Here is a 72,089-nt window from a genome sequence, read left to right as displayed (position 1 = left end):
CTCTGAAATGATGAATGGAAGGCCGCTTTCCACTCCAAGCTTCCTCTGGAGTTTTATCACGAACACTTTTTGTTGGACACCTGTTTAAAATATGAACTGCTGTTGCGACTGCTTCTGCCCAAAACTCTTTAGGCATTTGTTTTGACTTGAGCATGCATCTGACCATATCCATGATGGTTCTATTCTTTCTTTCAGCCACTCCATTTTGTTGAGGAGTGTATCTAGTTGTTAGTTGGTGTTGAATTCCGTGTTGCTTAAAGTATTCTAAACATGTAAGATATTCTGTTCCTCTGTCTGTTCTGAGAATTTTGATTTTACAGCCACTTTGTTTTTCGACAAACGCCTTGAATGTCTTAAAGACATCACATGCTTCTGATTTCTGCTTCAGAAAGTATACCCATGTATATCTACTAAAATCATCAATAAAAGTGATAAAGTACCTGCTACCACCATTACTTGGAACTTCTACAGAACAGAGATCTGAATGCACAATTTCAAGTAATCTTCTAGCTCTCCATGACTTTCCTGTAGGGAATGGATCTCTGTACTTCTTTCCCAGTTGACAAATCTCACAAATACAATTGGGAATATGAATCCGTGGTAGGCCAGAAACAAGTCCTTTTCTTGACAGGTAATTTAAGCCAGAAAAATGAAAGTGCCCAAACCGCATATGCCACAACCAGTTATCATCAAGTATCACAGAACTCATGCAAGAGGGATTAACATGTTGAATTTTTAATGGAAACATTCTGTTTGAGGTCATCTTTGCTTTATCTATGAACCTTCCGTTGTTATCAAATACAGTGCAATATCCATGATAAGTTATCATCTTATATCCTTTCTCAGATAATTGCCCCATACTCAGTAAATTGTAATCAAGTTCGGGAGCATAGAAAACATCAGAAATATAACTCAGAGAACCATCCTTCAATTTAATTGGTATGTGCCCTTTTCCTTCAATAGGGATCTTTGTACTATTACCAAACTTCAATAATAGTTTAACTGAATCATCTAATGAAGAAAATAACTCCTTTCTACCAGACATATGATTACTGCAAGCATTATCCAAGTACCATATATTTTCATCTTCAGCACATGAATTACTTGTAAAAAATAAAGTCTGAGTACCCGGATTATCATCAGTGTTTTGATGCTGATTTTTCGTGTGCTTGATTGTTATTCACCATTTTGAATCTGCAATCTGCTACTTTGTGTCCATACTTTCCACAATGAAAACAGTTGAAATTGGTTCTTTCTTGATAAAAATTGCCTCGACCTCTTCCACGGTTGACAGGCCTAAAATTCGTTCCACCTCTTCCTTGATTAGGTGGTGTAAAATTATTGTAACTTCCTTGGTTGTAATTGGCACGACCTCTACCTCTGAAACTTTCTCTACCTCTACTTTGAAAATTAAAACCACGACCTCGTCCTTCTTGTGTACGGTTTGATTCTACAACGTTGTTGAAATTCACTCGACTTTTCAGGGCTTCCTCAGTTGATTTTTCTGACTTCTCCAGTATTCTACTGATGTGGCTTTCCATGGTTCCTTGCAACTCTGCAATCGTCATAGTATCCATATCGTGGGACTCTAGTATCGTAGTCACCACATGGTCATACTTCATCGGCATGGTGCGAAGAATTTTCTCCACCACTTTGCTATCGGGCATATCTTCTCCATTGACTCTCATCTTATTGACAAGATCTGTAACACGAGTAAAATATTGCTCAACGGTTTCTGAGCTAGACATCTCGTACCTTTCATATTCTCTTCTTAAAGACTGTAGCTTTGCTTTCTGAGCTTTATCTACGCCTTTGTATGACAGCTTCAACGTGTTCCATGCTTCCTTTGCACTTTTGGCATTTGCTATTTTGCTAAACACCGTATAATCTACTCCTTGATGAATTTGAGATAGCGCCAATTGATCTCTCCTTTGTTGGGCAGCATCTGCTCCTTCTTGCAAACCTGGTTCAATGAAATTCCACAAGTTCTGGGCCTTCAAATGGGTGGACATCAAAGTCTCCCAATAACTATAATCAAGTTTCCCATCTAACTTGGGACCGGACCACACAATATTGAAAGTGTTTGCCATACTGACTCTATGAATAAACAACTATGTGAGAACTCTCTCACACCTCACAAACTCTCAAACACCAGGCGCTGGATTAACCAGTTCTGATACCAAATGAAAGTATAATACCCACAACTAATTGGCCCTAAGATCACTCTCTCATATAAATGACACTATCATATTTTTCATCTCTCAAACTCACTAACACTCATAAAACAAGGGAGAGAATTTTCACATTTCAAAACATACACATTTCATTATTGAACACACAAAATACATAAGGCATATATGCCTTTATATAGGCAAAGTTTCATACTAAAAGTTCATGATTCTACTAACTTCTTAATACACATACTTATCCAACTTTGCTTCTTCCTTTGACTATTCAAATAAGTAATTTCTAGCACATCTTGAAAATTCTTCATTAAGCTTAGTCATCAATCTTGAACCTTTCAATGCACTTCATGATTCTTCTAGTATGGAGGTGATGAGTGCAACTTCCTTTCAATTCCAATTCAATTTGATTTTGAACTTCTTCATTGTTGTAGAATGTTGTAGTTATACTACTCTCTTGAATGTTCTTGGTTATTCTCCAAATTTCCAACATCTTCTAGTAAATTAATGATTATTGTTTTCAATTCAAACTTTGCTTCTTCAATTCTTTAACCATGCTTCATGAAAATTTTAATCTATGCAAGTTGATTTAAAATTTTTAATCAACAGTTTAGATGTTAAATTCGTCAAGTTAAATTATTACCGGCGGAAAAAAATAAGTGTGAAATATAGCGTAGAATTTACCGACAGATTTTTACCTACAATTTATTACTATTGAATTTTTCCGCCAGTTAATCCGACGATAACGAGCCTTAAAATTTGAAGTACGAACCCTCCCCCTTCATTTTGAATTTCCTCTCTCTCTAATTTCTCGTCTCTCACTCTCTCTGACCATCTCCTCTCCCTGTCGCTCAGTCAACCATGCCGTCACCGGTAGTGCCTTTGCAGCTTCCTTTCGCTGCCTCCTCTCCCCCTCACCAAAATCAACCCCTTTTTTCATTCTCTGCCCTTCGCAACCCAACGTTAGTCGCGACTCTTTAATTCCCTCTCTGTTCGTCTTTCCGTCCAGCACCGCCGCGACGCTCCATCGACAGCTGCTGTCGCTACCACTATATCTCCCATTCTGAGTTCTTCCTCTGTTCGAAGCTCAGATTCTATGATCACTCTTTTTTTCTGTTTAAGTTAATTTAGGATTTAGTTATATGTTAATTTCTAATTAGTAAGTGGAACTGGTTATCATTATTTTCTGCTATTTTGATGATTTAGATTAGGATTAAGATTTTTCTGATTATAATTACTGTTAGTTTATATATAGTTCAACATGCTGTTATGTTTCTTGAATTTGAATTTGTTTGGATTAGATTTATTGATTTTTCGTTGAATTTCTGCAATGTGTTGCTGATTGTTGTGTCATTGATGCTGATTTGCGTGAATTAATGTTGAAGAAATACTTGGTTGTGCTATTTCTTATTGTTTGATACTTTTGTACACCAAGTGCTCGATTATATACCTCTATGTCTAATTTGTGTTTTAGTTAATAATTAGTATTATCCTCGAGTTAGATTTAATTTTTAGTTTTACTAGAGATTTTAATTTGTTAAGATAGGTTAGATTTAAAGTATTAAATTGTACTGATTTACTATGTCAATGTAAGTGCACTATTTGTAGGATTATTCTAATCCATACGTATAGTTATTGAAGAAATCATTTATTTTAAAGCAATAATTAATACTCATTTTTTAAATCTTGGTGAAATCTAACTTAATTTCCTATATTTTTAAATAAATATATAATGATTTACGTTATATATAATGACATTCTTTGAGATTTAAATATCAATATATATGATGTCCTTATAAATGTATACAATAGTATAAACAAGTTAATATATTCTGCTTAAAATGTTGTGAATTTAATTGAGTTTTGTAAGATTGATGTTATGGATTGAGGTTAGTTGAATTTGTGGAAACTATAAAGGTAGATATGTAACACCCTAAGTCTTACCTCTAGCCGTAAAGTAAAGGATAACAAAGTGTCACGACAGTTCTAAAGCTCATAATATAGTATATATTCAAGAATTTGTATAACTAAAAGCCTGATAAAGGAATAAAATCTCAAAGTCACATAAAGCAGAATTACAAAGCGCGAAACGTTCACACACAGTAACTAAGCGCGTAGATATGAACAGAACAAGACATAATACATATAAAACCTTGTAGATAGCTCTAAGATACACAAGGTAATAATTAAAGTAATCAAGATATATGTAAGTATGATATACAAAAAGAGGACTAGTAACAGCCTGCGGAGTTTAGGCCGGCTAGTCAAACTGAAGACAACAAAGTTTTGATGTTTAAAATAGTAACAACCTATCTCTCAAAGTTTTCAAGAATAAAGCCTCTAAGCTAACAAAGTAAAATATACAAAAGATGAGAGAATAACTACAGCATAAGCAAAGTAGAATCAAACATAAGAAAGATCATCCTCCGCTCTATCACTATGTCTGCAAACTCACCGTGGTGGGTTGTGACTTGCATCTGAAAAATAACAACAATATATGATATGAGAACCAGAGGTTCTCAGTATAGTAACAGTGCCCATTATGTAAGATATAAGGTTCCGGGATGCCAAAGGCAATCCTAGAACTTCACATCGATACAGACATTCAAGCTTAGAATAAATAAATAACTTAAACCATAAACAGGGTATTATAACTTAAGGGGGTTTCTAACTAACATAGCACTGCTGTCCCACAGGTTTCATCAACCTAACCTCCTTGCGATCTCATCACCACTGTCTATCGAGCCTCCTCAATCCTAGTAGAAAACACAGATAATGCAAACAAGTAAAGCACAAGTAATATACATATACATCAAATAAACAAATATCAAGTAGGCATGTGATTCATTTAGGCATAAGGAAGTTAAGCAAAGCAGACAAGCATATAGAAGATGCATATGATGAATGTCTATCCTAATTGGCTTGTGATATCACTTGTCGGTCCATAAATGCCAACCCAACACATCCTTTTGGATGTCACCTTTCTGCCACGTCCGAGGATATAGCGCTTGACACGCCTTTGTTCCGAGAATATAGTGCCTGGCATATTTGCATGCTCCGAGGATATAGTGCCTGGAACACTCTTGCAGCAGAAAAGAAAAACAACGATAACATCTGTTTCATCATAAATCATTCCAGAGATATAGTGGCTGACACACTATCATTCAAAGGATATAGTTTCTGGCACACTTTCAATATCCAACAAGTCCATCAACCTCAAATCACCGTTAGTCACCACCATTTTCTGCTCTCAATCCATTCTCAACTCTCGAGTCTCATCATTCCAGGGATATAGTGTCCGACACACTATCGTTCCAAGGATATACTGTCCAGTTTTCAATGTTAAATTATTTTTGTCTTTCCAAAATAATAAATTCAATTTTCAAAATATTATTTTTCTCAATACGTGGTACCGGTCAGACTAAAGCCGATATTACCGACATAAGTGCTGGTACGCGTTTTTACCAAAATTTTTTGCAAAAGATACATTTTCCCACTTAGAAAAATTCATTGAATTCAAATTTCACATTTATATTTTCTAATTATTATTTCTAAGTTTTCAAACCTATTCTGAGCCATTAAATTATTATTTTATTAAAGCAGTTATTCTGGTTCTTACAAGATATATATCCAATTTTAGGAGAGGTTATGTCAAATGTTTTTTGAAATAATATAAATGTTGAAAGATTTTTGTTCTATATATGCTGATTAGTGTTAATTAGTATTCTCTTTGCAGACATGATGACAGGTAGTAGATGTGTCACAAGTCGGTCTCATGGTCATGGTAGAGGGAAGATTTCCACCGGTACTCTAGGGACTTCTCAGTCATTGCCATGTACTCCGACTACCCTGTTGACCCCTGTGGTGTCACAGGCGGGTCCATTGGACTAGCAGTTCATCATGGTCCTGAATCCCAACTACATGCATCCTTCTGCTACGCCCTCTCTAACTCCAACGACAAAGACCACGGTGGGTGATTCCTCTAATGCATCCCAGCCAGATCCCTTCCACCACCACCTGTCATACGGATGAGGATTTGGCCTTATGACATGCAGACATGAGTATTGTTTTAATGTCTTTTATACGCAATCTTTTTTAAATTTGTTAAGTTTTATGTGTTTTTATGTGTTTGCTAATCTTAAGTTTTTCATTGATAGGTTTACACCAAACAACAATGCATGTATACAAGAGATCTCCAATGTGATTAAGAGCATGTATGACAACCCAAAACCGAGCTACACAAAGATCATTGCTGAGACCAGAGAGTGATGGTTTCAGAAGTGGGCGGTAAGAACCCAATGTTATTGAACTAACTGTACTTTAACTGTATTTTATTTTCGACAATTACCGGTGGATTTAGCGGCGGATTTTGCGTCAAATACAAGGTAGCTTAAATTTCCAAAAATGTTTACCGAAAATGTTTGTGTGGCAGATTCTAACAGATAATAAAATCTCTTAAACTTTGGGTTAGGCTCTTCTTCAACATTTTCCATAACATTAACACCGATTGCATCAAATACTATCTCATTCTATCACCCCTTAGACTTGTTGGAATTTGGTGCAGACCAATTGAATTCCTACTCATCATCTTCTCTGTTTCAGTACACACCCAATATCCATCCTTGAACCCGCTATGGTAAATGTGAAGGATTTATCCGAATATCCTAACTACTTAGTTAGCCGATACTTATAGCACAAACACTTAGATACCCCTTGATACCTAAACAATTCCATATTGAAGACAGACACAAACAAATTAATCAACCTGCTTAAAGAACTCAAGTTTTAAACCCCTCCTCCATTGACCGTTATCCCTATCATACATTCATAAATGATGACTCGGAATTATTTTATCACAAACAACCTAGAATTCAACGAATAACACAACTTATTAAATTTATTAGAAATTTCAGCAAAGTTTCATCTACAATTAGAAAGTTTTACCAAATATAATTTTTTATTTTTTACAAATCAAACATGTTTTTAAACGATTTTAATGAAAAATTGACAGAATTTCTCCTTCATTCAGAGACCTCCACCAAAAAAATTTATCAATTTTAACAGAGAAAACAATTGCAAACATAAACTAAAACAAAAAAAAATATTTAAGCAAACATCAAATCTTAGCCGTTCTAGTGCGCATCTCCTTATTACTCCATAATTTTTCAGCAAACAAGAGTTCGAGAAGGCACTACTAGACAACTTTCTCCCACTCCCGAAAACTCTATCCTAAAAAAAAGAAATCCAGCATTAACTACAAGAGAAAAGGAAAATTGCGGCGGTTTATTTAGGAATTTGCAGCGGTTTAAAGAGACGGCAGGCAATTTGCCGCCGCTATCTTCCGCCTCTGTTGTAGTGATTAAACTTAAACAATTTAATATATTTAAAGATGTAAAACCAACCTCGGTACTAACACAAACAACGCACGATTCAAACTAGTCATGCGCAAAGAAAAATAAAATCCTAATAAAATAAAAAAATAAGTAAATTACATCAACTAAACTAAACTAATGGAAACTAACTAACTTAACATAGACTAACAAAAACAAAACACCCAAATTTCAATCATAATGTACACTAAAGTAACACAAATATTAACACTAAAGTAAACAAAACTAATATTAATAAATATATATTTAAAACTTAAATAAATTATAAAATTACAACTTAAACAACACTATAGTATAATTCAAAGAGAAAAATAAAAATAAAACAAACAAAATTATTATTTTTTAGCATAACTAAAATTAATAAATTTTGAAACCTGGACAATGGTGGTGGTGGCTGTAGTTGCAAAAATTGGGATTAGGGTTACTTAAGGTTATTTATAATAAAAATAAAGACAAATTATTATATGAATATTAGGTTAGAGTTAAGGTATACCTGGTGGTTAAAGGTGGCGCAATGATTGGAGGTGGTGTCGGGGAGACTCGTCGGAGGGAGGGGGAGTGCGGTGACGAGAGAGAGACGGACTATGGCAGCTTCGAATGAAGTGCTCTGCTGCGACAGCAATGTGCATAGCGACGTGGAAGGCAATGGCGACTTAATGGAGTGGCAATGATGGTCCTCCTTGGGGGAGGGGAGAGAAAGAGAGGTTTTTGCAGAATGAGATAGGAGGCCCTCTCGTGCCTATTATTTCAAATAACTGTCAAATTTTTCATTGAAAAAAATGATCTAACAAATTGATCATGACTGAAATGGTGTATTCCACTAAATTTCTCGCCACATGTTACCATCGGATCTAGAAATAGTTTTGTAAATTCGACACTAATTCTTGTGGAATGATGAAATTCACGTCCAATCCGTCAGTAAAATTACTAATAAAATCCAACGATAAATTTGATGGCGTTCATCACATTTTTTATAGTGATATTTCATATCATTGTAATGATATACAATCCAGATATGTAAATTATTTTTTCCATTTAGTAATTAAAAAGATGTTTAGGAGGAATCTAATAAGGTAATACATCATTTATATTAATTTTATAGAATAATCACTTCTCAAAATCATTTATAATTATTGTTGATCCCCTTATTTAATTGCCGTTTTTATAAGCATATATATTTTTATCGGGTAAACCACTAAAAAAATGCACCTAAATAATTTTGTCGTTAACAAAAGTATATTTAAATTTTGTTATCGACAAAGTTTTTTTTAAATAATTTAAAAACGCGACAAAAATGTTCAACATTAAATATGTATTATCAAAAACTGCTTTAGAGATTGAATTTTGATGTGATTCGCAAGCATGATTAGAAAAATAAAATATTTTTATTCTTAAAATTTGGTGATTTTTCACTAAGTATATATTTTTTGTGATTTTTTTTGTCAATAACCAATAATACTTTTAAAAATAAAATAAAAATATAGAGATCAAATTTTTATCTCTTTTTTTGTGTGCATTTTTTAAACAGTTATCCAAATATTATTCCTATAAAATTTTGGATCAAATATATAAACGGTTTATCAAATATAAAAGTCGTTTACCACTTAAAAAAATAATTTTATTTTTGAAAATTTTTGTCATATTTTAAAATATTTTAAAGATATTTGAATCAATAATAAATTTTAGATGTATTTTTATAAATGACAAATTATTCGAGTACATTTTTTGATAATTTACCCATTCTTATCTAAAGATTATCAATGCAAGTTTCATTTCATTCAATTACTTGTTTTTTTAGTTTATCGTATTATCTCTCTCGAGAAGAATGATGTTTTGCGTCACTTTTTTGTATATTTTTTTAGAATAAAATATTATTTTTGTCTTCAACAGTTGGGGTAAGTTTTAAAGTTGTCTCTAACGTTTCAATCGTCCTATTTAAATTCCTAACGTTTCAAAACTGACTCAATGTTGTCCTGCCGTTAGGAATCCGTTAACAGAATTGATGGTGGGACAAAATTGAGACGATTTTGAAACGTTAGGGAGTTAAATAGGACGAAAACGTTAGGGACAAAAATGATACATAGAAATAAATTTTAATTTTATCCTTCAATAATATCAATTTTTTATTATACATAGTATTCAATTATTTTTTAATCACATCTAAATAAATTACACTTAATCATATTCCTTTTATTTTAAATAAATTATTTTTTTTATAATTTTACTCTTAAAGATTTTTAATTATCATGAAATATTTGTAGAATGACTAGTATATAAACTTGCAAAAAAGAAAAAAAATATATATATACAATAAAATATAAATTATACCTTTTGTCTCTAATATATCAAAATTTTTTAAATTATAAAAAAATAAATTTATTTAAAATAAAAGTAATGTGATTAAGTGTAATTTATTTAGATGTAATTAAAAAATAATTGAATACTATATACAGTAAAAAATTAATATTATTGAAAAATAAAATAAAATTAAAATTTATTTTTATGTATCGTTTTTGTTCCTAATGTTTTCGTCCTATTTAAGTCCCTAACGTTTCAAAATCGTCTCAATTTTGTCCCGCCATCAATTCTGTTAACGGATCCTAACGACAGGACAACATTGAGTCAATTTTGAAACATTAGAGACTTAAATAGGACGATTAAAACGTTAAGGACAACTTTGGAACTTACGTTGGGATAAAAATAATACTCTATTCTTCTTTTTATGATATAAAAGAATTTTTTTCATCAATCACTTTTAATAAAAAATAGTATATATATTGCATTCTTTGTTCAGAAGGCAATGTATACATCAAACCTTTTTTGTAGACAGACATCTTTGGATGTTCATATAAGAACACATCTGAGTTCTGATTTTTTTTTTTTTAACCTAAAGCAAACTATTTAAGTAAATTATGAGTATCTAAAAAAGAGAAATATTCTTCATGCATGGAGAAACAAAATACTATATAACAAGAACACATGATAATATGTATCATGTATATAATAATAAATGATTAATTTTTAATTTTATTCTGAAAATATAGAAGCAATAATAATACAAAAGAATAACAAATAAAAAATAAAGAAAACTCAAAATAAAAATGATTAGAAATTGAACTCTCACCTGTCACCATATGCACCTTGTTTAAAATCCATCAGATAAATTATCGCATTGTGGGGGGAAAAATATTAGTGCCAAGAATTAATTCAGTACCTTGTGGTATAATGCAATAAAATACCGTGTTTTCAACAAAAAATATTTTCAAAAATTTATACTAAAATATCTGAAAAGACAAAAATATTATTTTCACTTTTATATGTCTTTTTAAAAATATTTTCAATGGAAATAGTTTTAATAAAATATAATCAAACATATTTTCAAAATTCTTTTTCATTTTTACTGAAAATAAAATTTTAATTTTGACTAAAGATGCATGATTGGTTACTATTTTAATTACTGCGGATATTTTTGGTTTCATCTATGAAAAAAAACTGTAAATATTGATTCAACAATGCAATATAGCCATAAAAATAATATATAATAATCGTTCAAATGGTTGACATTATTAATTTTATTCGTTTTTGTTTTTGGAACATTATTGTGAATGAAAATTAAAAGTAGGTGATCATGCAAACTGTAAACAAAGTTTATTTTTATTTTCACTTTTTATTTTATTTTAAAAATTCATAAAAATAAAAAATACAAAAAGATGAAAAATGTTGTGATAAAAGTGGATGACCATGGACCACGCAAGACTTAGGTGGATTTCATTCTCAAGACTAAATGAATCCATTTACAAGACAAATTGAAATAAATGAAAGTTGAAAGTGGTATCATTCTTCATGTATAAATAGCAAGCATTCTCGTATGCTTTTACACAGCAATAACAAATATTCCTACTTTCCTCTTCTTTCATATTATTATAAAGTCTGTTTCTATTTCTTTCTCTCTCTCTTTTCAGTGAAAAGCAAGTAATAAGAAATTTATTCTCTCTTTATGTTACAATCAAATACTCTTCTCCTTATATTTTTATTACAATTCTTTCTCTTCTTTTATTTTATAAGTATTTTAAATTCTATTTTCTATTACTCTTTACATATAATATTAATAGCAATATTAACTATCTTTATTATATTGAGATAGTATCAAATGCAATTCTCTCTCTCTTTATTTTTAATACTTTTTCTTATCTTTGTATATATATACACAATACAACATATAATATTATTATATATATATAAAAATTATTGAGCTAATTATATTAATAATAGAGTCTTCTATTTATACATCTTTATTTTATATATCCTTTATTTTACAACACGTTATCAGCACGAGACTCTGATCAAATTTTTAGGAAGACTCAGAGAATGGCAAGGATATGTAATGAAGATGTATGCCTTGCGGATAGTGCAAGTTGGCACACTATTCTCAAAAGTGATATATATTTTACCCATCTTGTGCCAAAAGAGGAATATGTTAACACTATTATTGGCTCAGGCAATGTGATAGAAGGCTCCGGAAGAGCTATAATTTTGTTTCCTGGAGGAACAAAATTTATAATAAACAATGCACTATTATCTACCAAGTCTCTGAGAAACTTGTTGAGTTTCAAAGATATTCGCCGAAATGGATATCATATTGAGACGATGAATGAGGGAAATCATGAGTATTTATGTATCACAACTCATGATTCAAATAAGAAAGTTATATTAGAAAAATTACCCTCACTTTCATCTGGGTTGTATTATACCAAGATTAGTGCAATTGAATCACATGCCACTGTAAACCAGAAGTTTACTAGCCCAAATGAATTCATAACTTGGCACGACTGATTGGGTCATCCGGGAACAACCATGATGAGAAGAATTATTGAAAACTCTCATGGACATTCACTAAAGAACCAGAAGATTCTTAAAACTAGTGAATTTTGTTGTGCTGCATGTTCTCAGGGAAAGCTAATTTTAAAACCATCACCAGTAAAGATTGGATTTGAGTCCCCTGAATTCCTAGAAAGGATTCAAGGTGATATATGTGGACCTATTCATCCACCATGTGGATCTTTTAGACATTTTATGGTCCTGATAGACGCATCTTCGAGATGGTCACATGTGTGCTTATTATCTTCTCGCAACCTGGCGTTTGCGAGATTATTGGCTCAAATTATTCGATTAAAAGCACAATTTCCAGAAAATCCAATTAAAGCAATTCGTCTTGATAATGCTGGTGAATTTACTTCCCAAGCTTTTGATGCTTATTGTATGGCTAATGGAATAAGTGTTGAACATCCAGTAGCTTATGTTCACACACAAAATGGGTTAGCAGAATCACTTATTAAACGCCTCCAATTAATTGCTAGACCCTTACTTATGAGAACAAATCTCCCAACCACGGTTTGGGGGCATGCTGTTTTACATGCCGCAGCACTTATTCGTTTAAGGCCAACGAGTTATCATCAGTTCTCTCCTATGCAATTAGCTTTTGGCCAGCAGCCAAATGTTTCCCATTTAAGAATATTTGGGTGTGCGATATATGTTCCCATTGCACCACCTAATCGCACCAAAATGGGACCCCAAAGAAAATTGGGAATATATGTTGGATATGATTCTCCCTCTATAGTGAGGTATCTTGAGATACAAACTGGAGATGTATTTAAAGCCCGGTTTGCGGATTGTCATTTTGATGAATCAAAATTTCCAACATTAGGGGGAGAGAAGAAGCTTCCTGAAAAGGAGCTTAATTGGAATGCATCATCTTTGATGCATTTAGATCCTCGATCAGGGCAATGTGAACTGGAAGTTCAAAAGATTATACATTTGCAAAGAGTAGCAAGTGAATTGCCTGATGCATTTTCCGATACAAAGAGGATTACCAAATCTTATATACCAGCGGAAAATGCCCCCATTCGAATTGATGTCCCAATAGGACAAATAGCCACTGAAGCAAATTCACGCCAGAAGCGTGGCAGGCCTGTCGGTTCCAAAGACAAAAATCCTCGAAAGAGAAAAGAGGTAAATAATATTCCTGTTGAAAAAGACATAGTAAAGACACCTGCAGTTGTCCAAAATTCTGATATAACGCCAGAAGACGTTCAGGTACCTGAAAATTGTGAAAATGACGAGATCTCGATAAATTATGTCTTTACAGGAGAGAAATGGGACCGAAATAAGACAATTGTCAATGAAATATTTGCATATAATGTGGCATTAGATATCATGCATGAAAGTAAGGATCTTGAGCCAAGATCAGTTGAAGAATGTCAACAAAGAAATGATTGGCCAAAATGGAAAGCAGCCATGAAGGCTGAATTAGACTCACTTGCAAAACGTGAAGTCTTTGGACCTGTAGTCCGTACACCTGAAGATGTAAAACCTGTTGGATATAAGTGGGTATTTGTGAGAAAACGAAATGAGAAAAATGAAGTGGTGCGCTACAAAGCCCGACTTGTGGCACAAGGTTTTTCACAAAGGCCCGGTATAGATTATGAAGAAACGTATTCCCCTATAGTGGATGCGATAACTTTGCGTTATTTGATCAGCTTATCTGCATATCATAAACTGCATATGCATTTAATGGATGTGGTAACAGCCTATTTATACGGCTCATTAGATCGGGATATCTATATGAAAGTCCCTGAAGGATTAAAGATATCTAAACCATCCAATGAATATTCGCAAGGGTTATACTCAGTCAAATTGCAAAGATCTTTATATGGTCTAAAGCAATCTGGACGAATGTGGTATAATCGTCTTACTGAGTATCTGGCCAAAAACGGATTCAAGAATGATGATATCTGCCCATGTGTTTTCATAAAGAAATCTGCATCTGGATTCGTTATAATTGCTGTGTACGTTGATGATTTAAATATCATTGGGACTCCTGAAGAGATTCCAACAATTATAAAAACTCTAAAAGAAGAGTTTGAGATGAAAGATCTTGGAAAGACTAAATTTTGTCTCGGCCTGCAGATCGAGCATATAAAAGACGTGATCTTTATTCATCAAACAACATACACAGAAAAGATCTTGAAAAGATTTTATATGGATAAGTCACATCCATTAAGTACACCAATGATCGTAAGATCTTTGGATGTGAAAAAGGATCAATTCCGTCCTAAAGAAGAAAATGAAGATATCCTTGGTCCTGAAGTACCATATCTTAGTGCCATTGGAGCACTAATGTATCTTGCTAATAATACGCGACCTGACATATCATTCGCGGTGAATTTACTAGCAAGGTATAGTTCCTCTCCAACCAGAAGACATTGGAGTGGAATCAAACAAATTTTTCGATATCTTCATGGAACGGTTGATATGGGATTGCTTTATCCCTATGGATCCAAGTCACAACTAGTTGGCTATGCAGATGCTGGATACTTGTCTGATCCACATAAAGGGAGATCTCAAACAGGATACCTGTTCACATATGGTGGTACAGCTATATCTTGGAGGTCCACGAAACAGACGATTGCTGCAACATCCTCTAATCATGCTGAAATACTGGCGATTCATGAAGCTAGTCGCGAGTGTTTTTGGCTGAGGAATCTGATTCAATATATTCTATTATCATGTGGACTGATTGATCATAAGATAGCTCCAACTGTCCTGTTTGAAGATAATACAGCATGCATTGCTCAACTTAAGGGAGGATACATCAAAGGTGATAGAACAAAGCATATTTCTCCCAAATTCTTCTTCACTCATGACCTTCAAAATCAAGGGACAATTGATGTCCAACAGATCCGTTCAAGTGACAATCTGGCAGATTTATTTACAAAGTCACTCCCAAAATCCTCCTTTGAAAGATTGGTACATGAGATTGGAATGCGCCGATTTCGAGACATTAAATGATGTCGGCAAGAGGGGGAGACTGTACTCTTTTTCCCTTGGTCAGGTTTTTTTCCCATTGGATTTTTCTTGACAAGGTTTTTAATGAGGCAGTCCCTATCACTAAAGGATATTGTACTCTTTTTCCTTCACTAAGATTTTTTTCCCACTGGGTTTTTCTTTAGTAAGGTTTTAACGAGGCAATAATCCTAAATGGTCATCCAAGGGGGAGTGTTGTGATAAAAGTGGATGACCATGGACCACGCAAGGCTTAGGTGGATTTCATTCTCAAGACTAAATGAATCCATTTACAAGACAAATTGAAATAAATGAAAGTTGAAAGTGGTATCATTCTTCATGTATAAATAGCAAGCATCCTCGTATGCTTTTACACAGCAATAACAAATATTCCTACTTTCCTCTTCTTTCATATTATTATAAAGTCTGTTTCTATTTCTTTCTCTCTCTCTTTTCAGTGAAAAGCAAGTAATAAGAAATTTATTCTCTCTTTATGTTACAATCAAATACTCTTCTCCTTATATTTCTATTACAATTCTTTCTCTTCTTTTATTTTATAAGTATTTTAAATTCTATTTTCTATTACTCTTTACATATAATATTAATAGCAATATTAACTATCTTTATTATATTGAGATAGTATCAAATGCAATTCTCTCTCTCTTTATTTTTAATACTTTTTCTTATCTTTGTATATATATACACAATACAACATATAATATTATTATATATATATAAAAATTATTGAGCTAATTATATTAATAATAGAGTCTTCTATTTATACATCTTTATTTTATATATCCTTTATTTTACAACAAAAAACATAAACTAAACAAACCATAAACATTCTAGTCAATGTTTCCATTATTTGGATGGGTTAAATAGCTAGTAATAATAATAACGACAACGAGAATAATTTCTTTTGTAGACAAAGAAAATACATGATTAAGACACCGAAAAAAAAATACATGATTCAATATCTTTATAAAACTTATTTATACTAAAAATTAATACAAATTAAATGATTTTGAAAAAAAAAAACAATTTTTTGGTAAGAGAAATCATCAATAACAATTATAAGCTTTCCTTGTTTATTGAAGGAGAAATTTATTATTTGTTATAAATTAGTTTTCATGCATAAATTATTTACATGATAATTTAATATACCTTCGTCATTTTAGATAACGATTCATATAGAAAATATAGTCACCAAAAAAAATATAGAAAATATAAAAAAATATTATTTTAATCTTCAATATTTAGATCAAATTCTAATTAAATGCTGATATTTTAAATTTTTTATTTGTCTCAAGAATAGCAAAAGCATCAATATTATTCTATAGTTAAATTTGATATTAATAATGAACATATTTAAGTTTTAATATGCTAATTTTTTTTATATGAAAAAAATATTGGTATTTTTATTAAAAATAGAATTATTTGGTGTAATGACAGATGAGTAAATTTTGCAGGTAGAGAGTCAATACGCAGAATATGTGTTGGACACATGTCATTATTCTGGCAACATGAAAGGTGCACGTTGGATATGTGTCATCATTTTGGCAACATGCAGATACGTGTTAGACACGTGTCATCATCCTGACAATATACAGAATGCGTGTTGGACACTTTTTTACACTTCCACAATACTATAATATACTACAAATATCAATATTCAACCAAAATACTATATTCATCTCCATATTAAAAATAATTTTTGGTTTCAATACGTAGATAAAATTGACACACCAATGATCACTAATATAGAATAATTAATCATTAATTATTCAAGTAAAATAATTTAATAAGAGAATAATATTAAATTGGTTTGAAATTTTTTAAAATTCAAATAAAATTTGACCCAATCATTAAAAACTAAATTAATACTTTATTCATATAAAAAATAATTATTTTTATTTAACAGCGAGGTATATGAAAATAAAATTGTATCTATTATTGGCATAATATAACAAAGAGATAATGATTGTTAGTCATATTAGTATTATAGAGATTCTCATGCATTCAAATTCATAAGCAAAAATCAAGGAACACTTTCTTGTTTCAGCGAAGACTCAACAGATCAGAGATCCTACTTTCATTCTAAAAAAAGGTTCCTAACTCTTCACACAGTAACTTAAATAACTTCCTCCTCATATCACTTTTGTGTTTCAAGAACACAACCAATTAGCACGTATTCAATTCAATTCAATTCAATTCAGATCACACGAATAGGAACAAGATCTGATTCTAGATGGACATTGAAGCAGCGTCTAACGTTGTTCCCGCCATACACAAAAGTGTCGATGTCGATGATGATGGCAGATCCAAAAGAACCGGTTTGCGATCTCTTTCTCTTCTAATTAATTACTCTACTTTCTTTTTCTTTTCTCTTTATTTTCTTTCAGTTATCTTCTTCACCATGTCTCCGATCCTCATGCAAATTTCGAAGAAAATTCGATCCTTTACTTGCTTTCTTTTTTTCTCTAACATTTAATGGAAAAATAATATTTTATGCTAATTGTATTATTAAATTTTAAGAAAACGGTTTCGCGTTGAGGGATTTGAATAATATGCATAAGTTCTTAGTTCTTACGTTTAAATCATACTACTCTTAAGTTTAAGGTAACCAATCATGTAAACGTTTTGAATGGAAATAGAACCTTCCATATCGTGCATGCCTATCAATTTTCTATTTCTTAAACAATATAAGAACTTTAATGCATTTAATATCACAAAAAAAATTAAATAGTATATGTTACAAAAAAATCAATGATATATATTATTTTAAATATTTTTAATATATATTTTATATTTCAGTGTGTATTCTATACATGTTACTAATTTTTAACATGTAAAATAGTTGAAAAAACATTGCTATTTTTAATAAGAAAAAGATAAAAAAAATATTTTTTTTTATTTTTAGAGTTTAATTTTGATGCACTGACAATATAAAGCGTTTTATACAGTCGTGCAATCACATCTTTTTTTTTATATGACTATTCACGCGGTCAATATAAAATGTAGTTATTTTTACTGATGTGACTTTAATAATTGAATACACATATAAAATTACTTTACACTGATGTGCATCAAAATTAAATTTTTATTTCTAAAGCAATTTTGCTTGTCATATGGAGTATCTTGTTAACCTGTATAACAATTCCTCATAAGAAAATCAGAAAAAACATTGTTATTTTTAAGAAAAAAAAACTATTTTATCAAAGCATATTATATTTGAATTTTTTTTAGTTTTAGAATTTAATTTTGGTATACTGACAATGTAAAATATTTTACACAATTGTACAATTACATCCTTTTTTATATGGCAATTCACGCAGTCAATATAAAAAGTAGTTATTTTTGTTGATATGACGTTACATAATTACATGCATGTGTAAAACTATTTTACGATACATTAATAGTGCATCAAAATTAAATTCTTATTTCTAAAACAATTTTGCTTGTCATATGGAGTATATCTTGTTAACCTGTATAACAATTCCTCATAAGAAAATCAGAAAGAACAGTGCACTAGGTACCTGAACTTTGCTAATTATTAAAACACATATTTGCCTAATAAAAATATGAATCTATAAATAAAAATTAATTTTATATTTACTTTGACGAAAATTTAAGACTATATTAAGAATTTTCCTAACATAGGATTTAAATCTTCTCATGTTTTTTTTATCATGTATCCATTTTAACCGTACCTTTGATTATAATTGATTGTTTTTTTTTTTGTTTAATCTTATTTGAACAACTAAATCAACAATAGGACTAAAACATGACCAAAACACGATATAAGAAAGATATGAATGACAAAATATATTCCAACTTTTATGATTTCTCCTTTGATTTTTTATTATCCTTATTAAAAATAGAAATGACAAATAAGTAAAGCATACGAAACATACATTGATTTTGGCACATGATTTGGCATACCATTTATCCAATAATATGAAAAGACACAAAGCAATAGAGAATTAGGCATACATTATAGAAAGTTGACACAACAAACTTTCTTAGTTACATAACGTAATTTATTTGGTGGAGAATCACAATATCACAATTTAATATATTTAATTAAATTATTATTTAATATTTTTTAATTATTAATTTTATATAAAAATAATAAATTTAATATTGATATACTAATTGTATAAATAATAAAGATTCTAAACAGACATATAATTATATCTATTTTTATTTATGACTATTCACGTAGTTAATGTGAAGCGTTGCCTGCAGGGAACGTGGTGACGGCAACAACACACATAATAACAGTGGTGGTTGGGGCAGGAGTGTTGGCTCTTGCATGGGCCATGGCCCAACTTGGATGGATAGCAGGCATTGGCATCATGGTTGCATTTTCATGCATCTCCATTCTCACTTACAATTTCATAGCTGATTGTTACAGATACCCTGACCCTGTTACTGGCAAGAGGAACTACACTTATATGCAAGCCGTCAACTCATATTTAGGTATCTTTTTTCAAAGCTAGGGAGCAAGAGAAATACTTTTATAAAATTGCTTAAATACTTTCTTTGGTCTTTAATATTGAAAAAAGATAAATAAATCTCTAACTTTTTAATTCGAATGCACATACATTTCTAACTAATTAAAAATATAAAAATATTCTTGATTTTTTAAAATACGAAACATTTAAATTTTTCTATCCAAAATATATAAAAATAAATTGATCACCCAATGGGACTTAAATATTCTGCATTTTAAAAAATAAGAAAGGTTTTTGTATTTTTAATTAGTCAAAAATTTATTTATCTTTGAAATAAAAAATTAGTAACCTACTTTATCTTTACTCTTTGTTGTTTACTCTTAATTATTTATCCGAAAGATAAAAAGATATTCCACAATTCAAAAATTCTTAACCATTCAAATAATTAGTCTAGTTAGTTCTCAACTATTCAAATAATTGGTCTAAACGGTCCTTGTAAATAATGATTTGTTGATGTATCAATGACCATTTAAACTAATTATTTAAATACTTGATAATCAAGTAAGAATTTTCAAATTATAAAAGACTATTTTATTTTTCGAATAAATTGTCAGAGATCAAAAAGGACAATTAATTTATAACATTTTAAGAGTATTTAGATGTAATTTAAAAAAAAATTATTATTTAAAAATAACAATATGTATCTTTTTAAAAAATGTACAAATTTTAAAAGGTTTTAGTAAATTACTTTTTTCTAAAATGTCAAAAAATTAAAAAGAGAAAGACTTATTTGAAAAGTAATCCAAATATAATTATTTTTTTTAATAATAATACTGTATGAACAATTCTTTTTGTACAACCATTGTTTAAGTTTAACTAAGGCTTTGAAAGTTTACATATTTACAATTAAAGGTATACTCTTTGATCATTTATTCTAATATAAAATTTGTTAACCCTTGGTTGTACTATAATAAAGAGTGTTCATATAACAATACTTGTTTTCTTTTTTTTCAAATATTATCTAGTCAACTCCTTTTTAATGATAATTTAAGTAACAAATGTGAAAATAATTGCTTTTATATACAATTTGATAACTCATAAAATGCAAACCAATTATTAAATGGCATATTAAATTCATATTTTACAAATTGATAAATAGGTGGGAAAATGCATGTGTTTTGCGGATTGATCCTATATGGGAAGCTGGCTGGTGTTACAGTGGGCTATGTAATCACTACTTCAACAAGCTTGGTGTAAGTTACAACAATTCACAAACTAATAATAACATCTATATCTAATTATCTATATATTAATAATTAATAACAATAATCCATTTATTATTTATTTATATAAGTGTGTGCATGTGACAGGGCTATAAAGAAAGCAATTTGCTTCCATGAAAAAGGCCACGATGCTTATTGCAAGTTTTCAAATAATCCCTACATGATTGGTTTTGGGATTGGGCAAATTTTCTTGTCCCAAATTCCAAACTTCCACAAATTGACATGGCTCTCAACTCTTGCTGCTATTACCTCTTTTGGTTATGCATTTATTGGAAGTGGACTTTCCCTAGCAGCCATAATCTCAGGTTATTACTTGTACCTATATTTTTTCATAAGCTTTCCGACATTAATTTCAAAATACATATATGTTTCTAGAAAATGTAATTTGTTTACAAGAATCTTCCACCAAACTAAAAAGTTAAGAGTAAAATCTTAAATTAATCAATAAATTAAAAGAGTTGTAGAACATTTTTTTTCGTATAATTATTTTGTCGGTATCTATAGTTTCACTGAATTTTCAATTAAGTCTTTATACTTTTTTTTTCCGATTGAGTCCTTATGACCCTATACCATATCAGATTTTGTAATTAAATCCCTACCGTGACAAAAACTATAGAATTTAAACAGACTAAATATGTCTAACACTTTACTGAATATTCTATATAATTTAACAAAATATTCTGTTAATTTCAATGTTTTTGTTACGATAAGGACTTACTTACAAAATCTGTATAGTATAAGGATCTAATTGAAAAGAAAAAAAAAAGTATAGAGATCTCATTGAAAATTCGGTAAAATTATAGGGATCTATCGAATAATTAAACCTTTTTTTGGTATTTAAACGGGATTTACGCCTAAAAACTGTAATGAAAAATAGACATATTGAGATAAAGTGACCACTCAGAGATCATCCGAAAGTATCGTTCTAATACTAAGATTATTTATAGAATCTTTTTTTATAAAAAAATGAGAATTAAAGTAATGTCATGAATATTTTGAGTATCAAAACAATACCCTAAGAAGTTTTTAAAAAATGTGAACCAATTTTATTTTCTATTTTTATCTTTAGTATTTTTTAATTTTAAAATTTTATGAATAAAAAATAAAAAATAAAAACGAAAATGCTGAAAATAAAAACGCAACCTAAAACCTACCCTAAAATTTTCACATTGTTAGCAACATCTTTGTTTCAAAAGCAATTTTCTTTGTAAAATTATATCTTGATAGTTGATGAAAAGAATGTGTAATTACTTAAAAGACATTTTGTCTATGAGCAGGAAAAGGACAACCAACTAGTTTAACTGGTGTCAAAGTTGGACCAGGTCTAACTGAAGCAGATAAAATTTGGAGGGTCTTTAGTGCTATGGGAAACATTGCACTTGCTTGTTCTTTTGCCACTGTTGTTTATGACATAATGGTATGTTATTTGTACTTATTTTGTCTTATACAGAAAATTGACACAGATTATAAACAAACCGGTACTAACTACTAACGGTATTAATTCATTTGGTTGATCTTTTCTTGGTGTTTAATTTAGGACACATTGAAATCAGATCCACCGGAGAACCAACAAATGAAGAAGGCAAATGTTGTAGGGATCAGTATGATGACAGTATTGTTCCTTGCATGTGGTGGACTTGGCTATGCTGCTTTTGGGGATCACACACCAGGCAACATCCTCACTGGCTTTGGATTCTATGATCCCTTTTGGTTGGTTGCTCTTGGTAATGTTTGCATTATCATTCACATTGTGGGAGCATATCAGGTTTGATATCATTCCTATTATTTCAAAATTACTATTAATTGACAGAAGAGGAACACTAAGGACCATCAGAATTATTATTTTTGGACATCTGTTAGCCATCAATGTTTAAAAGTATGGAATAAAGTATATTGTTAGATTACTAGACTAAAAGAATTAGACTAAAGAAATTGAGTTGATGGCTAAATGACGACTAAAAGCAATAAATTCTAATGGTCCCGTAACATTTTTCTTGACAGAATCTGTCTTTTTCAAAATTATTCCAATAATATTTATTTCTGAATTGTATAAGCAGCATTATGTCTAATGTTTTCGAAATCTACCTTGTATGACAGGTAATGGCTCAACCATTTTTCCGCATAGTTGAGATGGGTGCTAACATAATGTGGCCACATTCAGATTTCATAAACAAAGAACACCCAACAAAATTGTGGATCTTCAAATTCAGGTTGAACATGTTTAGGTTAGTTTGGAGGACACTATTCGTTATAATTGGGACAATAATTGCCATGGCCATGCCCTTCTTCCACGAATTTCTTGCCCTACTTGGAGCAATTGGGTTTTGGCCACTCATTGTGTTTTTTCCCATACAAATGCACATTGCTCAGAGGAACATAAAAGTAGCTTCATCGAAGTGGTGTGCACTCCAACTTTTGAATTTCACATGCTTCATTGTTACAATGCTTGCAGCAATTGGTGCCATTCGTGAGATCGGCAAGAATATCAGCAAATACAAGATATTCACCTATAAGCAATAGTTCATAGTACATTTGGAAACAATAATAGAGATTTTGTAGTTACATTTACCTAGATTTTATATTCTTATGTTGCTTCAAAAGGACCTGAGTGGAGAAAACTAGTGAGCAATAACCATGCTTGATTAAATTCTTGCCACTACTAATTGATCTTAGTTGCAATATATAGTTTATAGTTTGACATTCAAAATTTGAATAAGCTAAAACGACAAAATATAGAGATTGGATCAAATTCTTCTAAAGTGAAAAAGCCGATAAAATGAGAGCTTAATCACCTTTAAATCAAGGTAGTGAAACTCACACATGATAAAAATTACAAATTCAATGATAATTAACTCTTTACTTTGTCAGTTTACAATTTTTCTCATTTCAGTGGATCCTTTTCCATAGAGATTAGTGTAACATATTAATTAGTTATGGGAACTGTTAGTAACAAGTTAATCACAGAAACCACTAACAATAACAATATGCATGTTCTTTATTTATTTTTATAATGAATACAAGCCCTACCAACAAGAAGACATATAATGAGCCTAGAGAAGAACATTAATCTTACAATTCTAACATTCAATGAAGCTGCTTTTAGCTTGTGCTGAAGAGATAATTTCTGACTGCTGAAAAAGGCACAGTAAGAAGAATTTAAATATGCAGTGAGAACCGAGAAAGAAACCATATAAATCATCAAAAGTTGGAAGCTTCAAGTAGCAAATGTTGCCTCAAATTTGAATTCAGGAAACTGAAAATTGTTGAAAAGATTTCAAGGGAAATGAAAAATTAAATAAATTAAACTATAAACCTGAAATCAACTAGTGGCTCTAAGGTTGTCTTAACAAGTGTCTCGGGACAAAAAATACAAAGACAGTTGCCTGCCTCTAAGAATCTCTGTATGTCTGTCCTGAGTTAGTAACTTAACTTGGCCTAAGAGAACTATGATACAAGAAGTCGAGAACCCCAAGGAGATAACAGTATTTGTGCAAATTCCATTTCCACAAGAGCTATATTACACGAATCTCATGAATACAGAATACAGATTACAATTTTTTTCTTTCAAGAATAGTGAAGAATACAGCAAGCCATTTTCAATCGACAGGGATTTCAACATCCATTTTTAGTTCGGATTGGCCAAGAACCTGTGACAGATGGGAAACAAGAATTAAAGAATATCCAGAAATAGAAAGAAACGGAAGAGGCTAAAAGTGGAGTCTTCTAACAGACAAGTTCTTGATGACCCTAACAGATTTTACATTTTAGTGTACGACTAAACTATAAGTCTTCTATCCTTATTCTTTCCCTTATTTATTTGTATGGTTTGTGCCAAACAAACTAGCTCTTTCATATACCCCTTTATATATATATATATAAAGCATCCCTCACATCTAAGATATTTGCAACACTATCTCCCAACATATTTCAACACATTTGTTATCTCATCTAAGATATTTGCAATCAGGCCAAATTTCTCAATGAAGAAGGCACAAGAAAAGTTGATTTTTTGAAATGCTTTCACATAAGAAGAAAATCCCTCTCCGAAGGCATCATTCTTTTTTTCTACTTGATTCTGTAGTTCCATCAGCTAATGACCATTAAACCATCTCTAATAAACCATGTCCAGAAAAGAATATTACAAAACTTACAAACCTTAATGAAGTCGTCCAATGTCAAAGAGGAGTCTTTTGTGTATCCGGCTTCTTTGAGAACTTGGCTCAAAACTCGCTGCAAATCAAAGAACAGAGACCAAAACCAAATCACTCATTTAGAATAGCGATATGAAATTAAAATTGGGACATGTATAGTCTATAGTGATACCTCTCTCTGTTCATCAGACATGAATGAACCAGACAAATCTTTTAGGACTTCCAGTATATCATTGAAAGACACCTTCCCATTACGGTCCGAATCATATACTTTGAAAATAACTGCAACATAGACAAACAAGTAAACCTAGGTACCCCCACTAAAAGCAAACCACACAATGCCATGGACAAGTAAACCTAGGTGCCGCCATTCGATTCAAACAAATGACAGACCTGAAGTTCTTTGAGAGTGAGCTATGAACCAATGGAACCATAACAACTAAACAAACTATATTATGCTTGCATATAAATTGAGAAAAATTCAGCATTTTTAACCTACTCTACATCTTCTGATTAAAACTACTTCTAAGGACACAAGTTAGAACTTCTCTGTAACACTAGCACCTTGCCGGTAGCCAGGTATCCGTCAACCACATTTTTATTGATTATTTATTTCAATCCCACTATATCTACACCTTTTATAATAACCACCGATTTGACATCCGTATTTTCTTCTATTTGTTTTGTTAATTAAAAAACAATTTAAATACACAAGTAATTGGTAAAAATCGTATTTTTATACATGTGTCAAGAATGTTTGAGCTATGAATAGTGTTTTTCTATTTTTTATATAACTCAGTAAACATAAGAATCCAAAGGAATATAACTTGAAGGGAGCATGTTCAATTGCAATAACAATTTTGGAATTACATTTACAAAAAGATAGATACACATACGTTCAATTTTATGTTGTGCAGTAGCTTTAGCGCTAAAAGCAGATAAGAATGCCACAAAGTCCTTGAAATTTATACCATCCACCATCTTCAGTAACCGCTGCAAAGAAAGCACAGAATCCATGAAAGCATAACATAAAAAGGAAGTTAGTAATTTTGGAAAAAAGCTGCATGGTGCACCTGAGAAAGTGGATTCATGGCGAACTCAGGGACGGAGAGGAACTCATCGGAAGAGATGAAACCCTTAGCGTTGCGATCAAGCTGACAAAACCTTTGGTACAAGGACACTATCTCCTGCTGCGAAACTAAGAGTACGAAAAAACAAGTCAGATCTTAATGGAAGAGTGAATAGATAAGGAAGGAGGAGGGACCCACATAAATGGTCGCAGTGTTCCTGCACTTCTTCGATATCATACTGAGTAAGCATAGATGAAGCAGTTCCCATATGAAAGAGTTAGCATATAATTGGGGTTTGGGGTTGGAGAGTGGGAGGGATTAGAGTAGCAGATCTACAAAATTGGAATAAGGGAGGACCAGATAGGTCTGTCAATATAAACACGTGGCTTTGCCTTGTCATCATCGTCTCCCTCGAAAACTCATCACCTACTTTTCTTCTCATCTCGGAAAATATTTTTGTTCACAAAATATAGACAAAAATTGATCAAATTTTTATTTTTCATGTAATATTATATATAATACATCATTTTCAAGTAGGTCCTTACAATGTTGTAAAACTTCGATCGAATTAGCCGGTTCGACTAAAAAATTAGTAAACCAAACTCTCAATCAGTCCGATTTAAGTATTGGTTTGAGCGTCATTAGTTTAATAAAAATTTTTTTTATATATTTTAATGTATTTGACAAATTTCTAGTAATAAAAATAAAAACATTAAAAAAATAAAAAAATAATTTTTTTAAAAAGCTGTAATTTACATTTTTTTAAAAGGTTTTTTTAAAAAAAAATATTTTTCATGTAATAAATAAACAAAAAATACTTTTATATTGTTATATTCAAACATAATTAATAGATAAAAAGATCTTTTGTATGAAATACCCAAACATAAAATTACTTTTACTTTTTCATAAAATCTTTTAAAAAAAGATAACTCGAACAAAAATATTTTCTTAGAAACTCAGCCAAATAAACTCTTAATATGACCGTTTACACTATGTTTGTTTGAAGAGAAAATGGAAAGAAAGAAAATGGAGGAAAGAAAAGAGGAAGGAAAATAATCATTTTTTATTGTTTGGTTAGGAAGAGAAATTGGAGAGGAAAAAAAGGGGTGAAAAAATGGTGGGACTCACCAATTTTTTTCTCTCCAATGTTGAAAAGAAAAGGGAAGAAAAACTTATTTTCTCTCACAACTTTCAATATTACCCCTTCACTTTTTTCAATGTATTTTATAATATAACAGTAAAATTGTCTTTTATAATATTTCTTTCCTTCTTATTTTCCTTTCATCCAAACATATCTGTTACAGTGGGTAACCGGAGATTAATGGGTTGGATGGCGTTGGTTGGCCCAAACGTATGAAGAAGGAGGCTTCAAGTGGATCTGCAACTCGGGAACCTCCGTCCGACTTGTGTGTGTGAAAGAATGGGGGTGGTACCTGCAAAGACACTCCGATGCCTAAGTCAGCAAAGGATTAAGCAGGTTTTTGAATGTATTGGAACTTAGAGATACCTGAAGGGTGTCAGTGTATTTATAGTGGTGAACCAATAACCACCGTTGGAGTAGTGCCACCTTTTTAGGGTGTTAACCGTACCATTATCTTATGGAGGTTAGGATATGGCTCTTGGAAGTGGTTAGAGAGATTCTAGGGACAGTTACTCATTTGAATGAGTGTTTATCTGCCAGCTAACCCTCGTACCCGACTTCTTTAGAGCAAGTCGTGGTGAGAACCGACTTCATAGGACGAAGGTTGGTATTGGGTGAGACTCAATCCGTGGGATTAGGCCTTTTATTTGGACCTGGGCCTTTACTGTTGGGCCAGGGTATGAACAGTGCCCCTACTCGAGCCCAATTTTCTTTTCAAGATTTGGGTTCGAGTATTCTACTCGGGGTCGTAGCCGACTTGTAGGAGGACCGACGTGATGGTCTGAAACCGACGTGACTTTTCGTAGCCTTTTGGTTCTGACAGTTACGTCTAATCAAGCGTCGTGTCCGTTTAGGGATGTGCGTAGGGATTGATGGTCTTGGTAACGGTGCATTCTCATTAATGACTGCCCCGTTTTTACCATTGTGCCCCCCATGTACTTATAAATACTTTCCCTCTCTTTCATTGTTTCGTTTCTGCGATTTTTCAAATTTCCCCTTCATTCGTTCGTGCTGCATTCTTGTGTTTTCGAAGGATTTTTCTTCCTCCAACCCTCATTTTCAGATAAAGGTTAGCTCTTTCTGTAACATGCTTTTCTATTTGCATGCCTTTATTTTGTAGATAGGTTGGTTTGTAGACTTTAGTTTCGTATTCCTTCCCTTTAGAGACCGTGTTTTTTATTTTTCTTTTCTTTTTCCCTTGTAGGTTTTTGTTACCTTTTTAAGAAAAAGAAATGGCTTCCGTAGATGTTCTTTCTCAGTGGGTTGATGTCACGGTCCTAGGGGAGGAACCCTTGGTCGATACTGAGTTTATCACCCACCTTCGTACTCGCCACAGAATTTGTACTTCTGAGGAGGACAAGCCGAAGTACGAGTTGGTAGTCCCGGGTCCAGAAGACCGGGTTTGCTTTAGGAGCGCCAATGAGGCGGCCCCTCATTTTTTCTTTATGTATGAGTGTATGATCACCCGTTTGGGTGTTTTTCTTCCTTTTTCAGACTTTGAGATGTCTGTTTTGCATCACTGCCGAGTTGCCCCTACCCAGCTTCACCCCAACTCTTGGGGTTTTTTGAAAATTTATCAATTTATTAGCCAGGCTTTGGAGTTCCCGACCTCTCTGAGGATTTTTTTCTATCTCTTTCATATGACCAAACCCTTCAGTGGGCTAAACAATAAGCAACAGTGGGTGTCTTTCCGAGCCATACAGGTTTGGAGAGTTTTCACCCTTTTTGACGAATCCTTCCATGACTTTAAAAATTATTTTTTCAAAGTGCAAGCTGTAGAGGGTCACCACCCCTTTTTTCTGGATGATAATTCTTCTCCTCGCTTTCCTCTATACTGGCTGGAGGCCTCCCCTTGCGAGAAATATGGTCTTGACGACCTGGATGAAGTAGAAGCGGCCATTGTGGGGTTCTTCCGAGAAGTGTGGGGGAGGGCCCCATATTTGGACACTAAAAAGTTTCTCCAGGGGTCTCCAACCTTTGTCCGGGCACAGCTAGGTAGCTTTTACTTGTTTGTTAGATTTTCGACTTGTCTGACTGATCTTTCCGACTTGTCTAATCTATTAGCTATTGTTTCTTTTCAGAGATGGCGAAGACAAATGCTCAAGAGTCTTACCAGAGAGTCCAGGAGGCCAAAGCAAGGTCTCACGCCAGGACTGGTGGCGTCAAGGCGGTTATCTCTCCTCCTCCTCCTCCTCGGAACGTTGGGACTCTTTCCCAGCCTATCGTGATTTCATCTTCGGCTTCCTCTCAGCTGCCCCCTTCCGCTCGACCTTCTCCTGAGCCAGAGAAGAAGAAGCGCAAGACCTTAGAGTCTGGCTCTTCTGGTGAGGTTAAGGCGGATGCTCTTGCATTCGTCCGAAAGAACATCTACCCCCATGCTCATATAAGCATGGATGATGTTTCTGTTCGGCACTATCTTACCACTCTGGTTGAGGAGAGTCTCAAGGCGGCGGGGGTTTGCAGCAAACTCTTGGATATTTTTGAGAAGACTCCTCTCAGCTCTTTAGGGATGACCTCCAGGGTCGAGGAGCTGGAAGGAAGGCTTCTTATATATCAGGAGCACGAGAGGGAGTTGAAGGAGGAGGTCGCCAAGTTGAAGGAGGAGAGAGATAACCTTCGGGAGAAGGAAAGGAAGTTGTAAGCCCAATGCAACATGGAAGTGGACTTGAGGAAAACAGCAGGCCAGCTACCAAAGTTTATTTGATGATCTTGTGTCTGTGAAGAATGATCTGCTGAATTCTCGAAAGGCCTATACCGAGTTGGAGGACTCTATTGCTGATGGCGCCAAGGAGGCTTGGAGGATCTTTAAGGAGCAGGTCGGAGTCATCGCTCCTGACTTGGATCTTTCTCCTTTGGATCCTGACAAAGTTGTTATCGACGGTGCCATAGTGGATCCCCCTGCTCCCGTGATCGTTTCCGAGTCAGAATTGAAGACTCGGGGGCAGAGGATTATTGAGTCCCCTCCTCGCTCGAAGGACGCTTTGGGTTCTTCCCAAGTTCCTCCGACTTCCTCTTCATCTCCTCTGGATGCCTCTCTTCCCGGTCCTGGTGGCGCTCCTCCTGACTCTGGTGGTGGTGATCCGTCTACTCCTCTTCAGAAAAAGTAATTTGTTGGCTATTTGGGGGCCCGGCCTGTGGGTCCCCCCTTTTTTAAACTCTTTATTTGTTTTTGGTGGTGTTTGAACAATTTACTTTTGGCCTTTTAAGGCCGTAAACAAAACACTAAAAATACCCCTTTTTTAATAAGGGTTTAAGTTAAAAAATAAATACCCTTTTTTGGATAAGGGTTTAAGTTACCTTATGCGTGCATGCTTTTCTGTTTTTGATATTTTAGGAAGTCTTTTCGACCTTTTCCCAAAAACCTTTTATTCGACTTGTCTGTTCTTCTGAGCTTTTTTCGCTTTAAGAATCTAGGACAGTCTTTTCAATAGTTTTTCGATCTCTTTTTTCCACTATTCCTTTATGCTCAACTTTGTGGTTTATTGAGCTTTTATGTCTTAGGTTATTTTTGCGATGCGTTTTTCTTCTACTCGGTTCTTCATTCCGATTTACGGGTCGAAGTGTTTCCGAGCTTTTCTACTCGGGTTTTCATTTCGACTTATGAGTCGGATTGTCCCTGAGTTTCTTACGATCAACTTATATAACCTCTTTACACCGACTTGTACCTCGTCGTTTTATCCTGACGACCATCTAGGTCGGTTCATGGGATTTTCACGTTTTGTCGAGCTTAAGTCGGCGCGTTTCGTAGAAAGAAAGAGAAAACAAAAAAGGAATTTATAAGAGATATTTGTAAGATGAAAAAGATCTTTATTAATTGGGGGAGGTACTTTATTGCTACTAAGGGTTTTTGACAATCTATTTCCCTTAGCCCCTACTATGATGCCTCGTTAAAAACCCATCTCCAGAAAAAACCCTTTGATTTTGGGAAAAAATCGTGAAGTTGGGAAAAGAGTACATCAGGGAGTAGAGTTCGCTTTTAACTGTAGTACCTTTTCATATTACAAGCATGCCACGACCTCGGTAACTCGGTGCCGTTCAGGTCGGTCACTTTATAATAACCTTTTCCTAAGACCTCATTGACTTTGTATGGTCCCTTCCAATTTGCAGCGAGCTTTCCTTCCCCTGATTTGTTGACTCCAATGTCGTTTCTGATCAAGACCAAGTCACTTGGGGTGAATGCTCTTCGAATGACTTTTTTGTTGTATCTTGTAGTCATCCTTTGCTTCAACGCCGCTTCTCTTATCTGGGCTTCTTCTCGGACTTCTGGGAGCAAGTCGAGCTCCTTTTTGTGCCCCTGTATATTTCCGATCTCGTCATGGAGAATCACTGTTGGGCTTTGTTCGTTGACTTCTATTGGTATCATGGCTTCTACGCCATAAACTAGTCGGAAGGGCGTTTCTCCAATGGCGGATTGGGGGGTCGTCCTGTAAGCCCATAGCACTTGTGGGAGCTCTTCAGCCCAGGCTCCTTTTGCATCTTGTAACCTTTTCTTTAGCCCTGCCAGTATGACTTTGTTGGCTGCCTCGGCTTGCCCATTGGCTTGCGGGTGCTCCACCGAGGTGAACTGGTGCTTGATTTTCATACTGGCTACTAGGCTTCTAAAGGTAGAGTCGGTGAACTGGGTTCTATTATCTGTAGTAATGGAATGAGGTATCCCGTACCTTGTGATGATATTTTTGTAGAGGAACCTCCGATTCTTTGTGCGGTGATGGTGGCCAATGGTTCTGCTTCTATCCACTTTGTGAAGTAATCTATTCCCACTGATGGGTGTTTTTGCGGAAAACGAATTTCCAACACACAAATCCAACCGGCTAGTATACCGGGTCGCATCAAGTAATAATAACTCACAAGAGTGAGGTCGATCCCACAGGGATTGATGGATCAAGCAACTTTAGTGGGTGATTAGTTTAGTCAAGCTAACATTTAAGTGAATTGTGTGAAGTTGATCATCAGAAAGTAAAATTGCAATGAATTTAAAGTGCAGAAAGTAAAAATGGACAGAAACTTAAAGAGCAAGAAATGTAAATTAACAAATTTTTAAATGACAAGAAATGTAAATTGCAGGAAATGTAAAAGGGAGTGGGTGCAGGGAAATTAAACTTCAACAAGAAAATGTAAAGTGCAATCAAGCAAAGAAGTAAAAGATGAAGTAAGTACAGCAGATTCAAACAGAAATAAAAAATTGCTTGAAGAACAAGACAGAAAGAAACTTAGCTCAATTGTAAAATCTAAAAGAGAATTTGAGGATCCAAGAAGAGCAATGAACTCAGGAAGCAAATCTGGATCTCAATTCTCCTTTGTTCAGTCAGAAAATATATTGCAGAAGAAACTGAGGTTTAAAAAATAGCAGAGAAGATTAAAACCCAATCCTTAGATCAATTGAGAGGAAGAGTGGAAGATAATTCTCAGAATTTGAATCAATGGAGCTCTTCAACCTCAATTCAAGATCCAAAACAGAAAAGCTAGAGTTGCAGAAGAAAAAGATTTAAAACAGCAAATGAATTTTGAATTATGCAGAAAGATTAACAAGAGATCTCAAGGTGGAATTGAAACAGAAGTTCTTCAATTCTCCACCCAAGATCCAAAACGAAAATGAAAACTAAGAGAGCTTTCTAATGGAGCTGCCCTCCAATATTCTCTAATGGGGCTAGCTTCCTTCTAATCCAGCTTCCCCTCTAAAATGAGTGTGATGCCTTTATATAGGCTTTTTACAAAATGAAAATAAAATGAAATTGAAATTAAAAACAAATTCACAAAAATGAAATTCCTAATCTAGCTTCTCTGTGTGCTTTTGAGTCATGTTGAGTGGGTTTTGCTTGCTTTGAATTTGAGGAGAAATGGGTTTGGTTGGCCTTGATTCAATTTGGAGAGGAATTGAATTTAAATGGAATTTTGGTTGGATTTTGGCCCATGAGTGTTTGCTCCCAGGAGGCTGCCCTGCCCTTGTGGAGGGCAGAGCAGGGAAGCCTTGTGTAAAGATCCAACTAGCGTGCCAAATTTTGGGAGGGGCATCAGGATGCTGCCCTGCCCTTGTGGAGGGCAGGGCAATGTTGTCATGGTGCGTCCAAGCTGTGTGCCCAAGCTCCCTTGCTGTGTGTGCTGGCCGTGCCAATTTGTGTGCCATGCACCAAGGGGAGTTCCCAAGTTCAAACCCTTGTGAAAGCATTTGGGGGAGCAATTTTCCTTGATTTTTCATGAAGAGAAGCACGACATTGCCCTGCTCTCCAAGAGGGCAGAGCAGAATAATGAGCGCTACTTTGCTTTGGAGTGAGGCTCCAGCTTCGAACCTTGGTGGAAGCACTTTGGTTTATTTTTGCTTATTTTTTGCCCTTAAAGATGCCTTTCACTCATGCCTCAATTGTACGCCAAATATAGATTGCTATATATCGTTGAAAAGCTCTGAATGCCAGCTTTCCAACGCAACTGAAAGCACATCAATCGGACGTCTGTAACTCATGTTATAGCCCTTTGAAGTAGGCATGGTCATGCTGTGAGCGCCCAGATTTTAACTTAGCGAAAATTTGCTTCAACCTCACTTTGCTTCATCACGATATTGCCCTGCCCTTGGCAAGAGCAGGGCAGTGTGCGTGCTGGTTGCTTCCTCTTTTGATTTGGTCATGGGCCACGCTTTTAAAAGCGTGGCCTAAGGCTCCAAAGTGTGCTCCAACTTCAAAGTGTGCCCCAAAGCTCTTTTTTTCTCCTTTTTAGCTTATTTTGTGCTTCTTTGCTTCTTTTTCTTCTTATTTCCTACAAGATTTATAAATTTAAAAGATCAAGAAAATATACCATTTAATCACAAAAGCATTCAATATTTAAGCACAATTCATCAATTTCTTATATGAAAAAGCATAGAAAAATAGGTATATGATGACATGTCATCACAACACCAAACTTAAACATTGCTTGTCCCCAAGCAAGAAAAGAATCATGCAATAAAGATTGACAATCCAAGGTAAGAAGAATAGCAACTCAATGTTCATGGTAAGCTAGTTTTCTATGCATGCTTCAATCACAAAAGAAATGTAAATGATTGATGCTTCTATCTAGCTCAATTTATGAAATCTTTTCCTTATAATTTTTCCTTGAAACAAGCATTTGATTTTTTTTTTAGCTTCTCCTTTTGGGTGCTTTGCCCCATGAGTTTATAACAAAGCTACGACTTCTAAATGCTTTGTTTTCAAGTATTACCACTTGATACATAAGCATCACAAGCATTTAATTAGAGAACTTCATTAAGCTCATCAAATTTTTTTTATTCTCTAATCATTGATGCTCAGAGCCTTGAGCTTTGAGGGAGTGCTTTTGCACTTGAGCCTAGCCTTGACTTCTAAGTGTTTTGTTTTCAAGCATTTGGCTTGATACATAAACACCACAAGCACTTAACAAATAAATTGCCATTGGTACTCAGAGCCTTCAGCTTTCTCATTCTTTCCCTTTTTCTTTTCTTGCTTTAATTGTATTTGCTTTTTCAAGGTTTTCATGATTTCAAAAGATTTCACAAAATGTCCTAGATAAAAACTTCAATTAAATAAAATACAATGCAATTGAGCAACAATTAATCATACTAGCTTTCCAATACTTGTATGCACATGCTAAAATCTTCTTTAATTCCTTGTTTGTTTATGATCATGATGCTTTATTGCTTTTGAATTCACAAAGCTCAAGTTGGTAGTTATAATGTCACAGCACCATGTTTCAATCAGAGTTCAAGCTATGCTTAGTCATACCACACATGCATACAGAGAATATAAAGACAATCATGCAATTAAAAGTGCTGGAAACAAATGAGAGGAAAAGGAACTTTACAACCTTGTAGTCCATCTTCTCTATTGTTGTCATTTTCTTCTTATTCTTCCCTTTCCCTTGCCAAACTCAGAATGCTTGCTCATCCTCAAGCAACAATTAGAACAATGGCTATGGGGCTAAGATGGATCATGAATGTCTTGCACAATGAAATGTTAGCAGTACATGTGTTGCAAGCAAGCAAAATTTAAGATAAAAATCAAGGCACAAGAGACAGAGACATTGTAATTGCAAACATAAGAGGGTGTGCATGATACATTGCATAAAAAAATAAGTGGCACACCAACTTAGTGTGACATTTTCACTTGAAATTAATGCAAGTATCTAGTAAGCATTGGAACCAAATTTTGTTGCATAGCAACACCAAACTTAGAATGCAACCAGATGTTAATTTATTTGAACTAAAACTAAACAAAAGAAACTGTTATATGTTAAATACAATCACCAAATGAAGAGTCTGTCATGAATAAGGATGTCTTGGTGATGTATTAACAAAAACAGTTAATGAAGGAAAGCATTAAAAACAAGTAAATAAATGAAACAAAGAGAAAACAAAAATTATCCAACTAAGAAGAAAAATAACACTGTAAAAGGCAATATGATTATGCAGACAAGTGATGTTGTTGGATTCATTGCATAGAAAATTAAGTGGCACACTAAACTTAGAATCTTAGTGTGACACTTCCATGTAGAATTGATGCAATCATCCAAAAGGGATTGAAAACAATTTGTTGCAAGGCAACACCAAACTTAGAATGTGATCATATGCCAATTTATTGAAATTTAAACAAAGCAAGGAGAAAAAATGTACCTACTATCTACCTGTTCTTTACTTTCTTCCTCTTCTTCCAATTTGTTAAGAGGAATGACCTCAAGGGGGGAGAAGTTTCAGCTATTGTCCCCTTTCTTGGTTTCTTCTCAGCAAGCCTCCTTTTGTACATGGCTTGATTGAGCTTGCTTGCTAGTGGTCCAGGGGAAGGATTGCTTGCAGTTGACCTTCTCTTGAATGTTGTCCTTGGTATCTTGGTCACAATCCTCTTCTTGGTGCTCTTGTTAATTGCCTTCACTTTTTGGATGTCAAGACATGGTTGCTGTGTGATTTTTGGAGTAATTTCTTCATCAAGAGCCTCTTGCATTGGTGGTTCCATGAGTTGTTCCTCTTTGCACTTCTCTGCTTCACTTGAGTTTGGACGTCCTTGATTGTCCTCCTCACTTTCTTGTTCTTCCACTTCCTCTTTTACACTCAACATTTGTTTTAATAGCACTTTCATAGAAGAGGTTTGTTGTTCTTCCCATGATTTCTTCATCTCCTCTTCATATCTTTCAATCAGTGTTGAGCATCTTTGGTTCAGGGAGGTTTGTGGGGGTTGTGAGCTTTCATGTTCCTTTATCATCTTAAGTGGCTTCTGTGAATATGCAAGTTCAGGTTCAAATACCTCCACCACCTCATTTTTCATTGAAATTTCACTTGACACAAAGGCTTCCTCATCTTGCTTTTCCACTTTCTCACCCACAAATTGGTCTTCATCCTCTCTGTTTGATGGTTCTAAGTTCCTCCTTGTTTGCTCTGAGGTCTCATTCATCTTCTTGAAGAGGATTTCTTTTCAAGATTGGGATTGTGTGTGTCTTTTCACGAGTTGTCTGTGTATTTCAATGGCTTGCCATTGGCTTGTTGTGGTGAAGTTGTGTTGAGGGGTGTGGAATGAGTTTTGTGAGTTGTGGGATGAATTTTGTGGTTGGTAAGATGACTTGTATGGATTTTGGAGAAAACTTTGTGTTGAGGCATAATCAAGTGATGAAGAACTTTCAAATGAGAAATTGGAAAGTGAGGGTGGATAATTTTTCATGACTTTATTGAGAGTATACTCCAGGAAGGATGTTTCTTGATGAATGGAGCATGAATCCTTGAGATTCCTTTCCCAGCCACGGTTTGTGTAACTATCATCACAGTGGGAGTCACTTTGTGGCTCTGGGAGGTATTCATGCTCTTTCATTCCTTGGTGATACTCCCATCCACCATTAGAATAAGGACTTGAATCATTTTGTGGTGGTGAGAAATATCCCATATGATTATCTTGTTCATCTTATGGCTTTGAAGTGCATCTCCATGGATTGGAGTGCTTAGAATCTGTAAATTCTTGGTGATATTCCCAACCACCATTAGAGATTTGTGATGGTGGGTGATATCCCAGAAAATTTGTTTGATCACAAGATGAGTTGAACCCCATTTGAATTTTCTAAAACACAACACCAATGAAAATTGAAATTACTCATATCAGAAATGAGTTTTGCTTAGTGAGGCAAAAACACAAACACCTTGGTTTCAACATAGAACAGAGAACAAAAAAGAAAAAAATGCTTGATCTATACTTCTCACCCACTTAATCATTGTTGATCTAAATCAATCCCCGGCAACGGCGCCAAAAACTTGATGGGTGTTTTTGCGGAAAACGAATTTCCAACACACAAATCCAACCGGCAAGTATACCGGGTCGCATCAAGTAATAATAACTTACAAGAGTGAGGTCGATCCCACAGGGATTGATGGATCAAGCAACTTTAGTGGGTAATTAGTTTAGTCAAGCTAACATTTAAGTGAATTGTGTGAAGTTGATCATCAGAAAGTAAAATTGCAATGAATTTAAAGTGCAGAAAGTAAAAATGGACAGAAACTTAAAGAGCAAGAAATGTAAATTAACAAAATCTTAAATGACAAGAAATGTAAATTGTAGGAAATGTAAAAGGGAGTGGGTGCAGGGAAATTAAAACTTCAACAAGAAAATGTAAAGTGCAATCAAGCAAAGAAGTAAAAGATGAAGTAAGTACAGCAGATTCAAACAGAAATAAAAAATTGCTTGAAGAACAAGACAGAAAGAAACTTAGCTCAATTGTAAAATCTAAAAGAGAATTTGAGGATCCAAGAAGAGCAATGAACTCAGGAAGCAAATCTGGATCTCAATTCTCCTTTGTTCAGTCAGAAAATATATTGCAGAAGAAACTGAGGTTTAAAAAATAGCAGAGAGATTAAAACCCAATCCTTAGATCAATTGAGAGGAAGAGTGGAAGATGATTCTCAGAATTTGAATCAATGGAGCTCTTCAACCTCAATTCAAGATCCAAAACAGAAAAGCTAGAGTTGCAGAACAAAAAGATTTAAAACAGCAAATGAATTTTGAATTATGCAGAAAGATTAACAAGAGATCTCAAGGTGGAATTGAAACAGAAGTTCTTCAATTCTCCACCTAAGATCCAAAACGAAAATGAAAACTAAGAGAGCTTTCTAATGGAGCTGCCCTCCAATATTCTCTAATGGGGCTAGCTTCCTTCTAATCTAGCTTCCCCTCTGAAATGAGAGTGATGCCTTTATATAGGCTTTTTACAAAATGAAAATAAAATGAAATTGAAATTAAAAACAAATTCACAAAAATGAAATTCCTAATCTAGCTTCTCTGTGTGCCTTTGAGTCATGTTGAGTGGGCTTTGCTTGCTTTGAATTTGAGGAGAAATAGGTTTGGTTGGCCTTGATTCAATTTAGAGAGGAATTGAATTTAAATGGAATTTTGGTTGGATTATGGCCCATAAGTGTTTGCTCCCAGGAGGCTGCCCTGCCCTTGTGGAGGGCAGAGCAGGGAAGCCTTGTGTAAGGATCCAACTAGCGTGCCAAATTTTGGGAGGGGCATCAGGATGCTGCCCTGCCCTTGTGGAGAATAGGGCAATGTTGTCATGGTGCGTCCAAGCTGTGCGCCCAAGCTCCCTTGTTGTGCGTGCTGGCCGTGCCAATTTGTGTGCCATGCACCAAGGGGAGTTCCCAAGTTCAAACCCTTGTGAAAGCATTTGGGGGAGCAATTTTCCTTGATTTTTCATGAAGAGAAGCACGACATTGCCCTTCTCTCTAAGAGGGCAGAGCAGAATAATGAGCGCTACTTTGCTTTGGAGTGAGGCTCCAGCTTCGAACCTTGGTGGAAGCACTTTGGTTTATTTTTGCTTATTTTTGGCTCTTAAAGATGCCTTTCACTCATGCCTCAATTGTACGCCAAATATGAATTGCTATATATCGTTGGAAAGCTCTTAATGTCAGATTTCCAACGCAACTGAAAGCACATCAATCGGTCGTCTGTAGCTCAAGTTATAGCCCTTTGAAGTAGGCATGGTCATGCTGTGAGCGCCCAGATTTTAACTTAGCGAAAATTTGCTTCAACCTCACTTTGCTTCATCACGATATTGCCCTGCCCTTGGCAAGAGCAGGGCAGTGTGCGTGCTGGTTGCTTCCTCCTTTGATTTGGTCATGGGCCACGCTTTTAAAAGCGTGGCCTAAGGCTCCAAAGTGTGCTCCAACTTCAAAGTGTGCCCCAAAGCTATTTTTTTCTCCTTTTTAGCTTATTTTGTGCTTCTTTGCTTCTTTTTCTTCTTATTTCCTACAAGATTTATAAATTTAAAAGATCAAGGAAATATACCATTTAATCACAAAAGCATTCAATATTTAAGCACAATTCATCAATTTCTTGTATGAAAAAGCATAGAAAAATAGGTATATGATGACATGTCATCACCCACGATCAGGTATTTGACTTGTCCTGGCGCTTGGGGAAAAGGACCTAATAAATCCATTCCCCATTTTGCAAAGGGCCATGGAGAAGTGATACTGATGAGCTCCTCTGGGGGAGCCACGTGGAAATTTGCATGCATCTGACATGGTTGGCACTTTTTCACAAATTCTATGGCATCTTTCTGCAAGGTCGGCCAGTAGAATCCTGCTCGGATTACTTTCCTGGCTAGTGACCTTGCTCCGAGATGATTTTCGCAGATTCCACTGTGGACTTCCTCTAACACCTTGGTGGTTTTTGAGGTCGGTACGCGCTTTAACAATGGTGTTGATATCCCCCTTCTGTAGAGAATATTTCTCACCAAGGTGTAGTGTTGTGCTTCCCTTCGGATCTTCTTAGCCTCTTTCTCCTCCTTGAGGAGGGTGTCGAATTTCATGTATTCGACCAAGGGGTTCATCCATCCGAGGTTTAATCCGACCACTTCAAAGATTTCTTGTTTGTCTTCTATTTTTACCACTGAGGGTTCCTGGAGAGTTTCTTGGATCAGGCTTCTGTTATTTCCTCCTGGCTTGGTACTTGCTAACTTGGATAGGGCGTCTGCTCTGCTATTCAGATCCCGAGTTATGTGCTTGACCTCGGTTTCTGCGAAGCGCCCAAGGTGTTCCAAAATTTTTTCCAAGTACCTCTTCATATTTGGGTCCTTTGCCTGATATTCTCCACTTATTTGGGAGGTCACCACTTGTGAGTCGCTGTATATCATCACCTTTGTAGCACCGACTTCTTCTGCCAGCTTCAATCCAGCAATCAAGGCTTCATACTCTGCCTGATTATTTGAAGCTTGGAATTCAAATTTTAGTGAAACCTCTATCTGGGTTCCTCTTTCATCTACCAATATTATGCCTGCACCGCTTCCTGTTTTGTTGGAGGATCCATCTACATAGAGTTCCCATGTAGTTGGTTTTTCCTCCTGATCCCCTGCGTATTCTGCAACGAAGTCGGCGAGGCATTGGGCTTTAATCGCCGTCCGAGTTTCATATCTTAAGTCGAACTCGGAGAGCTCTATTGCCCATTGAACCATTCTTCCTGCAACATCCGTCTTTTGGAGGATTTGCTTCATGGGTTGGTTCGTACGGACTCTTATTGTGTGAGCTTGAAAGTAAGGCCGTAGCCTTCGTGAGGCTACTACTAAGGAGTAGGCAAACTTCTCTAGTTTGTGGTACCTTAGCTCAGGGCCTTGTAGAACTTTACTGATGAAATATACTGGATTTTGGCCGACCTCGTCTTCTCTTATCAGGGCTGATGAGACAGCCTTGTCCGCTACAGATAAGTATAGGACGAGGGCTTTTCCAGCTACGGGTCGGGTCAGAATATGAGGTTGGCTTAAGAACTTTTTGAACTCCTGGAACGCCTCCTCGCATTCAGGGGTCCATTCGAACTGACATCCCTTTCTCAATAAGGAGAACAGTGGAAGGGATTTTAGTGCTGATCCTGCTAAAAATCTGGAGAGGGCTGCAAGTCGGCCATTCAGCTGCTGGACCTCTCTCAAACAAGTCGGGCTTTTCATTTCCAGGATAGCTCTACACTTATCGGGATTGGCTTCGATCCCTCTTTGTGTTAGCATAAACCCTAGAAATTTCCCTGCTTCCACCGCGAAGGCGCACTTACGGGATTTAGTCTCATCCCGTGCAGCCTTATGGTGTCAAAAACTTGTGAAAGGTCTGATAAGAGGTCGACTTCCTTCTTGGTCTTTACCAACATGTCGTCGACATATACTTCCATTAGGCCCCCAAGATGAGAGGCGAACACCTTATTCATCAACCTTTGATATGTGGCCCCTGCATTTTTCAATCCAAATGGCATGACCACGTAGCAGAAATTAGCTCTGGGTGTGATGAATGATGTCTTCTCCTGATCTGGCTCATACATCGGGATTTGATTATACCCCGAGTAGGCGTCCATGAACGACAAGTATTGATACCCCGAGCTGGAGTCTACTAGAGTATCAACACTTGGCAGTGGATAAGGGTCCTTGGGACATGCCTTATTCAAGTCGGTATAGTCGACACATATTCTCCATTTGTCATTTTTTTTTACTAGTACTACATTGGCTAGCCATGTTGGGTACTTGACTTCTCTGATGAAGCTAGCTTCTAGGAGCGCCTGTACTTGTTCTTCTACTACTAGGGCTCGTTCTGGGCCGAGCTTGCGTGTTCTTTGTTGTACAGGTCGGGACCCCGGGTAGACCGAGAGTTTGTGGGACATGAGCTCGGGGTCTATCCCAGGCATATCGGAAGCCTTCCAAGCAAAGAGGTCGGAGTTTTCTCTTAGGAGCTTAATTAATCCTTGTTTTAGGGTTTCCTCTAGGTTGGCTCCTATGTGAGTATTTTTTCCTTCCTCTTTACCGACCTGTATCTCCTCGGTTTTTCCTTCCGGTTGTGGTCGCAGCTCTTCTCTAGCCCTTGCGCCACCGAGTTCTATTGTGTTAACTTCTTTGCCTTTTCCTCTCAGGTTTAGGCTTTCATTGTAGCATTTCCTTGCCAACTTTTGATCTCCCCTTACCGTTGTTATCCCCGCTGAAGTCGGGAATTTCATGCAAAGGTGGGGAGTGGATACCACTGCTCCGAGTCGATTAAGAGTAGCTCTGCCGATTAAAGCGTTATATGCTGACCCCACATCGATGACTATGAAGTCTATACTCAGAGTCTTTGATTTTTCCCCCTTTCCAAAAGTGGTGTGGAGGGGTAAAAATCCTAGTGGCTTTATTGGCGTGTCGCCCAACCCGTATAAGGTGTCGGGGTAGGCTCTTAGTTCTTTCTCATCCAACCCTAGTTTGTCAAAAGCGGGTTTAAAAAGGATGTCCGCCGAGCTTCCTTGGTCTATTAGGGTTCTGTGGAGATGGGTATTTGCTAGGATCATAGTTATTACCACTGGATCATCATGTCCATGGATTATTCCTTGCCCATCTTCTTTGGTGAATGAAATGGTGGGGAGGTCGGCGGATTCACCTCCGACCTGGTAGACTCGCTTGAGATGTCTCTTGCGAGAGGACTTAGTGAGGCCCCCTCCTGCAAACCCTCCTGAGATCATATGTATATGTCTCTCCGGAGTCTGTGGTGGTGGGTCTCTTCTATCTACATCATCTCGCTTCCTTTTTTCGTGACCATCCGACCTTTCTATGAGATATCTGTCAAGCCGACCCTCTCTAGCCAGCTTTTCTATCACATTCCTAAGGTCGTAACAGTCATTTGTGGAGTGACCATATATTTTATGGTACTCACAGTAGTCGCTGCGGCTCCCCCCTTTTTTATTTTTAATGGGTCTAGGGGGCGGCAGCCTTTCAGTATTACAAATCTCTCTGTATACATCCACTATAGAAACTTTCAGAGGAGTATAAGAGTGGTATTTTCTTGGCCTCTCGAGACCGAGTTCTTCCTTTTTCTTGGTTTCCCTCTCCCTCACTTTTGTTGAGGGAGGGTGCCCAGGTCGCTAACTCAGGTCTCTCAGCTTAGCATTTTCCTTCATATTGATGTACTTTTCAGCTCTTTCCTGTACATCACTTAGAGAGACGGCGTGTCTTTTAGATATGGACTGTGAGAAGGGACCTTCTCTAAGTCCATTGACTAACCCCATTATGACTGCCTCTGTGGGCAGGTTTTGAATCTCTAAACATGCTTTGTTGAACCTTTCCATATAGGCTCGTAGGGATTCTCCGACCTCCTGCTTTATTCCCAAGAGGCTCGGCGCATGTTTCACCTTGTCTTTCTGGATAGAGAACCTCATCAAAAACTTCCTCGAGAGGTCTTCAAAACTGGTGACCGACCTTGGGGGAGGCTGTCGAACCACTTCATCGCTGCTTTCGATAGGGTGGTCGGAAAAGCTTTGCATCGCGTAGCGTCAGAAGCATCAGCTAGGTACATCCGACTTTTGAAATTGCTTAAGTGATGCTTCGGATCCGTGGTTCCATCGTAGAGATCCATATCGGGGCTTTTGAAGTTTCTCGGAACTTTTGCCCTCATTATGTCCTCACTGAAGGGATCCTCCCCTCCTAGGGGCGGTTCTTCTTGCTCGTCACGGAAGTTCCGACCTTTGAGGGAGGATTCTAACTTTAAAAGTTTTCTTTCTAACTCTTTTCGTCGTTCCATCTCCTCTTTTAGGTTCTTTTCAGTCTCCTTTTGTCGCTCCCGTTCTTGTTCTAACTGTTTCAGGCGACTGTGGACTAATCCCATGAGTTCAGTTGCATGGGAGGGTCCCTCTTTCTCTTATTCGCGCCCTTCTGAAGAGTTCCCCTTCGGATTTTTTACTCCGGAGGTACCTTCCCTGTGTTTATCATTGGTCAAGTCTGCATCATTATTACCTGTGTCCAGATTTTCTTGTTCAGAATCTGACTCCACATGACCCTCTTCGGGGGATCTGTCCGCCATCACTGGTTGATCTCTCGGGTCCCCGGCAACGGCGCCAATGTTACAGTGGGTAACCGGAGATTAATGGGTTGGATGGCGTTGGTTGGCTCAAAGGTATGAAGAAGGAGGCTTCAAGTGGATCTACAACTCGGGAACCTCCGTCCGACTTGTGTGTGTGAAAGAATGGGGGGTGGTACTTGCAAAGACACTCCGATGCCTAAGTCAGCAAAGGATTAAGCAGGTTTTTGAATGTATTGGAACTTAGAGATACCTGAGGGGTGTCAGTGTATTTATAGTGGTGAACCAATAACCACCGTTGGAGTAGTGCCACCTTTTTAGGGTGTTAACCGTCCCATTATCTTAGGGAGGTTAGGATATGGCTCTTGAAAGTGGTTAGAGAGATTCTAGGGGCAGTTACTCATTTGAATGAGTGTTTATCTGCCAGCTAACCCTCGTACCCGACTTCTTTAGAGCAAGTTGTGGTGAGAACCGACTTCATAGGACGAAGGTTGGTATTGGGTGAGACTCAATCCGTGGGATTAGGCCTTTTATTTAGACCTGGACCTTTACTGTTGGGCCAGGGTATGAACAATATCTAAGAAAAATAAAAATTTACTTAATTTATTTTCTTTTTTTTTCTTTCCTTTCTATTTCTTTTTTTTTTTTATTTCTTTCCTTCTAACCAATTTCTTTTCTTTTTGTTTCTTTCCTTCCAACCAAACATAGCCTTAAGGATTAAAACCTATAAAAATTGCTCAAAACCCCCAAACCGTTTTAGGAAAAATAAATTTAAAAATAATATAATATTATTTATTAAATAAAAAATATTTTAAATATTTTATATAATTAAAAAAATAAAAATTAATTTATATTTAATATTAATAAAATATTAAAATATCATTACAAATTATCAGACCTATCTCCATATGTTATAAAATTTAAAACCAATATTTCCTCATGTTAGTGTGAAATCATAAAACTATCCCTTTTCATTTAGTTCAAAACTTGACAAAAACAAAACTAAACGAGAGAAAGTAGAGAAAGTTATAACTAGTGAGTAGCAACTAGCAACCTCTTGTGTTCAATACTTTTAATTAAAACCTTGAAAATGAATTAAATCTTGATTAATGCGTTGTTCCCTAAATTTCATATTTTCATTATTTGATGATTCGTCGCAATCTCAAATTTCATTCATGTTGATTAATGTACATAGTACAGATAAACAAGGAAAGATAAACACTGGTAGGTAAGAAACAAGCCAACAAATTTATGGCATTTTATGGAACAGATTTTTTTTTTACGGAAGCCATCCCCTGGCAGGTTCATAAAAAATTTAGCTGAGCCTCTTAACAATTTTAATAATGTCCCAAACAAGGCAAGCTCATCAGACGTGCATGCCTTAAATTATTGAAGGCAAAAAGCATCACACCTTGACCTCAGCAGGCATCAAGGTCGCGGCATGGAGGAGGCTTCGGCTCACTCAACAAAGTAGTATTCCCTCCTTCGGGTCCACTCATAATCCGCCGTGGATTTTGTGTGCCACGCTAAATACAACAAAATAGAGTCACGGAAGGTGTAAGTTTCCAAAACATGCACAACAAAGAAACAGACTGAGACGAATATCCTTACCGGTGGCTTCTCGCCCTTTCTGAGCTTTTCTACTATCTCTACTACTTTCTCTGGGGTAACGTCTTCCTGAATCAACACAAGTAAGACATATATTATCACGTGGGTTTCAGTATACACCACCCCAAAATTGAATAACAACAAAAAAATGGATAGAAAAAAGACCTACATAATAATTATAAGTGTATCCTTCTGATCCATTCGAATAATCAGCCACTGTGATCATAGGAGCATTTACACAACATCCCTGTATAACACCATCAAATATGATCATACATTCATTAGTTTAGTCAATAAAATTACAGCCAAGAATATGATGTTGCCACTGCTTGATATATGTAAACAGAGATGTTAAGCATGCGATGCAACTGTTTGGAATTTAAATCATAATGATGTCCCATAAGTTTGAGCTAGTGTTTCTTTATCTAAATAATAGAGGGATCATGCGGATAACTTTAGCATTACTGGAAAACGTAAATTCCAGAAAGTTGTAAAATTTGTCATCAAGGATATCCAAAGCTACCACATCAATATTCACTCCAGTTATGTACTTTATGCAATTATTTCCAACGAATATATTATGATGTGCCAGTGCAAACACTAGGAGGACTAGGACCACGCATTAAGATACAAGTCAAAGAAAAAGACTCACCATGCATTCCATTTCCCCAACAGAAAACAAACCATCTTTAGTTACTTCTGCAAATCAGAGGTGAAAAGAAAGTATTTCTTAAATCATTGCTCACAGTTCCAACTGATCACGAACAATATCAGGTTCAACAAGAATGGAGAAATCAAAAGTTAACAAACCGTTGCGCTTCACTCCCAAGTGCTTCAATAAAGCACCTTCAATATCTCGTGAACCACGTATCATACAAGGAGTTGTGCCACAAACCAATAGATGGTACTTCCCAACCTGAAATTTTAGGCAAAATGATCTACATAAGCATTGACTATCTTTACTGTGGATTCGCAAAGCTGACAGCATTAAAGCATGATATGCCTCCCACCTTAGTTCTATTAAACATCGAGTAAAATGTTGCAACCTCATATACTCGAATAGGAGCAACCTCTACAACCTTAGCCACCTGATAATTCACAAAAATTTCAGTTAATAACGAATTTGAATAGGTTGCTGGCTTGATGCACATTTTAAGAAATTGAAATTCAGTTTGGAAACAGTAAGTTTGGGATATCCAGTTCAGCACATTGCAATACGAAGCTATAAGTATAACTCAATAAAATAGTTATAAGCATTTACAACAAAAATAAAATTATTTACAACAATAATGGAACCTTTTTCAGTTAAGGATCCAAGGCTTAAGAAGGATCACGGTGGAAGACTTAATTCAGACAACCTCAAGATGATTTCAGAAAAGGGTCATCTTTACAGGAAAAGACTGCAAACATTAGGGGCCCTTTATGACCATCACCAAATCCTAATACTTTATGGGTCTTCTACTATTTCATAGTTTACAGAAATCGCCTGTCAGGCACAATCAATACAGTTCAGTAACTCAAAATCTGAAATCCTATGTGGATCACCTTTTTCATTCTAAAGGCATGCGGAAATATGAATTGCTTATATAACCAGATATACCAAGAAGAATCCTTCAGGCAGGAGGGTAACATACCGCATTCATTGCAGAAACAGGGAGCCATCCCCCATGCTGCTGTTGGGCAAGATCAAGCAGAGGGATCACTGCAGATTGCTTATAGTTGGATGGATAGTGAGACAAAATCTCCTTGACCTTCATGGAGCACAGAATAAAATAATCAGAATTTTTATGCTAAACCTAAGCAGTTATACATCACATACCTGATATGTGTGTGGAATCAAAGAACCACATCTCTTGGAAATATTATGATGCAAGGCATCGAATCAGAAATTATCCATTCTCAGCAAATATTTTCAACTCTAATAACCAACTTTAAAACCTATATATCCATAACTAAAGTAATTAGAACAAACTACTCAGCAAAAGTTGTAACACGGAACAAAATAGTTCCTCACATTAAGGTAAGATGACAGATAACTAGACACAGTCGAAACTGACCTAGCATCACTATAACAAACTCTAATATAAAAACATTCATGGTCCTCCTCACAAGAAAAACCCAACAAATTATCAATGCAGAATAACTTTACAATTTCTCAACATGTATGTGACAAAAAGGATTTCTGCAAACATCACGAGCTTTACAACAGATAGAGAATAAAAATCTACTTCCATCATTAGACTTGTTTATCCGAAATCTATCAATAAAGGTGCCTAACTTGCGCTAGAACCAAATACTCCAAAAAGTGCGTATACTATACACAATGCTACAAAGATTTTCGATTCTTCAGGATCCCAAAATCAGCTAAACTAGTCAACAAAAACTTACCTAAAATATAAATAGAAATAAAAAATAAAATACCTTGCTTTTGTTAGCATCGCTGAATTCCCAAGGAAGGTCAGGGTTGTTATCGGGAGAATCGATGTGCTGCCGCAGTCACAACACAAATTACATCAACAATCAAAACGAACGAGTAATCCCAAATCCCAAATACTCAATAAATTGAAGCCAAGATGAGGTGTACTTACATAGTTCAGAGCGGTTGAGAAAGCCCTAGAAGGCTGAAAACGGGACAAAATTAAAATCAGAAAATGGAAGAAGGAGAGGGTGGAAAATGATAATGGAAATGGAGAAGACGGAAAAACCTGACGGAAAATCTGGCGGATCCCACTGAGGCGACTGGCGGCGAGGCGTACCAGCATTTTGGAAGAGATCGGAGGTTAGGGACGACAACAGCGAGAGGAAGAGAAAGAGAAAAAGAAGCTGAAGAGAGTGAACGTGGTGTAGTGTACTGTAATAGAGCATCAAAACGTGGCAAAATGTTAACCGTTCGATTACATTTACACGTGGTTGATCGAATTGACGAAATTGCGATACTTTCAATTTGGGCCTTTTATTTTTGTAGGCTAATTTTTTTTTATATTGGTTAAATATATGTGTAATATATTGTTATTAAAAGATTAGGTAATTTTTATATGGTGTTTTATTTAAATTGGACGGTCCGATTTGTTTGAAAAAAAAAATAAACTATAAATCGGAGGGACCGATTTATTTAAAAAAAAACTACAAATTACAGGATCCGTTTTGTATTTTTTATTTTTTTATTTTTTAAAATAAAAATCAGACAGTCCAATTTTAATATTGAAATTTTTTTTATTTTCGAAATCACATATCGGACTGTCTAATTTGTGATTGTTTAGGAAAAAAATAAAACAAATCGGAGACACCGATTTGTAGCTCTCATAACAAAGTTAAACACTTCTCTTCTTTCATCATTGGGAGATACACTCTTCTCTCTCCCACACGAAAAAGAAAAAGTGTATTTTTGTATCTATTTATTGCGGTTTGCAAGTACATGAGTGCTAAATTCATCATGTGTGATTTTGGGATTCGTTTGTAATTTTGACTTTTTGAGTTTTTTTTGGATTGTTTTGTAATTAAAGATATTTTTAAATCAAGGTAAGCTCACTCGTTTGTTTAAGTAAGTATTGAAAGTTTGAATTTCACAATAATTTATTAGCCAATAACAAATTTTTAAATAGAATTTAAATCCGTAACGAATTAATTTTTAGCCTTAACCTGTTAAGAGATATCGTGAATTGAAAAAAAAAATATTTTTAGAATTTTAATGCAATATATGTGTTTTCTAAGAATCAAGAATGGCAGTATTAGGGGGTGGCAGTGGGGCGGGTAGGGGCGGGTTTTTGCCCTACCCGACCCCGCCCCGCCCTCCTTGCACTCCACTACTACCCGCCCCACCCCTACCCGCGGGTAGTAGCCTGCCCTACCCTAATCCGCCCCCACGGGTACCCGCCCCGCCCCTACCCGTCCCTGTAAAAATTAAATAATATTTTAATTTTTACACATTTATATATAAATTAAGATACAAACAGAAGCAACAGTGTCAAATAACTTGAAATTAAAAAAAATGTTTCATCACTACAAATTTAATAGTATAATAAAGAAATTGCATCAAAAGAGTCTTCAATCATTATTCTTGATCACTTTTCATATCTTCATCATCATTAAAGGTTTGAAGGTCAAGATTCAAACCTAAAAATCTAAAGAGGTAGAAATTAATAAATTAATTAGTATTATGTAAAAAATTAACATAAATAAATATTAAGTAATAAAGGAAACAGAAACAAACATTAAATCAGAGAAAAAGGGAAATAGATTAAGGTGAAATGCAACCTGCTCCTGGTATTCCTTTGCATATTGCTTTGCCCTGCTCTAAATGAGCTTGCGGCTCTCAACTCTCTTCTTCTTTGCAGCATTAAACTCCTCCTTTTTCTTCAAGGCCCATTCCTCCTCCCTCTTCTGCTTCTTAAGCACAGACTCAGGAACAATTACTTTTACCTCCTCACCTATCTCTGCCATTCATTCAAAATAAAAATCTCAGTTATAATTAACATCCAACAAAGAATTTATTAGTTTCAATTATTATACTGACACATTTCAGCTTCAACTCAAAAACTAAATGTTCAGTGTTTCAAATAAGAAAACTACATGCTCTCTTAAACAATAAAAAAATAGGTCCTTCCAATGTGTTTTAACAATGAAAATCTATTTACATCAAATTCATAATAAGAACAGAGAACTTCCAATATTTTTTTAACAATAATAATCCAATTTTTCACACAACATGCTGAATACAAGCTAATCAGATCACGAGATATAATAGGAATAATACGGACAAATCAAACTAGTGACAGAAAAAAATAAAGCCGAAGCAAGGAATGAAAATCAAAACAATTGAATGAGACAAATAATGAACAAGACATAATCATAAAAATAATACACAGAATTAAATTAAAAAAAATGGGAGTTTGATCAGGAAAGCATTGAAGGAATCTGTTAGGAGTGTAGTTTCAAAGTAATATTTCTTATGAAAATGAAAAAAAGCTTTAGCACCATATGTTTTGCCCTATTCATTTATAACTGAAAAGCAGCATAATCCATAACTGCATGTTGCATTCAAAAAGAAAATTGTTGCAGATGAAATGAATAAAAAATCATTTACAGTTTTATAGATTTAAAACATCAGATTTACAGATTTATAGATTTAAAACATCAACAACACAAAATAAAAAATCAGATTTACAAATTTAAAACATCAACAACACAAAATCAAAATTCAAAGCATCAACAATTAACATCAGAAAATCAACCATTAACACCACAAAATCAGATTATCAACTATCAACAACAATCATAAATAATATTGAATCTAGTTTAACTATTTTAACATAAAAAATAAATCATAAAAATTAACTTAAAAAAAACTGAAGAAGAGAGTCGGAGAGGAGTGCTTACCAGTTAGCAGAAAGACGATGACGAAGAGGCGAGCAGAGACCAGAGATCGCAGACTGGAGAGGCGAGCCGGCGAGGACAGTGACGGTGAGAACAGTGACGCTGAGGAGAAAAGTGGGAGCGACGCCGACCGGCTACAGCGACGGGCGAGCTTTGACGGAGACTGACTGGAGGTATGGTGCAACTGAGCAGAGGTGGTCGGCATTGGAGAAGAGCTGAAGAGGGCGGCGTCCTTGGAGAAGAGATGAAGTCTGAAGAGGTGTGACTGTGTGAGTTGAGGGTTGGGATTTGGGAACTAAAGGTAAGTGGCGGTGGGTGAGAACTGAACCCTAATCCCAAAAATTATGTATTTATATATGTGCACTCCGGGGCGGGTAGGGGCGGGTTTATCATGAATCCGACCCCGCCCCGCCCCGTTCAACTACCCGCCCCGATATGAACTCGCCCCGCTTCGGGTCGGGTTTAAACCCGCCCCGACCGGGTAGGGGCGGGTCGGATACCCGCGGGTTCGGGTTCTTCTGCCACCCCTAGGCAGTATATGTAAACATTAGAAATGATTGCTGAATTCAGGGTGGTGAGTTCCATCGGTATAAAAATAAGGATTTCGCTAATATGTGTATTGAATATGTTAAGATTATTAATAAAAAAATTTTAAATAATTTTATTATAGAATACATCATATATTTTTGTTAAATTCTAAAATGAGTCTAGCTGAATTTAGTAGTAAGAATATTTGTAGATATTTATGAATATTAGTTCACAAAATTTTTAAAAGAAAAAATATTTTTGGATATAAATTGATTTAATATAATTTAATTTATATACTAAAAATTTATACAAAATTTATTATAAAAAATAGCACAATTTAAAAAAATAATATAAAGTTTCATTTTCATTCATGTTATTTTTATTTGTAAGCATTTAATTAGTATAAGATAATAGACATTTGATAATTTTATATCCTATGATAATTTTATATACAATTATTGTATATCAAAATTTTTTAGAAGTCTGTCGCTAATTTATTACATATATAAAATATAATTTGAATGTTCAATACTTAGATAAACCACTCTAGAAATTAATTTTTGGTTTAGTTGAAAACTTGGAATGAGAGCCAATATGTGGTAAGATATTATTAAACCATGTTTTTGGTTATTACATATGTAATAGACTGGTATTCTTTTAACTTTATTAATTGAATTATAAACATTATCTTCTGTGCATAAAATTTGTACTCATAAAAGTCATTTTGTTTCCTTATAAAATATTGAATCTTTTCAGCTATATTATATATTTTTATATAAATAAATTGTTGTGTTAATTTGATTTTTGATTTTTGATTTTTTTATTTTTTTTATATTTTACTGTCACACGAATTTATAAAAATAATTTTAAAATATTTGTTATAAAAAATAATATCTGACTCTTTTAAATTATACACCTTATCAATTATTAATCACTTGTTGCACAAAAATATGATAATAAAGAAAAATTAATATAAAATTTGATTAAGAGAAAAAGAAGAATGATTTATTAATTCCGAGATACAAAGGTACATTACAATTTCCTGTCTTCGAGTTTAAGAAAAATAAATTCTACTCGAAACAAACTTAATCATTTCTTGCCTTTTACTATCTCTCACCTCTCATTATATTCTCATGGTGTTCTAACTAACTCTCCATCCCACCTCTATTGTGCACCCACACTCACTTCTCCATTTGATAGTAGAGATGACAAAACTTTCCAAAACGTGGGAATTCCTGCAGGAACTATCCCGAATGAGATCCAACTATGGAAAAAATTTTTTGCGGGGATGGAGACGGGGGACAAAATTCTCCCGAGGCAGGCGCCGAGACCCGAACGGCAATTCCCGCCCCGTCCCCGCTAATCCCCGAAACCTAAAACATATATATAGAAACCCAAAACTCCTAATACTCATTTGCATAACCCTTCTTCAATTCAGAGATCCCTAACGCTGTCCATACTCCATACTCCATCCAACCTCTCTGCAGCCACCCCTTCGCCACTCTCCCTTCTCACCGCATCATCACACCTCACCGTGCCATCACCCTCACCATGTCGTGCTCTCTATTTGCGGTGTTCCTTTCCATAAGTTTAATGTCGTGTCCATTCTCCCCCTATTGCCGCGTCTCCTACCTCGTCCACTGCTCTGTCCTCTGGCTTGCGGTTACGTCCCCCCAATGCGTCATTTCATAAAAAGTTACCATCTTGTTGTTTAGACTTTTTATATAAAATATTGCTGTTTTTATTTAGGATGGATACTTGCAACTCTATTCATATGGAAATTAATAATTTGTTAGAACTATCAGATAGATGGGGGATGGGGACCCTATGGGGAATGGGGATAGGGAGCAATATTCTCCCATGGCAGGAAACGGGGATGGGGACGGGGAGCAAATATGAGGGTGGGGATGGGGAGCAGGGAGGCATCCCCCACCCCTGCCCTGCCCTGCCCTGTTGACATCCCTATTTGATAGTCCCTTTCTCACTCTCCTATTTTTAATTGGACTTGCTGCTTCTTGCCCCCTCTTTAGTAGGTGCATCAGCTAATTTTTTCGCTGGGCCTTTCATTGAGTCGGTTTGCTCACCCGGATCAGAGTTCATATTCGCATCAAATATCCCCTGTCCGACAAGGACCTTATCCTCAAGGTCAACATCTGAGAACAAACATTGGAGTTCATCCTTGTCTACCCAAGCTGTTTCATCGCGAGGTGACCCTGCCTAATTCACCAACACCTGTTCGATTGGCGCTCCCTCTCGCCATACAGACGTGGAAGACCATGTGAATAGTGCTCCCCTCCGGTAACTCCAACTGGTATGAGAGCTTTCCAACTCGCCGTTGCACACGGTAAGAGTCGAAGAACTGTCGTCCTAACTTTGGGTGTTCCTTGAGGAAGAGTGAAATTTACCGATATGATTTAAGCTTCAATAAAACCCAATCACCCTCCTTGAACTCCTTATCTTTGCAATTTTTATCTGCTTGCTTTCATTCTCTGCCTTGCTTGATGCAGATAAAATTCCAATTCATCGTTAAGGATTTTTCTAGTGCGCAAAAACTGATCCACTTCTAGTACTGGAGAAGCCCCTCAAATATAACCCGGTGGAAGGTTCATTGAAAACCCGTGCAATGCTTCATGGGGTGTCATTTGGAGTGCAAAATGAAAGGAGCTATTGTAGCAAAACTCAGCCTAAGGAAGGAAGGAAACCCAACACTGTGGTCGAGAATGGGTGAATGCCCACAAATATTGCTCCAAGGAATGATTTGTGACTTCACTTTGACCATCCCTCTTGAGATTATGAGAAAAATGGGATCACGGTCGGAGACAATGACAGCAGGGAAGCCATGTAGCTTGACTACGGAAGCAATGAATACCTTAGCAACAGATGCAATAGTAAAGCCATGACACAGAGCTTCAAAGTGGGCTGTCTTACTAAAGCGGACCACCACCACCATGATGGTCGAGTAGCCGGCAGATTTAGGAAGATGAAAAATGAAGTCCATGGAGAGCTCTATCCGTGGTCCCTTGGGTACCGGTAATAGTTGAAGAAGTCCTTGAGTCTTGGATGGACAGTATTTGATTGTTTGACAAGTGTTGCACTCCCTAATGAATTTGTGAATGTCCCAGTGCATTCTCGGCCAAAAGAATACATTGCCCAATGCCTTAAATGTCTTGAGTTCTCCTTGATGGCCAGTGGTGCACGAAATTGTGATCATCAACAATGGCGCCAAAAACTTGGTAGCGCTCTCAAACGTGAATCACACTTAGTCACAACTCCGCACAACTAACCAGCAAGTGCACTGGGTCGTCCAAGTAATACCTTACGTGAGTAAGGGTCGATCCCACGGAGATTGTTGGAATGAAGCAAGCTATGGTCATCTTGTAAATCTCAGTCAGGCAGATAATAATTGATTATTGGGTTTTCGAGTAATAATAAATAATAAACAGAAAATAAAGATAGAGTTACTCATGTAATTCAATGGTGGGAATTTCAGATAAGTGCATGGAGGTGCTGTGTTCCTTCTGAATCTCTGCTTTCCTACTGCTTTCATCCAATCCTTCTTACTCCTTTCCATGGCAAGCTGTATGTAGGGCATCACTGTTGTCAATGGCTACATCCCATCCTCTCAGTGAAAATGGTCCAAATGCTCTGTCACAGCACGGCTAATCATCTGTCGGTTCTCGATCATGTTGGAATAGAATCCCTTGATTCTTTTGTGTTTGTCATCACGCTCAGCAATCGCGAGTTTGAAGCTCGTCACAGTCATTCAATCCCGGAATCCTACTCGGAATACCATAGACAAGGTTGGACTTTCCGGATTCCCATGAATGCCGCCATCAATTCTAGCTTATACCACGAAGATTCTGATTAAAGAATCCAAGAGATATGCGCCCAGTCTAAGGTAGAACAGAAGTGGTTGTCAGTCACGCGTTCATAGGTGAGAATGATGATGAGTGTCACAGATCATCACATTCATCATGTTGAAGTGAACGAATATCTTAGAATAGGAATAAGTCGAATTGAATAGAAAATAGTAGTAATTACATTGAAACTTGAGGTACAGCAGAGCTCCACACCCTTAATCTATGGTGTGTAGAAACTCCACCGTTGAAAATACATAAGTGATGAAGGTCCAGGCATAACCGAATGGCCATCCCCCCCAATACGTGATCACAGGATCAAAATTACAATCCAGGATCCAGGATGTCTAATATGATAGTAAAAAGTTCTATTTATACTAAACTAGCTACTAAGGTTTACAGAAGTAAGTAATTGATGCATAAATCCACTTCCGAGGCCCACTTGGTGTGTGCTTGGGCTGAGCATGATCTATCCACGAGCTGAGACTTCTTTTGGAGTTGAACGCCAAGTTGTAACGTGTTTTGGGCGTTCAACTCTGGTTCGTGACGTGTTTCTGGCGTTTGACTCCAGAATGCAGCGTGGAACTGGCGTTGAGCGCCAGTTTACGTCATCTAATCACGAATAAAGTATGGACTATTATATATTGATGGAAAGCTATGGATGTCTACTTTCCAACGCCATTAAGAGCGCGCCATTTGGAGTTTTTTAGCTCCAGAAAATCCATTTCGAGTGCAGAGAGGTCAGAATCCAACAGCATCAGCAGTCCTTTGTCAGCCTCCTTATCAGAGTTTTGCTCAGGTCCCTCAATTTCAGACAGAAAATACCTGAAATCACAGGAAAACACAAAAACTCATAGTAAAGTCTAGAAATGTGAATTTAGCATAAAAACTAATGAAAACATCCCTAAAAGTAACTAGATCATACTAAAAACTACCTAAAAACAATGCCAAAAAGCGTATAAATTATCCGCTCATCACAACACCAAACTTAAATTGTTGCTTGTTCCCAAGCAACTAAAAATCAATTAGGATAAAAAGAAAAGAATATACTATAAATCCCAGAATATTAATGAATATTAATTCTAATTAGATGAGCGGGACTTGTAGCTTTTTGCTTCTAAACAGTTTTGGCACCTCACTTTTTCCTTTGAAGTTTAGAATGATTGGCTTCTCTAGGAACTTAGAATTTCAGATAGTGTTATTGATTCTCCTAGTTAAGTTTGTTGATTCTTGAACACAGCTACTTTTATGAGTTTTGGTCGTGGCCCTAAGCATTTTGTTTTTCAGTATTACCACCGGATACATAAATGCCACAGACACATGACTGGGTGAACCTTTTCAGATTGTGACTCAGCTTTGCTAGAGTCCCCAGTTAAAGGTGTCCAGAGCTCTTAAGCACACTCTTTTTGCTTTGGATCACGACTTTAACCACTCAGTCTCAAGCTTTTCACTTGGACCTGCATGCCACAAGCACATGGTTAGGGACAGCTTGATTTAGCCGCTTAGGCCTGGATTTTATTTCCTTGGGCCTCCTATCCATTGATGCTCAAAGTCTTGGATCCTTTTTACCTTTGCCTTTTGGTTTTAAGGGCTATTGGCTTTTTCTGCTTTCTTTTTTCTTTCTTTCTTTCTATTTTTTTTCACCAATTTTTTTCGCTATTCACTATTTTTTCTTACTTCAAGAATCAATTTCATGATTTTTCAGATGGTCAATAACATTTCTCTTTGTTCATCATTCTTTCAAGAGCCAACAACTTTAACATTCATAAACAACAAGATCAAAAATATGCACTGTTTAAGCATTCATTCAGAATAACAAAAAGTATTGTCACCACATCAATATAATTAAACTAAATTCAAGGACAATTTTCAAAATTTATGTGCTTCTTGTTCTTTTGAATTAAAAATATTTTTCATTTAAGAGAGGTGAAGGATTCATGGAATTATTCATAACTTTAAGACATAGTTACTAACTACTAATGATCATGAAGTAGAGACACAAAACATAGATGAACATATAACATAAAAAACCGAACAACAGAAAAAAAAATAAGAACAAGGAATGAGTCCACCTTAGTGAGGGTGGCGCCTTCTTGAAGGACTAATGGTGATTTTTGAGCTCCTCTATGTCTCTTTCTTGCCTTTGTTGCATGATCCCTAATGATTTTGGTGCTCTTATCCTTAGTTGCTCCCAGTAATTGTGTGGAGGAAAATGTATTCCCTGAGGTATCTCAGGGATCTCTTGATGAGGAAATTCCTCATGCTCTTTTGATGTGCATTCAAATGCTCTTCTACTGAGCTATGGACCCTTGAGATGAATCTCTCCATCTCCCATGACTCGGAGGTGGAAGCTTTTTGTCTTCCCTTTTCTCTTCTATTTTTTTTATAAGGTTTCTCTGGCCTTAGGTGCCATCAATGGTTATGGAAAAGCAAAAAAAGTTATGCTTTTACCATACAAAACTTAGAATGTTGCTCGCCCTCGAGCAAAAGAAGAAAGAATAGAAGGGAGAAGAAGATATGGAGGAGAGGGAGAGATGTGTATGTTTTGGCCATATGGGTGGGATTGGGTGGGAAAGAGATAAAGAGGTGGATGGATGTGAGTGGTGAAGAGGTGATGGAGAAGAGATATTGAGGTGATTGGTGAAGAAGAGAGAAGGTGAGTTGAGGTAGGTGGGGATCCTGTGGGGTCCACAGATCCTAAGGTGTCAAGGATTTACATCCATGCACCAATTAGGCATGTAGAATGCCTTTGCATCCAATTCTGGCATTTAAACGCCGAAGTGATGCATGTTCTGGGCATTCAACGCCCATGTGCAGCATGTTTCTGGCGTTGAACGCCACTTCCATGCTTGTTTCTGGCGTTCAGCTCTCCTCAGGGTGCAATCCTGGCATTTGAACGCCAGGATATTGCTTATTTCTGGCATTCAACGCCAGATCCATGCTCTGTTCTGGCGTTGAACGCCAGTAAGTCCTTCCTCCAGGGTGTGATTTTTCTTCTGCTGTTTTTTATTCTGTTTTTAATTTTAGTATTTTTTTCGTGACTCCACATGATCATGAACCTAATAAAACATGAAATAACAATAAAATAAAAATAAAATTAGATAAATAAAAATTGGGTTGCCTCCCAATAAGCGCTTCTTTAATGTCAATAGCTTGACAGTGGGCTCTCTTGGAGCCACAAAGGTGATCAGGTCAATGTTGTGAACTCCTAACACCAAACTTATAGTTTGGATATGGGGGTTCAACACCAAACTTACCCAACACCAAACTTAAAGTTTGATTGTGGGGGCTTTGTTTGACTCTGTCTTGAGAGAAGCTTTTCATGTTTCCTCTCCATGTATACAGAAGAACACTCTTGGGTCTTAAACACAAGGTAGTTCCTATTCAATTGAAGGACTAATTCTCCTCTGTTAACATCTATCACAGCTCCTGCTGTGGCTAGGAAAGGTCTTCCAAGGATGATGCATTCATCCTCCTCCTTCCTAGTGTCTAAGATTATGAAATCAGCAGGGATGTAAAGGCCTTCAATCTTTACCAACACGTCCTCTACCAATCCATAAGCTTGTCTTACTGACTTGTCTGCCAATTGTAATGAGAATAAGGCAGGTTGTACCTCAATGATCCCCAGCTTCTCCGTTACAAAGAGTGGCATAAGATTTATGCCTGATCCTAGGTCACACAGAGCTTTCTCAAAGGTCATGGTGCCTATGGTACAGGGTATTAAGAATTTCCCAGGATCTTGTTTCTTTTGAGGTAAAGTTTGCTGAAACCATGTATCAAGTTCACTAATGAGCAAGGGAGGTTCACCTTCCCAAGTCTTATTACCAAATAACTTGGCATTCAGCTTCATGATAGCTCCTAAATATTGAGCAACTTGCTCTCCAGTTACATCTTCATCCTCTTCAGAGGAAGAATAGTCTTCAGAGTTCATGAATGGCAGAAGGAAATTTAATGGAATCTCTATGGTCTCTATATGAGCCTCAGATTCCTTTAGGTCCTTAATAGGGAACTCCTTCTTACTTGAGAGACGTCCCATGAGGTCTTCCTCATTGGGATTCACGTCCTCCCCTTCCTCCTTGCATTCGGCTTGCACTCTCTCTTAGGATTCTCTTCAATATTGCTTGGGAGAGTACTGGGAGGTATTTCAGTGACCTTCTTGCTCAGCTGGCCCACTTGTGCCTCCAGATTTCTGATGGAGAACCTTGTTTTATTCATGAAACTTAAAGTGGCCTTAGACAGATCAGAGACTAAATTTGCTAAGTTAGAGGTATTCTGTTCATAATCCTCTGTCTGTTGCTAAGAAGATGATGGATAAGGCTTGATATTGCTGAGCCTATTTCTTCCACCATTATTAAAGCCTTGTTGAGGCTTTTGTTGATCCTTCCATGAGAAATTTGGATGATTTCTCCATGATGAATTATAGGTATTTCCATAAGGTTCACCCATATAATTTACCTCTGCCATTGCAGGGTTTTCAGAATCATAAGCTTCTTCTTCAGTAGATGCCTCTTTAGTGCTGTTGGATGCATTTTACCATCCATTCAGACTTTGAGAAATCATGTTGACTTGTTGAGTCAACAATTTGTTATGAGCCAATATGGCATTCAGAGCATCAATTTCAAGAACTTCCTTCCTCTGAGGCGTCCCATTATTCATGGAATTCCTCTCAGAAGTGTACATGAATTGGTTATTTGCAACCATGTCAATAAGTTCCTGAGCTTCTGCAGGTGTTTTCTTTAGGTGAATGGATCCACCTGCAGAGTGGTCCAATGACATCTTGGAAAACTCAGATAGACCATAATAGAATATATCTAATATGGTCCACTCTGAAAACATGTCAGAAGGACACTTTTTGGTCATCTGCTTGTATCTTTCCCAAGCTTCATAGAGGGATTCACCATCTTTTTGCTTGAAGGTCTGAACATCCACTCTAAGCTTGCTCAGCTTTTGAGGAGGAAAGAATTTATCCAAGAAGGCCGTGACCAGCTTATCCCAGGAGTCCAGGGTATCTTTAGGTTGTGAGTCCAACCATGTTCTAGCTCTGTCTCTTACAGCAAAAGGGAAAAGCATGAGCCTGTAAACTTCAGGATCTACTCCATTCGTCTTAATAGTCTCACAAATCTGCAAAAACTCAGTTAAAAACTGGTAAGGATCTTCAGATAGAAGTCCATGAAACTTGCAGTTCTGTTGCATCAAAGCAACCAGTTGAGGTTTCAGCTCAAAATTGTTTGCTCCAATGGCAGGAATTGAGATGCTTCTTCCATCAAACTTGGACGTTGGTTTAGTAAAATCACCAAGCATCCTTCTTGCATTATTGTTGTTGGGTTCGGCTGCCATCTCCTTCTCTTGTTCGAAAATTTCAGAAAGGTTGCCTCTGGATTATTGTAATTTAGCTTCTCTTAGTTTCCTCTTCAGAGTCCTTTCAGGTTCAGAATCAGCTTCAACAAGAGTGCCTTTTTTCCTTGTTCTTGCTCATATGAAAGAGAAGAGAACAAAAAAAGAAGAGGAATCCTCTATGTCACAGTAAAGAGGTTCTTTATTATTAGTAGAAGAAGAAGGGAATAAAAAAAGGAGAATCCAAACACAAGGGTAAGGATAGGGGCAATGATTTGAGATGAAGAGAAGTGAAGAGAGGTGTTAGTAAATGAATAAATAAATAGGAAAAGATGAGAGAGGGAGAAATTCGAAAATTAATTTTGAAAAGGAGTTAATAATTTTCGAAAATTAAAGATGAGATAGAATTAAAATTAAAATTTAAAACAGTTAGTTAATTAAAAAGAATTTTTGAAAAAGAGGGAGGTATTTTCGAAAATTAAAGAGGGAAGAGTAGTTAGGTGGTTTTGAAAAAGATAAGAAACAAACAAAAAGTCAAATAATTAGTTGGAAAAGATATTAAAATCAAATTTGAAAAGATAAGAAGATAAGAAGTTAGATAGATATTTTAAATCAAATTTTTGAAAAAGATAAAATTTTGAAAAAGATATGATCAAAAGATATGGTTGAAAAAGATTTAATTTTTAAAATTAAAATGAATTATTTAACTAACAAGAAACTAAAAGATAAGATTCTAGAATTTAAAGATTAAACCTTTCTTAACAAGAAAGTAACAAACTTCAAATTTTTGAATCAATCACATTAATTGTTAGTACATTTTCAAAAATTATGAAATAAAGATAAAAAAGATTTTGAAAATCAATTTAAAAGAAATTTTTGAAAATAAAATAAAAAAATGAAAAAGATTTGATTTTTGAAAAGGATTTTGAAAAGATAAGATTTTTAAATTTGAAAATTTGACTTGACTTGTAAGAAACAACTAATTTTAAAAATTTTTGACTAAGTCAACTCAAATTTTTGAAAATTATGAGAAAATTAAGGAAAAGATATTTTTTTGATTTTTGAATTTTTAATGATGAGAGAGAAAAACATAAAAATGACCTAAAATATGAAAATTTTGGATCAAAACACATGATGCATGCAAGAACACGATGAATGTCAAGATGAACACCAAGAACACTTTGAAGATCATGATGAATATCAAGAACATATTTTTGAAAAATTTTTGATGCAAAGAAAACATGCAAGACACCAAACTTAGAAATCTTTAATGCTTAGACACTATGAATGCAAAAATGCACATGAAAAATAACAAAAGACACAAAACAAGAAAACATCAAGATCAAACAAGAAGACTTACCAAGAACAACTTGAAGATCATGAAGAACACTATGAATGCATGAATTTTTGAAAAATGCAAGAATTTTTAAAACATGCAATTGACACCAAACTTAAAACGTGACACAAGACTCAAACAAAAAACACAATATTTTTTGTTTTTATGATTTTATGAATTTTTTTGTATTTTTATTATTTGTTTTTCGAAATTATTCTTTAGGAAAACGAAAAAGAGAAAAAAATTTTGAAAGATTTTTGAAAACTTTTTTGAAAAGAAAATAAAAAGAAAATTACCTAATATGAGCAACAAGATGAACCATTAGTTGTCTATACTCGAACAATCCCCGGCAACGGCGCCAAAAACTTGGTGGACGATAATGTTCCGTGGGTTACCTGAAACTGTAGGTCGATCTCGGATGAGATCTACTGTGTTGGTCGGAGTCGACGTGTCTGGCAGGTGTACGGCGGCCGGAGCTGGTGTGTCTGACTTGTTGGACTTGGTGGTGGTGCTGATCCTTCGTCCCCGGAGGGTGAGGGTACCTGCAAGGGACTCTGATGCTTAAGTTAGCAAGGGTATTAAGCAGGTATTGAGTAGAATCAGAGTATGAGTTATACCTGGGTGCTCCAGTGTATTTATAATGGTGAGATTTGCCCTTTTGTAGATAAGATAAGTTAGTTATCTTATCTTATCTTATCTTTTAAGTGAGGTCATCTTATCTTTAAGGGAACCTCCCTTCTCTCTGTAGGCTTGGGCCGCCTTTAGGATTTGGGGCGTGTTCCTCTATTTGGGCCCTTTGTTTGGGCTTTCCTGTGACTTGGCCGAGCTCTTTGAGAAGAGGTCGGGTTGTCCTGACCTGAAGAGGTCGATCGCTTTGCCTGTAGAACATCCCGGGTCGGACAGCTCGACCCAGGGTATGAACAGTGCCCCTGCTTGAGCTCGGTCTTCCTTTTTGAGGCCGAGTCCTTTACTTCGGTCCTTTTTTGGTGAAGCCGAACTCAAGCATTTTGTCGATTCCTTTGTATCAGCTTTGAATGTAGAACGTTTTTCTTTTAAAAGACGCGCGCTTTTATACCGGCATTTTTTTTGGGAACGTGCGAGGGTTTAATGCTTTTAGTTTTGACCATTAATTGCCCCGTTTTCCTTTGGCTCTTTTATTTTGATTTTGAAAACCTAGAAACGGTTTCTCTCCTTCATTCTCGCTTTCAACTTTTTTGTGTTTTTTTGATTTTTCTGAAGCCTCTGCTGGGGTTAAACAAGTTCCACGTTTCAGTTCCAGCGACGCTGCTTTTGCTTGTGTCTTCTCTTTTACTTTTTGAGAGAGCGATCCCAGATTTCGCCTTCCTTCTTCAACTTCCTTGAAGCCTGCTGCTTTTTTCAGGTTGGTACTAACTTTCTTTGCTTCTTTCACGGCTTTTTAGTTTTTTGGTGAAGCTTTGATCTTGCATGTTTGAAAGTTCGAACCTTTTCATGATCTTGCGTTTGTTTGTCACTGTAAATGTGTTTTGCTTTCTTTCATGCTCTTTTTGGCATTTTCGTCGAGGCTTTCCTAAGGTTTTGTTGCTTCTGTCAGAGAATCTGCATCTGTTCCTTGCTTTTGCTTTTTGCCTGATCTTTGAAAAAAGGTTGCATCTTTAATGGTCTCTGCTTAGCGTGTTTGATGTTTTGGGAATGTTTTTTTGCTTGGCTGGTTTGTAGTGATTTGCTGTGTTTTTCTTTGGTGAAAAAGCGTTTGTTGTTTTGAATCCTTTTTGAGAAATGCTAGGATGTAAGCTGTAGAGTATTTCTGGGAACCTTGTTTTGCTACTGCCTCCAAAGGATGCCCCAGGACTTTTGGTTTGAGTCTTGGGGTTTTCCTTTTTCGCTGTTTCCTCTACTGACCGAGTTGTTTTCTCCCTTTATCCAAGATGTTTGTAGTAACCCTTATCTTCTTTTCTTACTTTGTAGGATTAGTTGGCCTCATGTCTTCTCACAATAACATTGTAGAAATGTCTTCCAGAGTTCCCGAGGTGATGTCTGATTGGCTGGACTCCCTTGTTTTATTGTGTGTTTCTGTTGTGGATGCTGAATTTTGCACAGAGCTGAGGAAGCGCCATAGGATTTGTGGTAACAATGCCCGTGAGGAGGATTACGAGCTTGTTGCCCCTGATTCTGACGAGAGAGTGTGCTTTCCGACTTCTTTTGAGGGAGAACGCCCCTTCTTTTATGTTTATGAATACTTTTTCAGCCAGTTGAACGTTTCTTTTCCTTTTACTGCTTTTGAGACCGATCTGTTATGATCGTGTAATATTGCTCCATCCCAACTTCACCCCAATTCCTGGGGTTTTATTAAAATTTTCCAACTTCTCTGTCGTGAACTAGATGTAACACCTTCCCAGACTCTTTTTCTTTACTTGTTTGTTTCTGCCAAGCCTGGCGGTTCTTCAAAAAAGAAAGCTTCTTGGGTTTCTTTCCGGTCCGCCCAGGGCCATAAAGTGTTTGCAATGTATGATGAGTCCTTTAAGGACTTCAAGAACTACTTTTTTAAAGTTCGAGCTGTTGAGGGGGCCCGCCCCTTTTTTCTTGATGAAAATGACGAGCCTGCTTTTCCTTTAGAGTGGCAAAAGAATGTAAGAGTGCCATGTTACACATGGGAAATGCTTAGTGAGGTTGAGCGGGCTTTTGTAGTTGTTCTTGAGGATCTATGGGGGAAGCCGCCCCATCTTGATACAAAAAGGTTTTTGAGTGACCCATCCTTGGTTCGGACTGTTTTGGGTATTTGTCTGACTTGTTTCTGTACTTATTTCCTTTTTCTTCCTCTTTTGTAACTCTTTGTCATGACTGTTTTTGTGTTTTGTAGAGATGTCAAAGAATAACGACTCTATGAAGGCCTTCAAAAGGGCAAAGAAGGCAACTGCTACTCTGAACATCTCGGCCAAGGTGGCCGGTGAGGGATCTTCACAGGTCCCCCTGAAGCCCCCTGTGCCGAGTTCCCTTGGGCCGAGGAAAGTAATTCCTACTCCCCCGTTTCATCAAGTCGATCCTCCTCAAACTTCTGCTGCTGCTTCTGGTGCCCCACCTTTGAAAAAGCAAAAAACATTCGAACCCTTTAACTTGGATGCTCCAGACTTTGATGCCATTGAATTTGTTGACCAGCAAATTGCCCCCTATGGTGGGCTTTCTATGGACGACGTGTCTCTTTTAAAGCATTTGTATTTTATTACCCAAAATAGTGTGAAGATGGCCCACATGGGTGCGGCTATTTTTCGAACAATTCAAAGGATTCCGGTTCATGCTACCAAATCTTTTATGGAGGAGGCCAAGTCAGAGTTTGATCGAATCAAGGGTCTGAAGGAGGAGTTGGAGGTGAAGTTGGCCAAGGTGGAGAAGGAACTGGAGGGTGAGAAAGCCAGCTCTATTGCCCTTGCCGCTTCTCTGAAGCTGGCCGAAGACATGGCTTTGAAACATAAGGATAGTTATGTCTCGGCTTATAGGGAATTGATGCGTCTTCGGGAGGAGTTGGAAACAGCTCGGGTTAATTATAGTGAGCTTCAGGGTCACCTTGTGGGTAGCGTAACTGCTGCCTCCGAGAACCTGATGGAGCAGTTCTGGGTTGTTGCTCCTGATACCGACTTAACTCTCATCAGCCTGGATAATGTCGTGAGAGATGGTAAGATTGTCCCTGATGACCAGGATGATGAAGAGACTGATCCTCCCCTAGTGCCTTCTCTTAAGGTATCGACCTCCTCTGTTCCTCCCGTTACATCTGATCCGGATTGCCAGATTCTGAACCGGGATGATGGAACCGTAGATGCCGTGCCCCTTCAGACTCGTCCGCCTTCTCCTCATACTGATGCTGCCGGGAAAGCTCCCGATCTTTAGCTGATCTTTTTTTGGATATTTTGTGTAAATAGCCCTGTTTGTGGGCTTTTCAATTTTGTTTTGTTTGACGCTTCTAGTTGTCTGTCTTGCAACTCTTTTTGAAAAACAAAAGTAGTTTCTGAGGTTGGTTTTATGGTGACCTCTTGAAGATTTTGTCGTATTATGCATGATATCTATTGTAATTTTGCTGTTCTGGCCTCTTTAGGTTGTTTGCGTGCTTTATCGTTTGTATCTTGGATCCTTTTGAGGCCGTGCTTGTGGGGGGTCCGACTTGTTTCTCGGTTTCCTCGCTCTTTGTTTGTATTTTTAGCGCCTTATGACCGATTTCTTTATGTAGGTCCCCCTCAAAAGTTATTTTTGTGATCCCCTTTTCTGGGCCTTTACTCGGTCTTTTTCAGGGATTATGTTGATAACTTTTTAGTGGTAGGAGTCCGACTTGGTTATGTTGGTCTCCTTTAAGTTATTTTTCGTAGTCCTCTTTTTTGTATCTTTTGTCATATCTCTTTCAGGGACTACTTGTATAACTTTTTTAATGGTAGGAGTCCGACTTGGTTATGTCGGTCTCCTTTAAGTTATTTTTCGTAGTCCTCTTTTTTGGATCTTTGTCAGATCTCTTTCAGGGACTACTTGTATAACTTTTTTAATGGTAGGAGTCCGACTTGGTTATGTCAGTCTCCTATAAGTTATTTTTCATAGTCCTCTTTTTTGGATCTTTGTCAGATCTCTTTCAGGGACTACTTGTATAACTTTTTAGTTTTGGGCTGACTTAGTTATGTCAGGCCCTTCTAAGTTAAAGTAATCCTCTTTAATAGGGTTGGCCAGACCTCTTTCCAGGGTTTACTTATAACTTGGGTTGACTTGGTCCGATTTCTGAACGTCGGCCAATCTTTTAAGTTATTATATTAGCTATCCGTAAGACCTCGTCAGGTTCTTTTTTTGGATTGCTTTGGATAACTTCTTACATTATTCTATGTTCATCTTTGCCGATTTGTAAAAAATGGTTGGCGTCTTTAGATCGTCTTTTGGGTGAATCGCGTTTTCACCTTTATCGGACGATTGTCTTTATCGTGGTCGCGCAGTGAATTTGTTTTTCACTTTCTGCCGACCTGTTGCTTTATAATCGGACGATGAATACTTCAGATTAATGCGTCTTGGAATCTTGTAGAATATCTAAATAATCTTTATTCAAGGAAAAAATGCAAATATATATACATGTGTGAATTTCCTTGTCCCTTTAAGTCGGGTATGATCTAGGTATCGATATGGTGCCTCATTAAAAAATCTTTTCAGGAAAAAGAGCGCATCCATTTAGTGAGATCCTTTACCTTTTCTAACTGTAGTACCTTCTTAGGTTGCAGGCGTGCCATGATCGGGGAAGCTCTCGTCCATCAAGCTCGGACAGTCTGTAGTAGCCCTTCCCCAGTACTTCAATGATTCGGTAGGGTCCTTTCCAGTTTGCTGCCAGCTTTCCTTCTCCGGGTCAAGTTGTTCCGATGTCATTTCTGATTAAGATGAGATCATTCTCTGCAAAACTTCTCGGCACTACCTTTTGATTATATCTGGAAGCCATTTGTCGCTTTAGGGCTTCTTCCTTGATCCGAGCTCTTTCTTGGATTTCGGGTAACAAGGCGAGCTCTTCTCTCTGAAGTTGGGAGTTTGCTTGTTCATTGTAGTGGACTACTCGGGGAGATCCTTCTTCGATTTCTATTGGAATCATTGCCTCCGCTCCGTATGCTAGTCAGAATGGTGATTCGTTTGTAGTGGAATGAGGGGTTGTTCGATATGCCCATAGGACCTGCGGAAGTTCCTCGGCCCAAGCTCCCTTTGCTTCTTGTAGCCTCCGCTTTAATCCGGCCAATATGACTTTGTTGGCCGCTTCAACTTGTCCATTGGCTTGGGGACGTTCGACGGAGGTGAACTGGTGTTTTATGTTCAAGTCGGCCACCAGTTTTCTGAAGCCTGCCTCTGTAAATTGGGTACCGTTGTCCGTGGGTTACCTGAAACTGTAGGTCGATCTCGGATGAGATCTACTGTGTTGGTCGGAGTCAACGTGTCTGGCAGGTGTACGGCGGCCGGAGCTGGTGTGTCCGACTTGTTGGACTTGGTGGTGCTGCTGATCCTTCGTCCCCGAAGGGTGGGGGGTACCTGCAAGGGACTCCGATGCTTAAGTTAGCAAGGGTATTAAGCAGGTATTGAGTAGAATCAGAGTATGAGTTATACCTGGGTGCTCCAGTGTATTTATAATGGTGAGATGTGGCCTTCTGTAGATAAGATAAGTTAGTTATCTTATCTTATCTTATCTTTTAAGTGAGGTCATCTTATCTTTAAGGGAACCGCCCTTCTCTCTGTAGGCTTGGGCTGCCTTTAGGATTTGGGGCGTGTTCCTCTATTTGGGCCCTTTGTTTGGGCTTTCCTGTGACTTGGCCGAGCTCTTTGAGAAGAGGTCGGGTTGTCCTGACCTGAAGAGGTCGGTCACTTTGCCTGTAGAACATCTCGGGTCGGACAGCTCGACCCAGGGTATGAACAATTTTTGAAAACTTTTTTGAAAAGAAAATAAAAAGAAAATTACCTAATATGAGCAACAAGATGAACCGTTAGTTGTCCATACTCGAACAATCCCCGGCAACAGCGCCAAAAACTTGGTGGACGAAATTGTGATCATCAACAATGGCGCCAAAAATTTGGTAGCGCTCTCAAACGTGAATCACACTTAGTCACAACTCCGCACAACTAACCGGCAAGTGCACTGGGTCGTCCAAGTAATACCTTATGTGAGTAAGGGTCGATCCTACGAAGATTGTTGGTATGAAGCAAGCTATGGTCATCTTGTAAATCTCAGTCAGGCGGATAATAATTGATTATTGGGTTTTCGAATAATAATAAATAATAAACAGAAAATAAAGATAGAGTTACTCATGTAATTCAATGGTGGGAATTTCAGATAAGTGCATGGAGGTGCTGTGTTCCTTCTGAATCTCTGTTTTCCTACTGCTTTCATCCAATCCTTCTTACTCCTTTTCATGGCAAGCTGTATGTAGGGCATCACCGTTGTCAATGGCTACATCCCATTCTCTCAGTGAAAATGGTCCAAATGCTCTGACACAGCACGGCTAATCATCTGTCGGTTCTCGATCATGTTGGAATAGAATCCCTTGATTCTTTTGCGTTTGTCATCACGCCCAGCAATCGCGAGTTTGAAGCTCGTCACAGTCATTCAATCCCAGAATCCTACTCGGAATACCACAGACAAGGTTAGACTTTCCGGATTCCCATGAATGCCGCCATCAATTCTAGCTTATACCACGAAGATTCTGATTAAAGAATCCAAGAGATATGCGCCCAGTCTAAGGTAGAACAGAAGTGGTTGTCAGTCACGCGTTCATAGGTGAGAATGATGATGAGTGTCACAGATCATCACATTCATCATGTTGAAGTGAACGAATATCTTAGAATAGGAATAAGTCAAATTGAATAGAAAATAGTAGTAATTACATTGAAACTTGAGGTACAGCAGAGCTCCACACCCTTAATCTATGGTGTGTAGAAACTCCACCGTTGAAAATACATTAGTGATGAAGGTCCAGGCATGGACGAATGGCCAGCCCCCCAATACGTGATCACAGGATCAAAATTACAATCCAGGATCCAGGATGTCTAATATGATAGTAAAAAGTTCTATTTATACTAAACTAGCTACTAGGGTTTACAGAAGTAAGTAATTGATGCATAAATCTACTTCCGGGGCCCACTTGGTGTGTGCTTGGGCTGAGCTTGATATATCCACGAGCTGAGGCTTCTTTTGGATTTGAACGTCAAGTTGTAACGTGTTTCTGGCGTTTGACTCCAGAATGCAGCGTGGAACTGGCGTTGAGCGCCATTTTACGTCATCTAATCACGAATAAAGTATGAACTATTATATATTGCTAGAAAGCTCTGAATGTCTACTTTCCAACGCCGTTGAGAGCGCACCATTTGGAGTTTTGTAGCTCCAAAAAATTTATTTCGAGTGCAGAGAGGTCAGAATCCAACAGCATCAGCAGTCCTTTGTTAGCCTCCTTATCAGAGTTTTGCTCAGGTCCCTCAATTTCAGCCAGAAAATACCTGAAATCACAGAAAAACACACAAACTCATAGTAAAGTCCAGAAATGTGAATTTAGCATAAAAACTAATGAAAACATCGCTAAAAGTAACTAGATCATACTAAAAACTACCTAAAAATAATGCCAAAAAGCGTATAAATTATCCGCTCATCAGCCAGCCATAGGAGTAAGGTGAAATTCTTGGAGTAACTGGACCCGTAGATCTTCAAAATCAGGGACCTAAATCCTCCCATGATAAACCAAAAGCCCTTCTTGAAATATGAAATCAGCAGGTAAGGTGCCCTGGTTATATTGCGCAATTAGCAGCTAAAATTCTTGGTCCTCGACAGTAGCACGTAGCAAGGTCGGAATTAATGAAGATTGAACTGTGGAGAAAGCCTGGAATTATGCATCAATGTTATGTAATTCCTCCTCATCCTGTCTTGAAAGAGCATCTGTGGCTATGTTGGTCTTGCCAAAACGATACACTGCCTCAAAATCATACCCCAACAACTTAGTGAGGTAAAATTGTTGGTCAGGGGTCAACACCACCTGGTTCATTAGTTCTCGCAGACCCTGATGATCTATCTTGATGCAGAAACGACACCCCAATACGTAATGCTACCACTTTGGCACGACTTGAGTAATAGCGTAGAGCTCCCTCATATACACAAAAGCCATCTTCAATCTGCTATTTAATTTCTTATGGAAGTACGCAATCAGATGACCTTGCTGTGATAAAACAGCATCTATTTCATTAGCAGAAGCATCAATCTCAAATGTGAATGATAACAAAAAATCTGGCAAGGTAAGGACAGGGGTATGAGTGGGAGTTGTCTTCAAGATTTCAAAAGCAACTTTAGCCTCCCTTGTCCAAGCGAAACTATTTTTATTTAACAACTCTATAAAGGGGGATGCGAGGTGTGCATACTTAGCTACAAACCACCTATAGTACCTGGTAAGTCCCAGGAAAGCTATAAGCTGCTTCAAGGTTGAGGGTTTGGGCCACTCCACAATTGCTTTAATCTTGGAAGTATCAACTTGAACTTCTTCCCCATTCACCATATGACCAAGATACTCCACCTGTGACTGACAGAATGTGCACTTAGAGAGCTTGGCAAGAAATTAGTGTTGAAGTATGACACCCAAGGCTATTTGTAGATGGTGAAGATGGTCCTCTTTAGTTCTGTTGTAAAGAAGAATGTCATCGAAGAAGACGGCGATGAACTTCCGGAGATAGGGGCCAAATACTTTATTCATTGTTGCTTGGAAGGTAGAGGGGGAATTTGTGAGGCTGAAAGGCATGACCACAAATTCGTAGTGTCCTAAGTGCATACGAAATGCTGTCTTGTGTATATCTTCCTCCCGCACCCTAATTTGATGATAATCGAAGCGTAAGTCAATCTTGGAGAAATAAGCAGCACCATAAAGCTCATCTAAAATTTTATCAATGGTTGGAATAGGAAACTTATCTTTGATGGTGATGGCATTGAGAGTGCGATAATCCACACAAAAATGCCAAATGTCGTCCTTCTTACGCACCAATAACACTGGGCTAGAAAAAGCACTATGGCTCTCTCTGATCACTCCCGCTTGCAGCATTTCCTCAAACAATTTCTCAATATCTTCCTTTTGGTAATGAGGGTAATGGTAGGGGTGCATGTTAACTAAACTAGCCCTTGACTACAGATGTATTTGATGCTCAATGTCTCTTTGAGGAGGTAAGTCTTCCGGCTCTTGGAACACCTCCTTAAATTCATCCAATAACAATTTCACATTCTCATCTTGATCTGCATGATTTGGTGCAAGTACAGCGGCAGGGTCAATC

The 72,089-nt window shown here is 36.5% G+C and overlaps 4 protein-coding genes and 1 non-coding gene across 6 annotated transcripts; 2 read left to right on the top strand and 3 right to left on the bottom strand.

Annotated features, from left to right (window-relative positions):
• Nucleotides 1–1,139: 1,139 nt before the first annotated feature.
• LOC140174670 (uncharacterized) lies at nt 1,140–2,090 on the bottom strand. The gene has a single exon (XM_072200160.1). It carries the CDS (start codon nt 2,088–2,090, stop codon nt 1,140–1,142), a length of 951 nt encoding a protein of 316 aa, XP_072056261.1.
• Nucleotides 2,091–17,361: 15,271 nt separating this feature from the next.
• On the top strand, nt 17,362–23,821 carry LOC112706330 (amino acid permease 8-like). 2 transcript variants are annotated; one of them, XM_025757588.2, is made up of 8 exons: nt 17,379–17,525; nt 17,635–17,751; nt 19,667–19,900; nt 21,035–21,128; nt 21,246–21,463; nt 22,436–22,575; nt 22,696–22,923; nt 23,256–23,821. In XM_025757588.2, exons 2-8 carry the CDS (start codon nt 17,667–17,669, stop codon nt 23,676–23,678), a joined length of 1,422 nt encoding a protein of 473 aa, XP_025613373.1. In that variant the 5' UTR covers nt 17,379–17,525; nt 17,635–17,666; the 3' UTR covers nt 23,679–23,821. The 2 variants fall into 2 exon arrangements, with proteins under 2 accessions (XP_025613372.1, XP_025613373.1); XM_025757587.3 differs by having other exon boundaries at nt 17,362–17,751.
• Nucleotides 23,822–24,377: 556 nt separating this feature from the next.
• Nucleotides 24,378–26,865, bottom strand: LOC112706329 (uncharacterized). Its single transcript, XM_025757586.3, has 6 exons — nt 26,578–26,865; nt 26,383–26,507; nt 26,206–26,302; nt 25,482–25,591; nt 25,314–25,388; nt 24,378–24,805 (listed from the first exon to the last, which is right to left on the bottom strand). The coding sequence occupies exons 1-6, from the start codon at nt 26,645–26,647 to the stop codon at nt 24,755–24,757; spliced, it is 528 nt and encodes a 175-aa protein (XP_025613371.1). The 5' UTR covers nt 26,648–26,865; the 3' UTR covers nt 24,378–24,754.
• Nucleotides 26,866–45,435: 18,570 nt separating this feature from the next.
• On the bottom strand, nt 45,436–48,805 carry LOC112706328 (NADH dehydrogenase [ubiquinone] flavoprotein 2, mitochondrial). Its single transcript, XM_025757585.3, has 10 exons — nt 48,599–48,805; nt 48,482–48,514; nt 48,315–48,380; nt 47,528–47,644; nt 46,904–46,981; nt 46,704–46,809; nt 46,546–46,592; nt 46,063–46,140; nt 45,897–45,962; nt 45,436–45,811 (listed from the first exon to the last, which is right to left on the bottom strand). The coding sequence occupies exons 1-10, from the start codon at nt 48,653–48,655 to the stop codon at nt 45,704–45,706; spliced, it is 756 nt and encodes a 251-aa protein (XP_025613370.1). The 5' UTR covers nt 48,656–48,805; the 3' UTR covers nt 45,436–45,703.
• Nucleotides 48,806–60,485: 11,680 nt separating this feature from the next.
• LOC112708584 (small nucleolar RNA R71) lies at nt 60,486–60,589 on the top strand. Its single transcript, XR_003156436.1, has one exon. It is a non-coding gene; the product is annotated as a small nucleolar RNA R71 (small nucleolar RNA).
• The last annotated feature ends 11,500 nt before the right edge of the window (nt 60,590–72,089 follow it).

The sequence above is a fragment of the Arachis hypogaea genome, chromosome 8 (assembly GCF_003086295.3).
Source record: "Arachis hypogaea cultivar Tifrunner chromosome 8, arahy.Tifrunner.gnm2.J5K5, whole genome shotgun sequence".
Lineage (NCBI taxonomy): Eukaryota > Viridiplantae > Streptophyta > Magnoliopsida > Fabales > Fabaceae > Arachis > Arachis hypogaea.
Note: the sequence above shows the minus strand (reverse complement) of the source record. Positions and strands in the feature narration are given on the sequence as shown.

Excerpts from the sequence above, each read along its gene's own strand:
- LOC140174670 (XM_072200160.1), bottom strand. The coding sequence starts at position 2,090 with ATGGCAAACACTTTCAATATTGTGTGGTCCGGTCCCAAGTTAGATGGG.
- LOC112706330 (XM_025757587.3), top strand. The coding sequence starts at position 17,667 with ATGGACATTGAAGCAGCGTCTAACGTTGTTCCCGCCATACACAAAAGT. Across the intron at positions 19,901-21,034 it reads AGCCGTCAACTCATATTTAG|GTGGGAAAATGCATGTGTTT; the intron begins GTATCTTTTTTC and ends ATTGATAAATAG. Across the intron at positions 21,464-22,435 it reads CCTAGCAGCCATAATCTCAG|GAAAAGGACAACCAACTAGT; the intron begins GTTATTACTTGT and ends GTCTATGAGCAG.
- LOC112706329 (XM_025757586.3), bottom strand. The coding sequence starts at position 26,647 with ATGGGAACTGCTTCATCTATGCTTACTCAGTATGATATCGAAGAAGTG. Across the intron at positions 26,303-26,382 it reads CCATGAATCCACTTTCTCAG|CGGTTACTGAAGATGGTGGA; the intron begins GTGCACCATGCA and ends CTTTCTTTGCAG. Across the intron at positions 24,806-25,313 it reads CATTGGACGACTTCATTAAG|GTTCTTGGCCAATCCGAACT; the intron begins GTTTGTAAGTTT and ends CATCTGTCACAG.
- LOC112706328 (XM_025757585.3), bottom strand. The coding sequence starts at position 48,655 with ATGCTGGTACGCCTCGCCGCCAGTCGCCTCAGTGGGATCCGCCAGATT. Across the intron at positions 46,982-47,527 it reads CTGTTTCTGCAATGAATGCG|GTGGCTAAGGTTGTAGAGGT; the intron begins GTATGTTACCCT and ends GTGAATTATCAG. Across the intron at positions 45,812-45,896 it reads GAAAGGGCGAGAAGCCACCG|CGTGGCACACAAAATCCACG; the intron begins GTAAGGATATTC and ends TGTTGTATTTAG.